The following is a 72,089-nucleotide window of genomic DNA, read 5'->3' as shown; positions in this document are numbered from 1 at the left end:
ATGAAACCATTGCAGATAGCCGGGAGGGTGAAAGTGTGCGTAGGTTATGTTGAAAGATAACATGTGGAGGGGTAAGTGATGTGTCAGGGATCATTTTGAGGTTAAGAGTGAGGAGGAAGTGATCCGACGTGTGCAGTGGAGTAACCAGAACATGATCAGTAGAGCAGTTTCGTGTATAAATAAGGTCCAGTTGGTTGCCTGATTTGTGAGTAGCAGTGGTTGACACTCGGTTGAGATCAAAAGAGGCAAGCAGAGTGTGGAAATCGGCAAACAGAGGTTTATCTAGATGAATGTTGAAATCTCCAAGCATAACTAGGGGAGTACCATCCTCAGAAAAGGTTGAGAGCAACACATCTAATTCATCTAAAAAGTTACCCAGTGGTCCTGGGGGTCGATAGACAACTAAAAAATTTATTTTAAAAGGGTAGGTAACAGTAACTGAATGAAATTCAAAGGAGCTGTTGATACCCAAAGATGGTAAAGGATTAAAGCTCCAATCATTAGAGATAAGCAGACCAGTACCTCCACCTCTTCCAGTCAAACAGGGAGAGTGGGAAAATGAGAAATTATTGGAGAGTGCTGCAGGTGTAGCAGTGTCCTCTGGTTTGATCCAGGTCTCTGTTAGGGCCATGAGATTAAACTTTGAATGACTAATTATAGAAGTAATGAAATCGGTTTCGTTTACAGCAGACTGGCAATTCCAGAGACCAATAGGAAAAGAAAGTAGTGTATTAGCAGACATATGCAAAGTATGCAGATTGTTAAGATTGCGCTGTCTACATTGTATGTTGCATGGTTTACGAGTGCTAATGATAGTAGGGATCTGGAAACACATAGTAAGATTTGGTTATAAACAAAAAACAACTGAAACAGAAATGAAACAAGGAAAAGGAAAAAGATTAATCAAAACAATACTTATATTCATATACATGACTTTTTTTCCCTCTTACAAACGTAATTAATTAGTGTTTAAAAAAAACATGCAGCAAACGAAAATAGGTGATTAATCCGTTAAAATGCAACTTATACATGACATATATTTTTTCCTCTCACAAACGTATTTTTTTTTTTGGTGTAAAAACATGCAGCAAACGAAAATAAGCGATTAATCCGTTAGAATTTGTTACTCTGGGTTAACAGTGATTATAATTATTATATACTTAGTAACAGAGCCTGGGCCTAATATAGGCTATCCAGGGTTGCGATTCCCGTACAACTACATAACTCGCTGATTAAATTATTAATCAGCGAAACTAGTCACGACTGTTTCCTGGAACCATGGTACCTGTGTCGCAGATCCATGATTCAAACTACGTTGGTTACATAAACAATAAAGAAAGGATCGTTCTTCTTCGATCTAATAGCAAACTGGATTCATGAGCACATACCGCCACAATAATTTGGTTTTATTTTCTCTTTTATTCAACTCAAATTACGCTTTTGAAATGATGTTACGTAGGAGTCGAGTAATAACGAATCATTAATTTGTTCTGCAATACATTATATACATATACACTCGGAGTTAAAAAAAATGTGCTCTTTTCTGATCCCAGTGTCAATAATTTCACAATTTCATATAAATACTGTTTCTTATTTAATATTGATAGGCTACTTAACCACATTTCAAAAACTGTGATGTACTATCGAGGACACCTGTTACCTATTTTGCTAAATTCTTCCAATTTAAGTCTCCTTGCCATTCAGCCATTAATGAAAATTACACGAAAACCCTAATTTTCAAAGCATGAAATTGCAGCTCTTTTTGAGGAGGTAGAAAATAAAAAAAAGGCTGAAAAATAGCATTACAAATGCTGACAAAAATAAAAATCTGGGCAGAAAAAAAAATGATGCTGGCTGTGGATATGAACCAAGCCCATAAGAAGGCAGGAATTAGTGGAGGGATTTTCCAAGTGTGACAAAATGGAGGGCTGCGGCATGTAAGAGGGAAGCAAACAAGAAGAGAAAGTTTTGGTCATCCTGGGGCCTGTTGCAATGGAAGGATCCTTGGAGGTATAGATACAAGTGCATCAACCGGGTGTGACAGTGGGATGAAGGAAAGGCTCGAAACAAATGCGAGTCAACAGTTTAATGAAAATAAACAAACAAACACGAGGGAACAATGTGGCTGAGAAGACAATAATCCAAGGTGGTGAGGAGGTTAGGAATCTGGATGATGGTGGTAAAAAGGCAGCAGGAGAGGATGGCACAGGAACTGTGGGGAATAGAGCCGAAGGTAAGTGTTTGTAGCCGAGTGGTAGTGCGTAGAGTGGATGAGGTTCTGGGAAAACACAGACATCCAACTCAGACAACACTGAAGCCGACAAACAGGGTAGACAACATTAAACAACGATCTCACAAACACAAGACGTGAGACAAGCCAATAAATAGGGGATGAGTAATGAGTGACAGCTGCTGCTGATGACAATTAACGGAGACGCCCACAAACTAATCAGTGCAGACGTGAAACACACAGACTTCACCACAAAGTGCAAACACCCAGAGATCACGAGCCATACGTGGCCACCAGAATCATTGTCTAACCAAACCATTAGTTCTACTTATCCCTAGCTGACAAGCTCCATTAGAACAATGACCCCACTGGACAACCTCGGACCTTAACTCCTCCGGCACAAATAAACGGTTCGGTGGACAACCAGACAGAGGCGTTACCCCTTGTAGGGCTGTCTTGACCTTCGACTTGACCTCCCATACGAGTGCTGAGACCACTAACTTCTCAGGTAAAATACACTCGGGAGTCACCGGGCGGGCGGAGGGATCAAAAAGGCATGATAAAGAGTCAGGTTTGACATTCTTGGAACCCGGCGATACGATAAAGTAAACTCAAAACGACCGAAAAAAGTTCCCACCGAGCCTGCCTTGAATTGAGTCTTTTGGCAGTTTTAATGTACTCTAAATTTAACCCCTTTACGTGCAAACATCGCCGACGGCCCCAGTTTATTATTGTTTCACTTTCACAGCACATTAAACATCACTGTCTTACTTCATCTGGACAAACTGTGCATCAATTGAAAGTTTAAAGACTCTAGCTTCGATATTTGACCAATATTTTGATAAAACATTGTTGCAGTGACAGATATTTAGTGATTTATGTCAGGAGTGCAAAATAATAAATCCGTATTATGCCACATTTTGAATAGAAATTCACCACTCACTCGTATTCAGTCACGTCAGCAGCGGTTTATTTGTGTTCACATAGACTCACTGAACAGCGTCAATAAGGATTTTTAGACCAAAGATGCATATCTGCGGAGATATATGGATATATTTACTGATGTTTACTTCATATTTCTTCAGACAGAATCGTAATTTCTATTCATTTTCCATGGATTTACGCGATCAGATGATAAACAGCCTCTCCCAGCGATCTGTGTATGTGTTTGCTATGTTGTCAGCTCGTGCTGTGTGTGACTCAGACTCCGATTGGGCCTTCCCAAATGTCAATCTTAGAGTGTCATACCTGGACAACGCCCCATCGTGTCACATGCTTCCTGCACACTTCCTGGTAGTTATCTGGCCAAAACAACACTGAAACACCTCTGTACACACAAAATATCCGAATAATAACCCCGCGATTACGATAGTAAAGCTTGGTATGAGAATTTCTTGAGATCTGGGGCGTTTTTATAAAAAAAATTGAAAATGTACATCGGAAATGCTAACTTGTGCAGCGATGAAAAAGGCTACAAATAACATATTTTTACAACAGTAAACGACCAAATTCCACCCCTGATCGCTAAAGGAAGTTATTATAAACACTCGATCGGGGTTTAAAGTGAGTTTTGAGTAAAAGTGTACTAATAATTTCATAAATTGTCAGATGTAGCTTGATACTAACGTTAGCACCAATGCTACTAATAGCAGGTGCTTTTCTTATTCATAATGCATTTTTGTCTCAATAATTCACGTAAGGTCGTAAGAAAATGTTTTGTTGTATTTTTATAGTAAGACTTTTGATAAATAAGGGATAAATGCAAAGAGAGACTGAAGTGAGAGATCGCTGCTTTGTTGCTTTGTAAAGCCTGAAAAACCACAATCAAGGCTAATAAAGGTGGAATAAAAACAAAAGAATAATGATAAAAGAATAATGCGGATAATGTGTCATACCTGGCGGAGGTGTGAAAGACTCGTTTGGTGAGAACAATAGAACAATGAATCAGGGAGTTTTGCAAAGCCAACACACATACAAAATACACAGGAGAGTTTACATTCGAGATCTTACAGAGATGACAAGTGCCATAAATCAATCTGATTAGCCTTCTCTAAAAACACACATGACATGGCCTTAGAAAATATTTCATAAAATTCACAGTTTTACAGATTCGATTATGAAATTTTTTATGAAGGTTTGGAAGACTTGTGGCCTTAGCTACACTGTGTTTTCAAACTCATTTCCTACATCAACATTTTTTTAAATACATTTAAAACATATGTTTTTTATATTTTTATTTTTATGTTTGAGCTTATATATATCTCTATTATCATAACAGTCTGAGTGATTCTGATTCCTGAACAGTAAACTTTAAAGTGTCAGCTTTGTGAACAAAGGTTGATTATGTATCTAGTCAGAAAGAATCATGAGCAGAAACCTTTTTATTTTGGGTATGTAATTTCAAGGTGAGGCTAGTTGGCTGAAATTGCTAATGAAACGCAGATAGAAATTGGCGAACCCCAGAAACCGCTGTAGGGCCTTATGGGAATCTGGGGATGGCCAATCTATCACAGCTTTAACCTTGTCAGGGTCCATACGTATTCCCTCGGATGAGACGATATATCCTAGGAAGGGAACAGACTGTGCATGGAATACACATTTCTCCGCCTTGACAAAAAGCCCATTCTCAAGTAACCTCTGGAGCCCTCGTCTGACATGTTGAACGTGTTCCTGGAGAGATGAAGAAAAAATAAGTATGTCATCCAGTTAAACATATATAAACTGATCTACCATATCTCTCAACACGTTATTAACGAGTGCTTGGAAAACCCCGGGCGAGTTGGAGAGCCCGAACTGCATCACCAAGTATTCAAAGTGCCCTCTAGAAGTATTAAAGGCAGTTTTCCATTCATCCCCCTTCCTGAGGCGGACCAAATGATAAGCATTACGTAAATCCAGTTTTGTGAATATGGATGCTCCTTGCAACCTCTCGAAAGCTGAAGACATGAGTGGTAAAGGATAGGTGTTCTTTATCGTGATGTTGTTCAGCTCTCAGTAATCAATGCAAGGTCGCAGGGAACCATCCTTCTTACCCACAAAAAAGAATCCCGCCCCTGCTGGAGAAGAGGAAGGACAGATGAACCAAGCGGCTAAGGAATCAGAAATGTTTTTCTCCATGGCCTCCCTCTCAGGAATAGAAAGAGAGTATAACTTGCCCTTAGGCGGAGACTTACCTGACACTAAATCTATAGCACAGTCATAGGGACGATGCGGAGGAAGAGAAGCAGCACGGGACTTACTGAACACTTCCTTCAGGTCCAGATTCTCTACGGGCACGTTTGGCAAAACCATGTTCTCCTTCTGAAAGAAAGAAACAGGGACAACAGGACAAGCAGAAACCAGACAAGACTCATGACAACTTTCACTCCACAATGTGACAGTGTTAGAACCCCATTCCACTCGTGGATTATGTTTGGTTAACCAGGGGTGACCTAACACAATGGGAGCAACAGGGGAGTCCATGAGAAAAAAGGATATGATTTCGTGATGGTTTCCAGACGTGAGCAGTGTGATGGGTTCTGTATGGTGAGTGACGTGAGGCAGTTCCTGGCCATTGAGTGCGGTGACATGGATGAGGAGAGACACAGGAAGGACAGGAATGTTCAAGTGATGTGCAAGTGAAGAATCAATGAAATTACCTTCGGCTCTGGAGTCCAGAAGGGCGTGACATTCGTGATATTGATTCCTCGACCGCAGTTTCACCAGAAGGAGGGTCGATGATGTAGATGAGGACTTCCCAGCAGAGATCCCACCCGATAGTAGCCTCAAGTTTACTACCGGGCTGGCTCTTTTACCGGGCATGAGTAGGTGTTATGAGTCTCCACAGTATAAGCACAGTCCTTGGGACCTCCGCCGTTCCCTCTCTTATGGGACAGCCAAGCTCTACCCACCTGCATGGGCTTATGGTCGTCGAAAGGGACCGACCGCGTTCTCTCGACTCGAGTGCCCCCTGGCAGGAGAGATGGTAGGCTCTGTGTAGTAACAGCTGCTCTATGTGAAATCACGCACCTGATGGAATTAACCGCTGATTAGAGAACCGGCTTTACTGATGAGATGCGCATTAACGATCGGCCGATCGTGATCGGAACACCCCTAGATACAACTCACAGACCCTCGAAGAGGTGGATGTCAGGCTTTAGCCCTTTTCAGCTCGGGAGTCTAGAGAAGGTGTATATGTCACGACAACTGTGATCTTCTTCACCGGGGCAGACTTCCCAGACCAACACTCAACACGGTCACCTCCAACCGTGGAAACACTCCCACGACGACTCAGAGCCTCAAGCTCAGGCCTGTAGGACTGGTAACAGACAGACAGAGTTCCTTCACAAATTTACTTAGCTTCAGTGAATATATGGAGAAAGACACACCACCTCTCAATTTGACCAAGAGTGGATAGAAGTACAGATTGAAGTTGCTGCACGTTGGGCCTTCCACGGCCTCAGCTGGTGCCACCACGCTGGGTGACTTCAGGTAGGTTTGTGCCACCGGGTATGTACCTCAGGAATGACTCGAACGCTTCCCTCTCCTCTCTTCCAGACAACGGACCAGAGATCTAGACAGGGGCGAACCTCTGAAAGCACTCCACAAACAGGTATTCATACACAAGGGCTACACAGCTGGATGTTCATATAGCAGCCAACACTTCTCTCAGTCGTCGTCCCCCACAATATGCACACTGTTACTTACTTGCTATTGTTGACACGTCACCACTCGGCGGAGTAGGGGTCCAAAGCCACGAGCGGACATGTATATAAAAGACGGTCGTCTCACAACACCGGTGCACGTTCTTCTCCACAGGATTTTCTCTCCTAGCCTAGAGGGTGATTACTGACAACATGACACAGCACGACACTGCAGACTTCAAGTGTACACACAGCAAAGAAAATGACTCACCCACTGCACTCCACACACTCACAGTGAATTAGGGTCAAAACCACATAGGCCCGGGGATTAGTTCCTGGACGTTGGGGGCACCGATGCAGCAGACGGCCAGAGGAAACGTCACAGCCACGACAAGGCACCAGACTCCTTTTTCGCTGGTTCCGGCTCACCCACCAATCCTATTACGGTGGGGCCGCTCACACTGGTCACAACTCACAAGAGGTATATGGATATTCCACACTTGCAAAATAACTGTTGACTCAATGAATATCTCAGTGTACTCACACTTTCATTAACACTGGATCTTTCCACTTCTCTTCCAGATAACCGACATCCGACACAACTGGCAGCACGATCTCCTTCCTTCAATCCTAGCAGATCTTCAATGTGTGTTAACTTCACATCACACAATGCACCTGAACACAATGCTCCAATAAAGGTATTCGTATACTTAGCCCTGTGTATCTCTTTGCCCAAGCTCCACAGTACACTATACACTCTCTCTCCAACTCTCTCCTCCGCTCCGTTGCACCCACAATAACTACTGGGAATCACTAACCACTTCCTGTGTTTCTGATGCCCTATTTATGTGTCTCCTCTTCACCGAATTGCCCAATCAGTGATCGCCACACTCAACAAGACACCCGTTCCCAATAACACGCCGATTTGGGTTCGCCGGCATTCCCGGAAGTGGCAGTGTTTGCGATATATGGTCCGGGCAGAACTAATTTTCCTCATTTTTGGTTCTGCCCCGTCACAGTCACTCCGCCACAAAAGCTCACGAGGGGAAACTAGCACATAAAGAAGAAAGCCTTTCTTATTCGACCCGATATCCACCAGATTCACCCACAGATGTCTTTACCTAACCCCATGGCTGCCATTTTTATGGATCTGCCAATGGCAGTGGCGGCCTTCTTAGCTGTACAGAGGGCAAGATCTGTGTTGCAACACAACTCAGCCGCCTCATCAGGGGATATACCCTGCCTTTATCTAGGTCTTTCAGCAGATCAGCCTGAAAAGCCTGATGCACCACCATGGTGCGCAACGAGACTGTAGCCTGAACTGCTGCGTATGCCCCTACCATTCAAACAAGATGTATTTTCCTAAAGGGGTTTGGATGGCAGAAAGGGAGCCTTAAAAGAAGATGTCTCCACCCTGGAGAGATAGCAGGCCAGTGTCTCTTCATCAGGTGGCATCATCTCATAGAGTAATAGAGTTATATACCTAGAGTATATATATCTAGAGTTAGAACCGGTGAATGCTGTTTACAGATTTCATATAAAGAGAATGATTTGCGCCAAACGAGCTGCTGTCTACAAAATACGTTAATGGTTGCATATGAAATAGCTCAAACCGAGAGCCAACACAAACGTTGAAAATAAAATCATAATGCTTTAAAGCAGTTGTTCTCAAACTTGTCGTGGGGCCCCCCCAAAACATCGCACATTTTTTAAATCTCTCTCATAGGCCACACCCTGTTCAACCCCTGGAGACTGTACTAATGAGCTGATGAGTTGAATCAGGTGTGTTAAATAAGGAACACATACGCTGAGTCCCAATTCGCCTACTCATACTACGACCTAAAAGTATGTACTTTTTTTGTGAGGAAAAAGTACATACTTTTGAGTGTGTAGCAAAAGAGTATGCACGTTCTGGGACACACTTCGATGACGTCATGCAACGTGAACGACAACGTGGTTGCCTAGTTACGCACAACACAACTGTTAACGTTTCATTCATTCTGTATGTCCAATAAAATTTTATTTACTATTCCCATCTTTTTTTCTCATCGTTTTTTTTCACAATACATTTTACAATGTGTTCTTCTACCAAGTTGAGGAGTGAAGAAGCAGGGCTGCGTCGTCGTATAACCAAACGCAGGTCGTTTGTGAGGCGGTTGATTCTGACGTTCATGTGCAATGTGTGTAACGAAATAAAATACAACTTTAATTAGTTATTAAAACTTTAATAACATTTGAATTCTTACACTTAAAAGCTGAGGACTCATCTACGTTTCTTCATCCGGCTGCCATGCAGGGGGCAAGGAACTCGACCGGAAGTTGAAGTCGGGTGGGGCTGCCATCTTTTAGCAGAACTTCACTTGCGTTAGCATTCCCATTGACTCCCATTCATTTTGGCGTCACTTTGACAGCGAATAACTTTACATCTGAGGCGTTTAAAGACTCCGTTTGTCCATTATTTATTTCTAAAGATACACAACAATGTATAAAGGGCTCCATTACCTTCTATGTTACATTATGGCCCCGTATAAACAGTTTTTGTAAAAAGTAGGCTAACGATTGCGTCATAACCACTCTTCTCTCTGTCGCATTACCGTACAGACAGGAGGAGAAGCTCACAGGCAATTAACTTAATATGGCGTACTGGCGTTACATTTTAAAATACTATACAAAATAATTAATCAGAATACTTACTCCTGCTCACTCACGCCAAAGAACTCCCCGCTCAAGCTCGCCGTCTCGGCAAGATTAACGATGGCAGTTTGCACGCACAGCTACTAGAAGATTTACATCTGTCAAACAGGTTGCTGACATCGTCAAGCTTCGTTTGAGTCTGCGCGTCAGAAACGGAAGTGCTAAAAAACGCTAAAAATGGGCTTCACTTGTCTCAATTGAGTTCCAATGGGGTCGCTGTGTCCATTTCTTTTACTGTCTATGCTGCCATGTTTACATCCCTGCAAAGCCATCGCAAAGCTCCTCCCTCCCGCACACAATGGGTTGTGGGCAATATTAGCACTTAGAGTGTGCATTGATCTGCACTTCGAATTCTAACCGGAAATAGTAGACCATCCGGGTATCTTTGGAATACTCTTTACAACATACTACGATTTGGGACGTACTAATTCTAGTTTCGCATACTATTTAGGACGGATAGTATGCGAATTGGGACTCAGCAATAATAAATCTGGTTGGGTCCCCAAGAAAGGTTTGAAAACCACTGCTTTAAAGAAGAATGGCTAGTAAGTGTTGGAAATAGCAGATTATGTTTTCCCAGGTAACCTAAAATGTGCATAATTTAGGTAAAACAAGGGTCAGATGAAATATAAATAGCAAATTAAAGTTAAAATGTATAAACTTTTTGTGTGTGTGCTGTACAGTTCTTGTATAAAGATTTTTTTTTTTTTTTTTAGGTGGCCAAAATGTCTGCCCAATAGAGAAAAGTTTTTCTCAGCAAGAAAACAAATTATAGGGAATATTGGTCCAGGATGAGATGCCTCATTAAGATGACAGACCACATGTCATTAATTTCCAATGGAGAGGACACTTTTCTAAATGTGTGTTTGGAATATGCAAATACTAAAAGTTCCACAGTAAGAAATAAGGGTGGGCCAAACCGTATTCCCCTTGCTTTGATGGAAACAGCAGTCTCTGACCAATGTGGTATGAGGCAATAGCAGATCATCATCATTCTGGATTTCCAGCATGTGTGGTAGGAGACATAATAGATACAGTCAACTTTCTGAGTCTCAGTCCTGTAAGAGGAGAAGGTGCGACAGTAACAGAAACACAGAGGTCTGAGTTTCTGGCCCATGAGGGAAAGACGTAAACTGACCATGGCCTGAGTTTCCAGATAAAACCACATTCTAAGCCTCCAGCCTGTGAGGAAAGACACACCCTACTGTATGTTCAAAATCTTTGTGTAGTGAGACAATAGATGCAGCACATCCGGAGTCTCCTAGAGAGACAAAAGCAGAGACCATGTTCTGGTTTTGAGTCTTTGGGCTGGGGAGACAGAAGACATACAGACACTGCACAAAGGTTAAGCTCTGGCGAGCAAAAAAGTATCTGTGTGTTCCAGATTAAGGACTTTCTGCATCTACTTCAGGGACTCATCTGTGATCCAGATTTTAGGACCATTTGGTGCTCCAGGAGATCAGCATCTTATACAGCGCTTCATGTTCAAAGCTGTTGAAATGGAGAGTAGCTGTTGCTTACTCTAGTCTATCTATTGTTAATACAATTTATTTTATTACACACGTTTTATTTTTATTTAGTATTTTTTATTCAGTATTCTTTTTATTCAGTAAGAGACTCTAAAAGTTAGATATCCAACTCATGTTTCACATCTAATGTAACCTGTGAGCGTTATTTGACCAAGTACAATATGTTCCCGAATCAACATCCTTGTTGATCCTGGAACAACATTCCAATCAACCAATCAGAATTGAGTACTTTTCAGAAAATATCTGTTTTAAGCTTACAATCAGGATTAGGTTCTTCTACACCCTTGTTAATCAGCTATAATTTCCCACTGATATTAGGAATAAATTATAGGTAGGCTTAGGTTTAGGGGTAGAGATTGGGTTAAGTATATGTTTTTGGACAATAATGTTGATCCAGGATCATCAAAAAATACTGATCCAGGAACATATCTTACTTGGCAAAATCTCTGTAGGAGAGTGAAACCAAAATCTCTACAAACTAAGCCGATGTTTCATGATCACTTTGAAAGTTATTTGAGACTGCCACTAGGGGGAGAAATGTGACAATCATAATTCAAATGTCCACGACAGAGGAAAGGCATCTTATCTCTGCTAAGAAACATAATGGAAGTCATTCATTTCCACTGGAGATTAGTTGCAGGAGCTGTATGGAGTTCAAAACTGTGAGCACAAGGTTAGAATTACCAATATATTGAATTCATCCACTTTATCATGTAAAAAACAGGGGCGCCGTAACAGGGGGAAGGTTATATATATTGTGGCGAGTGGGGCGGGGCCGAGAGGCGTGGGAACGAGGAGTGAGGCCAGGTGTAGTGATTGGAGATGAGCTACACCTGAGCCCCACCCCTCGTTCCCACGCCTCTCGGCCCCGCCCCACTCGCCACATATATATATGTGAGTGTATATATATATATATATATCTGAGAACATCGGAGAACATCGGAGAACATCGGAATCCATGCAGTTTTTTCCTGCTTACACGTTCACCGGTCATATCCGATCTGTGCCACATGAGAGGAAAAAATCGGAAATGGGTCACTTGAACCATGCAGTGTAAATTGGGCCTTTGTGACATGGTCTGTGACTCATCTGGGACCAGTTTAAACTTGTCATCACAGGTAGGTCCGTTTAACAAAGATCATTTATTTCAGTAATTCAACTCAAATTGTGAAACTCATGTATAAAAAAAAAAAATTCAATGCACACTGTGTGAGCAGACCTGAAAGTGAATTGTATTCCTGTGGACAAGTGGTGTGTTGAAGCCACAGAGTGTATAACATTTATTTTCTATTTTCATTTTTGTTAAGGTATTAAGAGGTATTGTAACTTACTTTATTTGATTTATGGTTAGTTTTGGAAGCTGTAGGGAGAGGGTGCCATTTGATTTTGTACTCCTGTTTTTGGTTAGTGAGGGAGTTGAGGAAAGCTTTTGTTGTTGATTTCTTTTCTTTTACTTGGATAGATTATTTAGTACTTCTCCTGTTAGTCAGCTGCTGTTTTGTTTGTTGTTTTGGCCAGGTCCTCTCCTGAAGACATTCATTGCTTCCCTTTCTAAATAAATTACTTAAATGGTCAAACTAAGTGGTGGTTGCATTTTCTGGAGCAGAGGACTGAGGTGATTCCTCCACGATTTTTTTATTTTATGACGGTACATATTCCAATGGCACCAACAACATGCCGGAGTGTTAAAGTTTCTCAAGTGGATTGAGAAACAATGTGACAAAACTAATCAGTATAAGAGAACTCTCCTGCTGGAGGACTCTACTTCTAGTTCCTCTGCCAGAGAAAGTAAGGCGCAAGGAGCACGAACATTCTCAGTCCAGACATCCTTTCAGCACCAGATCGTACCAAAACCAGAAATCATTGCAGTACACACACACTTTCTACTGTGATCCATGCTTCTGGTCAACAGGTTGATGAGTTCAATATCAACCGTACTTGTGTTCAACGAGCTTGTCAGCAGTACCGTAAGGATCACACTGCAATCCATGATGCAGTGAAAGATTGGGGTTTGGAAAACTGGATTCAGTCGATTTAGTCTATTTGCTTCGACACAGCTTGAAGCATTTCAGGCAGGGAGAATGGAGCTTGCTTGTTGATTCAGCGGATGCTGGGATAAGATCTGCTGCACTTGTCTTGCCACTACCACCATATTCACAAGATAACATCAAGATAACTACAAGACCAGATTGACAGATGACAATGTTGTTGCCAGTGTTTGGCAGAATGTGGCAGACAACAACCTTCAATTGTGCTTCTAGCAAAAAATGAAGTTCTGTGTCTTTGGGGTAAAGCACTATGCAAAGTCTTAGTTCCGCTCCCTCCTTCCAATTGCTGCACCCAAAAAATTGAATGAAGTTGATGGCTGCCACAGATGAAAGAGCGGCAAAGGAAGCCTTGAAAAAGCCGGTGAACCACCTCTGGTATCTCAGTGAGAAATTGGTTGCTCCTGTTTGATCCAGATTTCACGGTGGAGGTAAAAAAGGCAATGGTTGCTGCAATGGAGACTAAAGTGGACAAGGAGAGAAGAGAGTGCATATAAGTAGTCCTATCATACACTTTATCTCAAGTCTTGATGATTTATGACCCTGATTTATGGCCTGATTTATGGCCGTACAGTCCGTGTAGATTGACAGGTAGTCAGAAGTGTGCATGGTCAGTTTGGATTGATTTATGACTATAAGGCCTGTCAGTCAAAGCGGTAGCCATGCCACTGGGTCCTGTGACCCTTGATTGACATGGCAGAGGTGTGTAAATCAAAAGATCAAAGAGATCTCAGATTTGACTTGTGTTGTGTTTATTACTGGATATATGATGGTTGTATCTGTTACCAGAGCAGTGGGGGGTTTCTTATGATGGTTGTATCTGTAACCAGAGCTGTGGGGGGGTTCTGTGAAGTTCCTTTCTGGCTTGTTGTTCACACCTAAAGACAGTGGGGAGGTGTTTGGGTTCTTCCTGGGGGAAAAAAATGGCTGTGCAAAAGTGAGGGTTTTGACGTCTTGACAGGATCAATGTTTGTTTGATCTATATGGTGTTGATACCTAGGCACCAACAGGCCACATGCTCCCCGTCTACAAACACATTTGAAAAGGAGGACGATGTCTATTGTCTTTCTAGGTGAGAATTTCAAAGAGTGAGAGAGACAATTATCTAAATCATCAACTAACCAAGCCGCAGAAGAGATAAATAATTGAATGTTATCTGGAATTAATAAAATCAAACAGGCATTCCTTAATGTTAAGAAAATACTATCCATAATATGTGATGTGTAAAAGGAGTTGAAATCTCACGCTAATTTTAAAACCGACTTTAAACACACACACACACACACACACACACACAAATTGGTTTTACATGTTCTATGAGACATCCCGTAGACGTAATGCTTTTTTAGAATGTACAAATTGTATTTTGCATCACCATACTCCAACCTTACACTTAAACCTACCCCTTACAGAAAATTTCGTTAATTTTAAGATTTTCAAAAACACTTCATTCTGTATGATTTATAAACTTGTTTCCTCACAGGGACAAAAACAATCCCCAAGGATTTTGGATATTGCCATCATTGTTCCCCATAACAGGGGGTATACCTGAACCACACAAACACACACACATACACAGTAAAACTGAGTAAACTAAATTTTATTTATGAGCAAATTCGTATTTGTTGTTTTTACTTTGTGTTATGTAAGAAATGTTTTAATTTAATAATCTAACCTGTAGTATGTGTACTGTAAATGAACAAATATACATTTAGCTTAAACTCAGTAAAATAATTACACCTACCATTTTAAACATGTTTAAAAGATTACACATTGTGTGTCACTAAAGCAAGGCACACTGTCTATTGTCTTAAAAAATGTTTAAATAACCTGATTACCAGCATTGTTTCTTTAGATCATTTATGCACACAAGTGCTTTTTTCGCACGAGTAGAAAACTCTTTGGATGTGTTTGGCAAAAACATCATTTCTACATCTTAAATGCATGACTGAACTTTTCTCATTCGACAGAAATACTATTTTCTAATTATTTACCCAGCCTATAACACTTGGTGTAAATGTTCTTACCTAGAACAGAAAACATACACTTTGACTATTTGACTATTTTGTAGGCATCATGTAATGTTAAATGGTTTACAAAAAAAAATTTAGCACCAGCAGCTGTGATTTTCAAAATGAAAGAAATGTACAAGCTAAGGATGTTTCAACTATTATCATCATTTCCTTTTGACTCTGATAAACTGGTAATGAATTTTCGATGCAAGTGACACGATATACAGTTCTCATACTATTTGTGTAGATAGCTGTGCTAAAACATTTATGACTATTTTTGCATGCCAGCAGATTATGTCAAGGGTGTTTCACATCTAAGAATCACAATGTTTTTTAAATGACATTTTTCTTACACCTCAAGATTTAGCCATATCAAGATTTTGGACGGCCGTTCACAATTTGTTTGTTGGACTGTACGTTTTTAGGTGATCTCTGTGTGGTGTCATCATAATAGGAATAAATGAAAATTAAGAAATTAAGTTACAGTTTTTCTCTTCGAGATATTTCTTTTAGTGCAACTTTTTGTCTGTCCAAAAAGTGTGATCACATGAAGCATCGACACAACAAAAAATGAAGTCTAGCTGTTTTACACTTAAAACTATTACAACCTAAACAAATGAAACGGTTCCACTGAAACATGTCCACTCGTTTAAGTTTGAGCATGTTAAAGTTTCCACACTCCTGTGTAGAGATAAATTTTATCCATTACCTTTTGTGTATTCACGTGACCAAATCACTAAGAAAGAGAGTATAGCAAGAAAGCAAATGTTTACAATGCATATAAAATTCAGAATACAATTGTTAAAAAAAATTATGTTGATTTGTAAATGGTATTTTTTATGAATCCACTAGATTAAGTCATCTTGTTCAGATAGCAGATGAAACTATTCACATTTTGTTTGTTTGGCCGTTTTTGTTTGAATACTCCTGTAAGTTCATGCTAACTCTCGCGTGGGAAAGAGAGCAGGGTGAGCACATCCTATTCATTTAAGAAAAAGTATTAAACATTTGACCAAACTTTTTTATTATTTTGACAAAACACAACAACATTAAAGAATGTTATCCGTTCCTATGGCCATCTTCTTTGACTCAAATGAAGCAACATCTCTGGTGTACGCAAGCATCTACAATGTGTGTATGTGCTAAACATCTGTTTCTCCCACTTCTGCCAGATTTGTTAGATGGGCTTTTGTTGAAATACAGACACATTTGAGAATTATGATGTTCTCACTTTTGTAATGGTTATAGAAAAATTCAAACATAACTTTTGCATACGGAGCAAAACTGACTAAAAAAATCACTGAATTATGAAATGCAAAAGTGTGTATGGCATTTGGCAAAACAGGATTTTAGCTGTAATGAGCACATAAGACAAAAATTGTCAATGTGTGACTTGTAAATATATTCTATTTTATTTTATTTATTTATTTATTTTTACCAGAGATAGTCGACTGATCTGTTTACATGTTGTTTTGCCGTTTTCTGATGAAGAGTTTTCTCTGACTGTGGTCAAACATACAGTGCCTGTTCATAGGAATTTTTACAGCATAACTACAGCATAAAAATATCGCCCCTACATCTAGAGCTCTTGTTCATATAGCTGATGATGATGTTCACATTTTTATTAGTCGTACTCGTTAGTTTCAACATTTCTACTGGACATTAAAGAGTAGGCCTATGTGTACTCCCTTTATGTCAGAAGCATTAACATCTACTGTGTGCTAAGAATTTTCTGCTTTCTCCACTTTTGGAGGATTTACTAGAGGGACTATGTGACCTTGTTGTAATGTGATTACGTTTAAGATCCATAAGATTGCACTAAACCCCCTTGAATAGGTTATAGACATACTCTTTTATACAGGAAATGTTTCCACAACAGAAATATGTATCAGAATAACAAATACCTAATTTGAAAATATGTAATCCTCTCTTCTAAATTATTGTGAAAACTTTTAATGTCGATCCGGCCCACCAGCCGTGTATCTTTTTCATTGTTTTTTAGATAAAGACTATTCCTCGAGTTTGGTCAAACAGGCAAAAACATGAACAAAATGTAGTACAAGATGATTAAATGATTGTCAAGAGACTGTTTAAACTGAGATTGTGATGCACTTTAGAGCTTTTTCTGGTCTACCAGTGTCACAAAGACACAAAATGTTCAATCAACTTGAAAATGAGTCCTGCCATTTTCTGTTCTGACTGTTACACTTAATACAAACCCGTCTATTACACTTAAAGTTAGACATTAAAAGTCATGGATGCCACAGGAACTATTTCCTTTCTCTGTTTCTCTAAACATCACACTAAATAAACCAGAGATCACATGTAGAAAGAATTCATTGAAAGAGGCATGTTTTAGACCATTTTAGATGGTCTGCACCAACACATGTTTTAGATGTTTTAGGTATTCATCAGACTAACAGGTTTGATTCGGGAAACACACACAACTGGAACTGAGTGTTGTCATGTCTTTATAATTGATCTACTTTTACTTTTAAAACAACACAGTGTGAAATTATGGTCTTCGACAGCATGGGCCCCTGAAATGTTGTAGTATATCTTTGTTTTCACAAAACATCTAAACATTTATCTATCTTAAAATATTAGTTATTACGTGTTTACAAAGTTGTCATGTCTGACGTTTACATTTTTAAGAACATCTGATATAGTTTATCATCTTTTAAATTTTATAACATATGTTTCACCAAACCTTGACGCCTGAAAAATGGGTTTAGTCCACATTTCAGTTGTTAGCCAGAAAATGCAAGTGAGCCGATATTTCATTACCAAGATAATCTACATGATGTGAAACTAGCTCACAGTTACATTAGAGTTTTGGGTTCTAGTTTATGTTGAATAGTGTTTGTTACTGCTCCAAATGTTTAACACCACATTACTCCATTGTGAAGATATGTACTGTATAAAAGTTTTTCACTGTAGTAGTCCAACTCTGAAACCAGACCAAACAAAAATGAGCTTGAGCCTTAGTTGTGGCAGAATTAAAATGTTTTCTTTTTATCTTTCCATGATTTGTGCGTGTTGTTCTGAACCACAGTTTCATTTTTAACATCACCATTCATATTGTATTGTCCTGTATGATTGTAAAGAGTTTTGTGTGTGTCAGTCTCTGGATTTTTTTTTTTTGCAAACAGAACTGCTGTAATGTTAGCGAGCTCTTTGTGTCGTCTGCTTTACTGTGTTTATATACGTCAGATTTCTTTAAATTTGCTCGATTAAAGTATTTAACACAGTTTTGGGTAATGTGTGTGTGAATATAGAGGATCTTTACAAATATTTTTTCTTGAAATATCCATCTAACACTCTGAACCAAGACTGCTTCTTTTAAATATAACATTAACACATTTTTCATGAGCTCAGGCCCATTGTTTTATAAACCACGAAAGATTAAAATGTGATTCAACTTTTTATTTCAACAATAGATTTTTGAATATACATTCATACATTGAAGTAGTGAAGAAAATGGTCAAATTGGCATTTCTAACAAACAGTAATAATGACATTACAGGTGGTCTAGCCAGAAAAGAAAATCTCTACAGGCCAGCATGTTTTGTTCTATTATGTAGTTGACGTAAGTTTGAACAATCTCACATGTCATGGAACCATAATTTTTTGAAACCAACAATGTACATAAATCTGTTACACATGTACACAGACAGAGAACCTCGTTAATGTCCATCTCATCGTCACATTCAGACATCACATCCAGAATTTTTCTAGTCATTACACAGACTGATTCTTTACTGGTAATAAACATACTAGTCAAATCAGGCCATGGGTTATTTTTCAGGCTTCTTACAACATTCATTTCATTCTTAAGATTTTTTACACACTTGGTATCTCCGGTACAATCATGATTTGGATTCTCTATGACCGCATGCATCAGTTTGATCATTTGTTCTCGGTAACGCTGTTTAAACATAGTGTCTACGTAGTCTGTTACATGACACGCTTCACCCAGGGTGCAGTCGCACTTCAGCTGATCATCCGTAGTGGCACCAGAACTCCAGTTGCAATCCATCTGCTTTTGCCCAGCGTCAGACATCCTTTTCAGAATTTAATTCAAGAGATAAACTTTGTACCCTAATCAATATAGAATGTTGTCACCATTTCCCAGAATCTGGACTGACTGTATTAATCCATGACGATCCAGGCCTTGTGCAATTTCAGTTTCAATTTCTGGTTTATGGTTCAGATCCGTCGAAGCCTTATTATTTGAAAAATTAGAGAGTGCATCAGTTTCAGACAAATTTGATTGTTGAAGCTGATTCTGTCAGTCCATGTAGATAATGTTTTGATCAACAAGATGTTGCAGTAGCTCCGTTGACCGTGCTGTAAAACCCTTGTTCGCAGATCTAGGAAAACCTGTGATAACTGAAGAGTTTATGAGGTCAGCCGCTCACAGGGGAAGAAGACTAGCCATAGTCACGAGGAAGTAGTGGAGGATCTTCTGTACATTTAAACAAAAATGGTCTTGGCCTTGTTTCTACGTTTCAAATGTTGCTTGGTTGGTTGTTGAGATGGGGGTGTTGCACTCTAAAAGTGGAGGAGGGTGAAGGGGCCTAATTAGGGATGTGTTTTGACCGGCGAAGCCTAGCTTATGTCACCAAAGAGAATTCTGTCATTTTCACTGGAAGATATTTTGATTAAAGATTACGAGGTTTATTAGGATTTTTGTTAAGACACTTGTTTCAAGTAACGGTAATGTATTGTGCCTTGGGAAAACTTAATCCAACAGCCATTTATTAAACATAGAGCAAGGAACACATAGAAGGGTGAGTAAACACTGAAAAAGAAACATTACAATATCATTGTTCAGGTTTGTTATACCGAATACACTATTATCTGACTGATCATTCGGTTTTAAAATAAATTTAAATTGACTGAAACAGCTTGTTTATCATTGAAAAAATTGTTCTCAACATGGGTATGTCACATTGCTCAAAATATAGTCTCTTTTTGCAGCATTCGTAAGGGTTGACCTCAGGAAGAGGCCAGTCACGATCAGACTCATCAAAATCAAAGTTTGTTTCAAAGTCCTCCCGACGTTTATTTATCTGCATGAGATTCCAAAACGTAGAGCTTCACAATCTGCAACTCTTTGTCAAACACAAATCTCCCCACACGATCATAAGACACGGTGAAATCTTGTTTCACAATATCTTCATCTTCACTGAGAACTTTTCTTATGCTCTTCCCTTGATTTTTTCCTTGGTACAAAAGTCAGCTCCTCTCTCATTTCAGCAGAACTTCTTGGCGGTGTTACACACATCATTCTTCTAGATGTTTCAGGACTGTTTGGAGCAGCGGCCGCCATTGTAACAGGAGCATGCAGAAAGTCTTCTGTGGTTAACTATATGCCCCTAAAGCTTTTTTAAGTATCACACTTGGAAAGTAGGTAGGACCCCACAAGTGTGAAACAAACAGGGATGTGACACCTTCAGTAGTCATAAAACATTGGATGCTTTAGCACATTCAGTGAGATTATTTTCTCTTAAACAATGTATGTTTTCCTTGCGAACAAAGCATCAAAATTATCTTTCTAGTAAATCTAAAGTACACTGTTGCATGGTGGTTTTGTTTACACCTTAAGTTTGTGATGACCACTAATATAATTTAATAATGTACAAATCGGCCGAGAACTATAATTATTATGAATGTGTATTAATACATGTGTAACAGATTTATGTACATTGTTGGTTTCAAAAAATTATGGTTCCATGACATGTGAGATTGTTCAAACTTACGTCAACTACATAATAGAACAAAACATGCTGGCCTGTAGAGATTTTCTTTTCTGGCTAGACCACCTGTAATGTCATTATTACTGTTTGTTAGAAATGCCAATTTGACCATTTTCTTCACTACTTCAATGTATGAATGTATATTCAAAAATCTATTGTTGAAATAAAAAGTTGAATCACATTTTAATCTTTCGTGGTTTATAAAACAATGGGCCTGAGCTCATGAAAAATGTGTTAATGTTATATTTAAAAGAAGCAGTCTTGGTTCAGAGTGTTAGATGGATATTTCAAGAAAAAATATTTGTAAAGATCCTCTATATTCACACACACATTACCCAAAACTGTGTTAAATACTTTAATCGAGCAAATTTAAAGAAATCTGACGTATATAAACACAGTAAAGCAGACGACACAAAGAGCTCGCTAACATTACAGCAGTTCTGTTTGCAAAAAAAAAAAATCCAGAGACTGACACACACAAAACTCTTTACAATCATACAGGACAATACAATATGAATGGTGATGTTAAAAATGAAACTGTGGTTCAGAACAACACGCACAAATCATGGAAAGATAAAAAGAAAACATTTTAATTCTGCCACAACTAAGGCTCAAGCTCATTTTTGTTTGGTCTGGTTTCAGAGTTGGACTACTACAGTGAAAAACTTTTATACAGTACATATCTTCACAATGGAGTAATGTGGTGTTAAACATTTGGAGCAGTAACAAACACTATTCAACATAAACTAGAACCCAAAACTCTAATGTAACTGTGAGCTAGTTTCACATCATGTAGATTATCTTGGTAATGAAATATCGGCTCACTTGCATTTTCTGGCTAACAACTGAAATGTGGACTAAACCCATTTTTCAGGCGTCAAGGTTTGGTGAAACATATGTTATAAAATTTAAAAGATGATAAACTATATCAGATGTTCTTAAAAATGTAAACGTCAGACATGACAACTTTGTAAACACGTAATAACTAATATTTTAAGATAGATAAATGTTTAGATGTTTTGTGAAAACAAAGATATACTACAACATTTCAGGGGCCCATGCTGTCGAAGACCATAATTTCACACTGTGTTGTTTTAAAAGTAAAAGTAGATCAATTATAAAGACATGACAACACTCAGTTCCAGTTGTGTGTGTTTCCCGAATCAAACCTGTTAGTCTGATGAATACCTAAAACATCTAAAACATGTGTTGGTGCAGACCATCTAAAATGGTCTAAAACATGCCTCTTTCAATGAATTCTTTCTACATGTGATCTCTGGTTTATTTAGTGTGATGTTTAGAGAAACAGAGAAAGGAAATAGTTCCTGTGGCATCCATGACTTTTAATGTCTAACTTTAAGTGTAATAGACGGGTTTGTATTAAGTGTAACAGTCAGAACAGAAAATGGCAGGACTCATTTTCAAGTTGATTGAACATTTTGTGTCTTTGTGACACTGGTAGACCAGAAAAAGCTCTAAAGTGCATCACAATCTCAGTTTAAACAGTCTCTTGACAATCATTTAATCATCTTGTACTACATTTTGTTCATGTTTTTGCCTGTTTGACCAAACTCGAGGAATAGTCTTTATCTAAAAAACAATGAAAAAGATACACGGCTGGTGGGCCGGATCGACATTAAAAGTTTTCACAATAATTTAGAAGAGAGGATTACATATTTTCAAATTAGGTATTTGTTATTCTGATACATATTTCTGTTGTGGAAACATTTCCTGTATAAAAGAGTATGTCTATAACCTATTCAAGGGGGTTTAGTGCAATCTTATGGATCTTAAACGTAATCACATTACAACAAGGTCACATAGTCCCTCTAGTAAATCCTCCAAAAGTGGAGAAAGCAGAAAATTCTTAGCACACAGTAGATGTTAATGCTTCTGACATAAAGGGAGTACACATAGGCCTACTCTTTAATGTCCAGTAGAAATGTTGAAACTAACGAGTACGACTAATAAAAATGTGAACATCATCATCAGCTATATGAACAAGAGCTCTAGATGTAGGGGCGATATTTTTATGCTGTAGTTATGCTGTAAAAATTCCTATGAACAGGCACTGTATGTTTGACCACAGTCAGAGAAAACTCTTCATCAGAAAACGGCAAAACAACATGTAAACAGATCAGTCGACTATCTCTGGTAAAAATAAATAAATAAATAAAATAAAATAGAATATATTTACAAGTCACACATTGACAATTTTTGTCTTATGTGCTCATTACAGCTAAAATCCTGTTTTGCCAAATGCCATACACACTTTTGCATTTCATAATTCAGTGATTTTTTTAGTCAGTTTTGCTCCGTATGCAAAAGTTATGTTTGAATTTTTCTATAACCATTACAAAAGTGAGAACATCATAATTCTCAAATGTGTCTGTATTTCAACAAAAGCCCATCTAACAAATCTGGCAGAAGTGGGAGAAACAGATGTTTAGCACATACACACATTGTAGATGCTTGCGTACACCAGAGATGTTGCTTCATTTGAGTCAAAGAAGATGGCCATAGGAACGGATAACATTCTTTAATGTTGTTGTGTTTTGTCAAAATAATAAAAAAGTTTGGTCAAATGTTTAATACTTTTTCTTAAATGAATAGGATGTGCTCACCCTGCTCTCTTTCCCACGCGAGAGTTAGCATGAACTTACAGGAGTATTCAAACAAAAACGGCCAAACAAACAAAATGTGAATAGTTTCATCTGCTATCTGAACAAGATGACTTAATCTAGTGGATTCATAAAAAATACCATTTACAAATCAACATAATTTTTTTTAACAATTGTATTCTGAATTTTATATGCATTGTAAACATTTGCTTTCTTGCTATACTCTCTTTCTTAGTGATTTGGTCACGTGAATACACAAAAGGTAATGGATAAAATTTATCTCTACACAGGAGTGTGGAAACTTTAACATGCTCAAACTTAAACGAGTGGACATGTTTCAGTGGAACCGTTTCATTTGTTTAGGTTGTAATAGTTTTAAGTGTAAAACAGCTAGACTTCATTTTTTGTTGTGTCGATGCTTCATGTGATCACACTTTTTGGACAGACAAAAAGTTGCACTAAAAGAAATATCTCGAAGAGAAAAACTGTAACTTAATTTCTTAATTTTCATTTATTCCTATTATGATGACACCACACAGAGATCACCTAAAAACGTACAGTCCAACAAACAAATTGTGAACGGCCGTCCAAAATCTTGATATGGCTAAATCTTGAGGTGTAAGAAAAATGTCATTTAAAAAACATTGTGATTCTTAGATGTGAAACACCCTTGACATAATCTGCTGGCATGCAAAAATAGTCATAAATGTTTTAGCACAGCTATCTACACAAATAGTATGAGAACTGTATATCGTGTCACTTGCATCGAAAATTCATTACCAGTTTATCAGAGTCAAAAGGAAATGATGATAATAGTTGAAACATCCTTAGCTTGTACATTTCTTTCATTTTGAAAATCACAGCTGCTGGTGCTAAATTTTTTTTTGTAAACCATTTAACATTACATGATGCCTACAAAATAGTCAAATAGTCAAAGTGTATGTTTTCTGTTCTAGGTAAGAACATTTACACCACGTGTTATAGGCTGGGTAAATAATTAGAAAATAGTATTTCTGTCGAATGAGAAAAGTTCAGTCATGCATTTAAGATGTAGAAATGATGTTTGCCAAACACATCCTAAGAGTTTTCTAGTCGTGTGAAAAAAGCACTTGTGTGCATAAATGATCTAAAGAAACAATGCTGGTCATCAGGTTATTTAAACATTTTTTAAGACAATAGACAGTGTGCCTTGCTTTAGTGACACACAATGTGTAATCTTTTAAACATGTTTAAAATGGTAGGTGTAATTATTTTACTGAGTTTAAGCTAAATGTATATTTGTTCATTTACAGTACACATACTACAGGTTAGATTATTAAATTAAAACATGTCTTACATAACACAAAGTAAAAACAACAAATACGAATTTGCTCATAAATAAAATTTAGTTTACTCAGTTTTACTGTGTATGTGTGTGTGTTTGTGTGGTTCAGGTATACCCCCTGTTATGGGGAACAATGATGGCAATATCCAAAATCCTTGGGGATTGTTTTTGTCCCTGTGAGGAAACAAGTTTATAAATCATACAGAATGAAGTGTTTTTGAAAATCTTAAAATTAACGAAATTTTCTGTAAGGGGTAGGTTTAAGTGTAAGGTTGGAGTATGGTGATGCAAAATACAATTTGTACATTCTAAAAAAGCATTACGTCTACGGGATGTCTCATAGAACATGTAAAACCAATTTGTGTGTGTGTGTGTGTGTGTGTGTGTGTGTGTTTAAAGTCGGTTTTAAAATTAGCGTGAGATTTCAACTCCTTTTACACATCACATATTATGGATAGTATTTTCTTAACATTAAGGAATGCCTGTTTGATTTTATTAATTCCAGATAACATTCAATTATTTATCTCTTCTGCGGCTTGGTTAGTTGATGATTTAGATAATTGTCTCTCTCACTCTTTGAAATTCTCACCTAGAAAGACAATAGACATCGTCCTCCTTTTCAAATGTGTTTGTAGACGGGGAGCATGTGGCCTGTTGGTGCCTAGGTATCAACACCATATAGATCAAACAAACATTGATCCTGTCAAGACGTCAAAACCCTCACTTTTGCACAGCCATTTTTTTCCCCCAGGAAGAACCCAAACACCTCCCCACTGTCTTTAGGTGTGAACAACAAGCCAGAAAGGAACTTCACAGAACCCCCCCACAGCTCTGGTTACAGATACAACCATCATAAGAAACCCCCCACTGCTCTGGTAACAGATACAACCATCATATATCCAGTAATAAACACAACACAAGTCAAATCTGAGATCTCTTTGATCTTTTGATTTACACACCTCTGCCATGTCAATCAAGGGTCACAGGACCCAGTGGCATGGCTACCGCTTTGACTGACAGGCCTTATAGTCATAAATCAATCCAAACTGACCATGCACACTTCTGACTACCTGTCAATCTACACGGACTGTACGGCCATAAATCAGGCCATAAATCAGGGTCATAAATCATCAAGACTTGAGATAAAGTGTATGATAGGACTACTCATATAGACCTAAGTATTGCAAAAAAGGATTTAAGCAAATTCATCACAAAAAACACTGACACATTTTATTAACTATTCTTGATCTCCCTCAATACTTCCTAAATGAAGATCCTGGTACCTGGGCAAACAATTCAACCATATCACAGACGAGGAGACTAACAAGAGCCTGATGGTGACCAATGACAAGTGAGAAAGAGTAAATCCAAGAGTACAACAGAGTACTCTCAAAGACTGAATAACAAGTGGCTACGTTCACACTGCAGGGCTTAATGCTCAATTCCGATGTTCAAGGGCGTTTACATTTCCAATTAAATGCGACCTTTTGTGATCTCCTGTGTGAACGTGAAATGACCCAGAAGTGACCCGCATGCGCAGAAGAGTCCTCAGCGGCGAACGACGTCACTCGTTGTTTGCGGAAGTAGCTAACGTTAAACATGGATGTCAACAACAGTGTAGTCAACAGCGGAGCCCTTTTTGCAATATTAAAGTTATTTTCCCAACGGAGCCAGCACAATTACAATCTTCTCGTTTTAAGAAGAAAATTTAAAAGAAGGAGGAGAGCAAGGTTTTTGGCCATGGCGTTTTGTGGAGAAGTGTTAACAACGTTGGTACAGAGAAATGTGTCAGTGCGGAGTCGCAGCCAGGAGTGGTGGGATACTGATGTGAGTGGCTCTTCTCGTTCCCGCCTACTTCAATGCAGAATTATGACGTTTGTCATCAATGATGTATGGGTGGGATACATGTGGACTGGCCGTTCAGACGGAGGTCGTATTTTAAAAGATCGGATACGCATCGGATTCAGGACCACATACCCAAGTGGCCTGGGTCACATTTGAAAAGATCGGATCTGTGTCGTTCAGAGTGTCATTAAAAGATCAGATACAGGTCACATAGGGGCCTGCAGTGTGAACGTAGCCACAGTTCATTATGCAGATTAGCACTTAAGACACCGGCAAGAGTTCTATGGTTGAAGGATTTGTTGGATCATCATAAATATCTGGATCAGATCTCAATTTTGTTCTAAGTTCACTTTCTTCACCAGTACAGTAATTTCACATTTTAACATTCTGCTTTTACATCTGCATGACCTTTGTGGCTGAAGAGACATGTCAGACTGTCATCATGATCTAGATCAGATCACAATTTTTCTAAGATCAGTTCTCATCATCAGCACTGTAATTCAACATTTTAAGACTAAATAAGAGTGTTCTTATTTTTAACCTAAATCACTGTTTACTAATGGTCTTGTACAATTATTAATTATGTGCTGCTATGGTCATTAAGACCATGTTTATTTTATTGAGTAAATCCCAAACGCAGTCCAATCTTAGCGAAATTTAGTTAGTTTCCATTTCCTTATTCCACCCAGAGTACACAGTGATGTTAGGCCTAGTGTGCACTGCAAGCTCATTCGCATCCTCACCAAGGCCATTAAAGATTGGTCAGCCCCAGAAGAGCCCACCTGAGGCTGCCTTGACAAATGGATTCTGCCAGGGCATTGTCAGCTAGCTCCCTGCCAGAGACATGCACCATTCTATCCAGATGTTCATGGAGATCTCAAGTCATGGCATTACTCAGCTCGTGTCCACACTTCTGCCTTCAGCATCATTCACCTCTATTGATGTCACTGAGCAAACAGGGTAAAAAGCTTCCCCCTCTTGAAGTGGCTATCGTTGCACAGCTCTGCCCACTCATGGCCCGATAGAGTGAGTTTGGGACAAAAGACTGCAAATTTTTCCTCGAGCCAAAGCACGGCTACATGCCTAAGGTGCTCGCTACTCCATTCAGAGCACAGGTTATTACACACTCAGCTCTTTGTGCTTCCGACATATATAGGCAGATGGCCCTAACCGAATGGGTGGGCTGAAATGGCATTTGTTTGTGTAGCTACACAAACATTACAAAATCAGGGTTCAGTATTTCAGAGTTTTAACCTGAGTAATCAAAGTAGGTTGTAACCGGAAAAGTTTGACATCAGATTTATCAAAAGAACATTCCATCATGGAAAACCAATTAGTCTGATGATTCACAATACTTTTATAATATAGTAAATGTCATTACTATATAGAACAGTGCACAAAATAATTGTCAAACTTTTTTGTCATTTACAGTAGTAAAATGTTGACTGCGTATTCAGAATTAGCAGGAGAAAACCTGGTGGTGATTGCACATGTACTGACTGACATAGTTATGGAGGTAATGATCTGGGTGAGAAATTACATACAGCTGTCCAAAATAATGCAGGTTATCAAGCAGAACAATGCCACCTTTGAAACGTGGCATCAGTCAATCAGAAACAATACCTGAGTGAAACAGCTACGTGCAGAATTTGTTCAGCAACAGCACTATGTGGTGTAAATGTTTTGAGATATTAATGCTAATTATAGTACTGTTCTACAGTCTAACAACTTGGTAAAATAACTAACCAAATTGTCTTTTTTAGAAGGTGATGGAGCTGCATGCTGCTGTGACAAGTACATTTTTGTTGATGAGATATTAAGTCTGGCAAAAACCAAATAATTAATTGAAAGAAGATCATGATGTTGTGTTCTGGTGATTTCGAAAGAATCAGTAGCAAAATGTAAGTGTGGTCAGTTTCGATTTTTGAGTTTTTAAAATGTCTTATTAATCTTATTAATCTTATTTTTGAAATCATATTAAAGCAAATGTTAAAAAAAAGTATCTGAAAACTTTTATTAAACACTGTACACTTTTGTGTTTTTAGATTTTTTAAGTATAAATGATAATAACTATTATTTTTATTATTATTATTTTACATAATACACAGAATTGTGACATCTCTAAATAAATTTCAGACAATTAAATATGTATGTTTTTATATGCACACATAATAATCTTACCTTTTCATTTGACATGATTGTCTTTTTTAATTTAATTTTTTTTTTTAATTTTTACTTGAAAATTGTCGATTGTAAATGTATTACAATAGTGGCACTTCAAATAATTTACATATCTCAACCCAACAGACATTTAATGACAATGATTTTAGAATTTTACATGTTAGTACTTTTAACAGTTAGCTTATTACATGCTTCAAATCACCCTTGGTACTGAGTTACAAATTATACATACTACAGTCTACAGTTGTTACATTAGAAAATGCACTTACATTATGTATTATTATGCAGTGTGATAGTCACACACAATCGTCAAATTTGCGTTGCTGGAACATCTAGTGGCCAGCAGATGGACCCATATCAAAAGTGATGAGAATCTTGAGCAAGAATTCATGAGGACTGCTGATCACGTGCTAAAAAAAAAAATTATTCTGTGTTGTTGTGGGCTAAACTCAAGAACACAAGTTAAGATGTGTTCTTTTTCGAAGCTATTGTGCATAGCTTGTAAATCAAACATTATTTTATTTTAACTGAATTTATTGATTTATTGTATTGCTTTATAGAATGTTATTATAGAATGTTCATATAGAGAAAATCAGAGATATTGATGGAAGTGAATTTGAACCATATCCTAAAATATCTCAATATAATAATAATAATTTATTACATTTAAGCACTCAAAGCGCTCTACATTGTGAGGGGGTATCTCCTCGTCCACCATGGATGATGAAAAAGGCAGCCATAGTGCGCCAGAACAGCCACCACACACCAGCTTATTGGTGGAGAGTGGGGCGGACTAGCCATCTGGACGTTCTGGAGAAGTTGTATGTAACAACTTCTACATAATTCAACCAATCCGATGATGACTTTGACACTCCTGAAGTGTTTCCACTTTTGTGTCCCATATGCATCAGACGTTTAGCCAGTGATCCATGGGCAGAGACTAGGCTTACCCTGGAAACTCCTAGTTCCAAAAGTGAAACCTACTGGCAGAGAATGAATTTGCTTTTTCAATAAGCCCATCTGCTATTTTTTCTACATATTTTTAAACGTGAACCAGTGGATCAACAAAAAGCAAATGCATTATACAAATCTAAACAATTAAGACACTAACATATATTTATTTAATTTAATATAATAATTGACTAATAATAACCTAACTGTTTAAATTCATATAATAATTGATACTTTTGACTGTTCCCTTTAAAAATTGTTTAAAGGCTTAAATGTGAAGTTGTCCGGTCTTAAAATGTCTTTAAAGCTCTTCAATTTTATTTTTACAAATCCTGCAGTTACCCAGTTATTTGATGGTACCATTTGGAATAACTATTTATTTAGTTATATTTAATAAGCCCTTTTTAACTGTCCTCTTTTGTTGTTTTGAGAATGTTCTGTAATAAAACATAGGACCTCTGCACATTTGTTTGTAGCAAATTTACAGACAATGTAATAGAGATGTTTATTTGTTGGGTTGATATTGCTGTAACGTAACTGACAACAAAGTTTTCCTTCTGACTTGATTTAACTGCACAAGTTTTATGTAAAAGGTGTGTGAACGTGGATTAGTGGATTAGTAATCTGTCCCCTTGGTATAAAAATGAAAACCCTCGTCACTATCAAAGTTGCCCATCCCTGCTATAGAGCATCTAGCCTATATTAAAATCCCCAGACATACCTAGTCTGAACGTTCATTGCTATTTGTTACTTCACACTGTCTAACATATATATTCCATAATTCATTCATAAAGAGACAACAGTGATTCTACAATGGGTTACCTTTGAGAGATAGGCCTACTGAGTTAGAAATCACCTATAAGGTGAAAAGTCTGATAAGTCACGACACACATACACATACACAGAGAGAGAGAGAGAGAGAGAGAAAGAGAGATGTGAATATTCAAATTTAAGAATTCTGTTGTTTCAGGTTTCTAGATTCTAGGTTTATGCTTATTATTGTCATATTATACATTTTGCATTCTGCTCATTTTCTATAGATTTAAATTATTCTAGTTTATACAATAATAAATTTATTTCAATCCCCTACTGAAAAAATATAAATAGAAACCATCACATAATTTGTGTATTGGTTTTAATGGAAACTGTAATAGTGCCAGTTGGTCTGTACTGTTAATTGGTCGCCTTCTGTTGGTGGTTTTGGTTGAAAGCATTAAATCTTAATATAATATGTCCCAAAAAAAAAACACGCTACATGATATATGATATTTAATGGTTAAAAATTGATGGTTTATACTGGTATTTGTAGTCGAAATCATTAGAATTTCTGTGATGGTTAATATTGTTTTTATCAGCAGGGTCACCATGGGTTTTGTTATGTTATTTGCCATAAATGAGACAGAATTGCTGTAAAATTGTGAGATAGTTGCAACTATTTGTAGTTTTGGTTGGCCTATTTGGGAGAAAATCCAGGGCCGTTTTCCACTTCCAGACCGTCCCTGGTGGAGAGGAGACAGAGAGATGAAGCCAATCAGCAGATATGGGGATTGTTAGAAGGCCATGATGGTCAAAGGCCAATTGGCAAATTGGCCAGGATGCTGATGTCACACCTCTACTCTTTTCGAAAGACATCCTAGGATTTTTAATGACCAGAGAGTTAGGACCTCAGTTTAAAGTTTCATTTGAAGTATGGTGCTTTTTGACAGCTTAGAACCCAAACAAACCATGGGGTGAGCACCTCCTGATGGCCTCACTAACACATCTTCCAGTAACAACCTAGTTTACCAGGAGTTCTCCCATCCAGGGACTGACCAAGCTCAACACTGCTAAGCTTCAGTGGGCAACCAGTCTTGGGCTGCAGGGAGAAATGGAAACAAAAATAGGAAAGATTCCATCAGAGGCAAACAAAATAAAGAGGCAATTGATTGACAAGTGTATGTTCAACCAAAGGCATGCTATCACATACACAAACATATGCATACACAAACATAAACAGAGGCAGCAGGTGCTTCTACTTGGGTTTTAATTACATGATCTCTGATTCATCTAATTGATATGTTAATGAGTGTGTAATTAATGCAAGAGAGAGAACATCTGCAACCTCCATTAATTAAAGAATAATCATCATCATATATGCCCTTGCATATTTAATCACACATGCATTTATCAGGTTTTTGTTTGTTTGAATTTATTTTTGCAGAAATATTTTACTTTATGAATCACTATATCCATGCAGTTTCAGTAATACATTAAACATGTATTTTAAAAAGTATAGAAAACATAAGTGACAGATTCCCTGTTTAAGTCTGAGCCTTGAATGTCCAGAAGATATAATAGTAAACCATTAATGCACTTATAGAGAGATGTTTAGTGCCCACCTAAAACAACTGCAGAATTGTGAGTTACTTATCCCCTTAACTGTCACCTGAATACGGGACGCCTAGGTTTACCTTACTATATTTCAATCAAATCTATTCTAATCTTGAAACTATATATCGTTGGAAACATATAAGACTCCCAAATATATATTGTACCAATGTTTTTTGTTAAAAATTATGTAGAAAAAGTAATAGATTAATTTATGACAAGAGTGCACCCTCAAAAATCTACATTATAACAGGAGTTTTGACCTTTGTTTAAAAAAAAAGACTTCCCCGTTGCCTTTTTTTCTATCACATTTTAGAAATCATCAGAAATGATATGTCGAATGAAAACTTAAAATCTCAAAATTCATCCTTTAAAACCCATTTTAAAATCAGACATTGCATTTTCATGTAAATGAATATCAATGTCATGTTACAAAATGTTCTCAGTCATGAATTATAAAAATGTAGGTTTGTATCATGCACATTCAAGTCTATCTTCAAAAAAGTGAGTGACAGTTAAGGGGATTTATACTACTATCATTTTATTCTTGATAAAGTCACCTTCTCCTATTTCTTATAATTTCATCTCAAACGTGGCAATTGAACCCAACCACCCAAATGTGAGAGCAAGTGTCACTTTCCCTCCTCACACAGTGCTCATCTGTGAATGGTGAATTAAACATATAGGTAATGATATTATATGACTGCAGGCATGCTTTTACATCACTGCCATAGACTGAATGCTTCTTTAGAGCTATGGGTGATTGATGGCCCAACAGTCTCCAAGACAGTTAGCTAGTGGATTTTCCCTCGGTTGCTGAGCATTGTGTGCTATCCATCTGCTGCCACTTGGTATGACTTTAATTTGTTATTCAACCTGCAACCGTCTCAACATAATTAAGACTTCAGTTATGTCAATTCACACAATTTTTTTTTTTAAATTATTTATTTTTTGTATTCTGCCTGTCTTTGCCAAAAAAATTTAGCTTGTTTGTATATTTCTGTGAAGGATACAATACAATGCCTCCTTTTCCTCACATTCACTATACTACATGGTAAATAAGATATAAAATGTAGGAGGATGAGAAAATTTAGATAATTTCTGAGGGAAATGCACTACTGATTTATGTGAAAGTAGATGTGTGGCCAAAATGTTTTGAATGCATGTGTGTGAGAGAAACATTCTATTTTTGTTTTGAGAAACACACAAGGGACTCTTTCTGTGTTTTCCATCTGCCATTGATGCCCAGGGGACCTAGAGAGGAGGTGTGAATCTGGAAGAGTTATAATGTACCTCAATAAAGGATTCAACAAAAGTGTGGCAAACGGCCTTTAACTAAAGAAAGAAAGAAAGAAAAGCCTTTATCATCTAAATCCATGGCCAAACCTTTAACCCGATTTAACCCTTTTTGTCAAAACATTCAGCAGCTCAGTAGGTATCTCAGCAGAACTTATTGCATCCAAACATACATTTTACAGGTTGTTGGCCATGTCAAAGTACTGTACTGGTCTCAAAGCTAATCACTGAAGTTATACATAGAGGACAGGGCAGAATATTAGGCATGTGTTTATTTAAATTCCTCTGCTAACTTATGTTAATAAGAATGAACAAAAAGCATTGCAGGTATACATTCTTCATTTCAAATCTGGTGACCATTTTCATCAATACTGAGAAACTCTGAATTTGAATTGAATTTACTGATCCTGTTTGTCAATACTATTTCTATATTCGTCAGTGAAAGACATATGGACACTTTTGCTTAAACCTGTTAGTAAAGCTCTCTATCACTCAATACACCTTTTGATGCACTTGATGGCATACATGGTTAAATACAAATAAATAAATAAAATAAAAAAAAAAAGAAAAGAAAAAAGATTGAGAAATTTAGTATGACCTGCTCACCAATGGATCCTCTGCAGCAAATGGGTGCCGTCAGAATGAGCATCCAAATAGCAGCTAAAAACAACACAATAGTCCACAAGTAGCTAATCCACATGACTCCAATCCATAAGTCAACATTTTATGATGCAAACATTGCATTCATCAAAACATTTTAACCTGTAAACCATCACTTCTGTCCAAAATACCACTTTATAATCCATTAAAACACTTCCTTTATTGAAAGTCTATCACTTGTTGTCTTCTTAAACCAAAATCCACCCACATTTATGTTTAGAGCTGTTTTTACTTGTTAACAGTGCTTGATCGGTGTACATTTACCTCCTGATTCAAGTAATGGTTTTAAAAACATTTATAACAAACAAAGCTTTTCACTTTGTATGAATTACTGGATTACTGTGAATACTTGTGGATTTTTATCAGCTGTTTGGATTCTCATTCTGACGGCACCCATCCCTGCAGAGGATCTATTGGTGAGCAAGTGATAAAATGCTAAATTTCCCCAAATCGGTTCCAATAAAGAAACAAACTTATCTACATCAGGCCTGAGGGGAAATACATTTTCAACACATTTTAATTTTGGGGTGAACTATTCCTCTAACTATAGCCCTGTCTTTGGTTTGTTTAAAGTAACATTGAAAAAAAAAAAAAATTAATGGCCATGTGGAAGAGTAAAAAAAAAAAAACTTTTTGAAGTGCTACTAATATGAGAACATTCATAAATAACAAGGTCAGATATATTGCTACAAATGCATACTCTGCAAATAGTGTCCGATCTAAGATAATGAGAGTGGTGATGATTAATTTAGTGTAGATTCTGATCTTTAACTGAATATGTAAAACTACTTAATCCTTCATGTTCTTGTCCTCTTGACTTAATGTTTACAAGGTATTTACTTTCTAACAAACTGGCCCCAATATATTGCTTGTATGTTTAACAACAAAACTCTTTTACATGTAAAAATCTACAATCACTATTTTAATATGAATAACAAAATGACAACATTTAAAATGTTTACAGAAAAACAAATACAATTCGATAACAAATAGCAAATACAATTACGGTTCCTTATATTAGTACTTAAACTAAAAATATAACTTATATAGTTTCTGTCATTAAATAAGTAAATATATGAGGTAATCCGTTCATAAACCTAAATAGACATTTTCTGTTTCTCTAAATGAAAAGCCTGATGTATGCTTTCAAAAACACAATTTCAGTTTAGGGATGTAGATCTATCAGCATATAGTTAAAAAAAAAAAAAAATCTGTTTTGACACAACTGACATCCTTTTTAATGGCATCTACTGCGGTCTATTGATCAATGTGTCTGTTGAGAACATATGGCCAGACATGTGTAACATGTTTTCAAAAAAAAAAAAAAAAAATCCTCTTTTGGCATTTTGTGGCTGGAAGTAACTTTTAGTAACACCATCCCTTTGGCAACCTTCTTACAATCAGAAGCAACCGGCGTGCATAGAGTTGACATGTTTTAAGAAGGTTCCCAAAATCTTTTGAAGATGTCGTTGTGGTCTCTAATACTCTTGATGGGTCTTCATCAGAAGATTATACAACTGTATCTTTTTCACTCAGTGTGGCTTGAAGAAGACAACATTGATGTCAGTCCAGTTCTAGCAACTAACTGTAGATCTTATGACTGGAAAAGACTCATTATCTACATTGGGGGAACCACAAGGCCTGTCATTGCTGGAAAAGAAAAAAAAGGTTATACTTGATAACAGTAACATAGATATATCAAATAGATAATTCAATAAACAGTTACTACACTATGCTTATATCACCAAAGCAAGAAATAATATATTAGTTATTGTTGACACACACAAAATGTTATGCTTACATATGACATTTAAAGAAATAGTTAACACAAATTGAAAATTTGCTGGGAATTTACTAACCATCAGGCCATCCAAGATGTAGTTTTTTTTTTTTTCTTCCTTAGAACAGATTTGTCAAAACTTTTGTCACTTTAACATTACATCACTTCCTTAACAATGGATCCTCTGCAGTGAATGGTTGCCATCAGAATGAGAGCCCAAAACAGTTAACACGAGTAATCCAAATAACCCCAGTCCATCAATAATTGTCTTATGAAGTGAAATGTTATGTGTTTGTAAGAAATAAATTCATCATTATGCATATTGTGATGTTTTTAATGTTGCTTCAGACAAAAATCCAAGCTCTCCATAATATTGCTTTCTCCAGTGAAACAGTTCTAAAATTGGTTGTTGTTTTTGAATGTTGGGATGGATTTTACTGGATTTTAGTTTTATGGATTATGGATGTAACTTTGGCCAGAAACAACATTAATGGAGAAATTCATCTCTGGACTGGATTTGTGTGGATTGTTGTGATGTTTTTATCAGCTGGACTCTCATTCTGATGGCACCCATTCATTGCACAGGATCCACTGATGAGCAAGTGATGTAATGCTACATTTCTCAGAATCTGTTCTATAAAAAAATAATAATTCTGGGGGTCAGTAAATTTTTCAATTTTGAGTTAACAATTCCTTTTAAGAATTGTTAGAATGCCTGATCATTTTTGGAAAGTTAAAACAAATTAGTTATGATTATCGTAGTAATGTTTAAAAAAAAAAAAAAAAAAAAAAAAACCTTCATGAAAAAACTTTCTTGCCCTACCACTAAGGGTTTATAGAACCTTGAGCGAAAGCATTTTTCGGTAAAGTTAGAAAGAAGATCTGTAATACCTCTAAAGCTGGAGCCTCCTGAGGTTTGGCAAACAGGTGATGGTGAACCCTGTGGTCTCAGGACAGGAGCAAAGGCACTTTTTTGTTTGTTTGAGGTTGGGAAAGATGTGTAGGGCAAAAGGGAGGATGAAGAACTGGAGCCAGGTACAGTGGGGCTAGATGGCATGACTGAAAAAATGTTTTGATCATAAAATACTTATTTGATTGTCAAAATTAATTCTGTATTTTCAGCAGAAGGATAATTAAAAACTACAGGAATAAAAGTTGCAAAGGATCTAAAACTGAAAGGAACTAAAACTCACTAGCATAAGGAGAGCTGTTTGGTGAAGAACTGTTAAAGCCAGGTGACCCTGAAACACCCAGACTACTCATGGGCACGGCTCCGTAACTCGCACTCATGCCTAAATTGGATCCATAACCTGACTGCTGAGGGGTCGATGCTGAAGGGTAGCCCCGAGGTGACAAACTGCTTGGGTTTCGAGTGTAACCTTAAAAAAAATAGAGAAACTGCAATATTGAGCCAATCAACCAATAAACAAAACAAACAAACACCAGCCCTGCAATTTGATGTTATGAACTTTTGTAAATTATTTTTATTTTATTTTTTTTATTTATTTTTTTAAACCAGGACTAACACCAGGACTAAGTTAAAGAAAAAGACAAGTACAGGCAAAAAAATAGGAAAAATCCCATTCACCAATCAATTTTTAGGTCTCTAAAACTGATTGTCTATGGCATGAAAGAAATAACAGAATGATCTTATATGCTGTTTTACAGTATGCAATATGTGCATCCATATACATTTTAACTAATTTGCATGTTAATGTGTTCTTGGGGCAACGTGAAAAAATAAAAGAAAAAGAAAAAAGAGAAATTTGGTCAAAAGTCTATGTCTGTTTCTCAGGAGGACACACACACACAAATATTTGTAACACCAAAGTCCATTGACAAATTACAGAATTTGAACAAACACAATCACGATAAAAACATGTTTCCTTAAAGGGGTCATATGAAGTTGCTTGAAATAACATCATTTTGTGTATTTGGTGTAATGAAATGTGTTTATGCGGTTTAAAGTGAAAAAAAACAACAACATTATTTTCCACATACTGTACATTATTGTCTCTATGCCACGCCTTTCTGAAAAACATTGATTTTTACAAAGCTCATTGGTCTGAAATGCAAAGTGTGCTGTGATTGCCAGCTAACCAGTGCGTTGTGATTGGTTGAATGCCTCAAGCTTGTGACGGAAATGCTACGCACCTTACCATACTGTCATGTAACTTAACAACACTGATTTCTAGTTGTGTCCTCTTTTGGAAGGCCAAAGTAGTTTCACTTTCACAACGAAACACACAGCGTCTCCTCAACATGGCGCCGGTGCAAAATAGTGAGAATAAAGGTTAAGCCTTCTTTCTTTGTGTGAACATTTGTACGGCATTATGCAAATCTTCCCACATCGTTGACTTTTCAACTTTACAGATCTTCTTAATGCACCAAGAGCTTGTAACACTCCAAAGAGAAAAAGGAAAAATGTAAATCGCATCATATGACCCCTTTAAATAGAACCAGAACATAAATAGCATAGTCAGTATACAGCTATATAAAGGGAGCAATTTCACTCAAAGTTTACTAAACAGAATAATATTTATAATATTTTTTTGTATTATTATTTTTTTTTAAACAAGGACAGCAAATTATTCATTATTATTATTATTATTATTCATTAATTATTCAGAGGTTTTTTTTTTTTTTTTTTTTTTTTTAAACTGAAGGGATGTAATAGAATAAATTATGGCTGTAATGTGTTTTCAGATGTATTGGTCGACAGGTTATGGCCAATCGAGTTTAATGATTCAGTAGGTTATAGTGTTTAATGAAGATGTTTGAAATGTATGTGGTTATTTAATAATATTAATTAATTAAAACAATGATTAAATTAAAAACAGAACTACATCTGATTCTGTTGTGGAGGTTACGACATAAAAACTTTTCAAATGAAAAAGTACATTCAAAGATTATTATAGCATAGTGGTGATCAGTATTTTTACTTTGTTATTGTACTTATGACCAAAATAAATATTTTAACCCTTAAAACTGTTCAAAATAAATCAGTCTCACAAACACTGATATTAATATGAAAGGTCAAGCATAGCCATTCAATAAATGCGTTGAGATAAGATTTAGTAACATCTATGGTAATCTGTGACAATGAATAAGACAAAGACTTCTGAAATGTAGGGAAATTGTTTTAGGGTCCTTACCTTGGCTGCTGGTTTGCACAGGTTCTCCCATACTTACACCCAGCTGGGTGGGATAAGAGCTGAGGCCCATAACGCTTCCATGGACAGGGGAACTTGGCATGGCCTGCAGCTGACTGTGAGGTCGTGGCATGCTATACAGAGCCTCGGCTATGTCTGCCGCCCGTTTTAGCAACATGTCCTGCACAAACAGAACATCCAAAAAAGTTTTGATTCAAGGCAACACACACACACACACACACAAAAACATATTGGGTCTCAGGGCTCATGTTAAAGGGATAGTTCACCCAAAAATAAGTCATAATCATCATCATCATCATTTTCTCAAGTTGATAAACAAAAGAAAATATTTTGAAGAATGTTGATGATAACCAAATAGTTGATGGTAGCCATTGGCTTCCAGGGAATGAAGAGAAAAAACAACAACAACCATGGAAGACAATGGCTACTGTCAACTGTTTGGTTACACAAATTCTTCAAAAATATTTTTGTTTGTTATCAAAAGAATTAAACAAACTCATACAGGATTTGGAACAGCTTGAGGGTGGGTGAGTAAATGATTACATAATTTAAATTTTTGGGCGAACTATCCTTTTTGAAGAAATTACATTTCTGTTGTTTGAACAAGAGACATTAATTTGTAGCTATGCACTTAGGAATAAGCAAAAAATAAATAAATAATAATTATTATTTGACCAAATTTCCTTTCTTCCATTGAAGTACAAATGATGCTCTATGGAACATTTTTATATTATGTTGAATACTATTAATGTTGAGAAACTAAACACAAAGATATCTTATATCCTACAGTTCAGTAGTTACCTGATTGCTGGTTGTATTTCCATAGAGTGATTCAACAACATCTGCTGCTCTTTTAAGTAACATTTCCTAAAACAGGGAAAATCAATTCCACAAAGAGATTAAAAAAAGTTTGTGTGTACTTTTTACATTTAGGTCCATATATTTTTGGACACAGGCACAATGCATATTGTAGCTGTTGACCAAAACATAATCAAGTTACAGTTACATAATGGATATGAGCTTTAAAATGCACACTCTGAGCTTTAATTTGAGGGTATACTCATCAAATTTGGAGGAAAGGTTAAGGAATTACCGCTCTTTAATATGTACCTGCCCCCTTTATCAAGGGACCAAAAGTAATTGGACAATTGACTCAAAAGCTGTTTCAAGGAGAGGTGTGGGCTATTCCTTCATTATTTCTTCATTAATTGAGCAGGTAAAAGTTATGGCAAAGCATCACAAAAGAGGAAATCCAGTCTTTGGTGATGTCCATGAGTTCCAGACTTAAGGCAGTCATTGCCTGCAAAGGATTCTCAACAGAATATTAAAAATGTACATTTTATGTTTGATTATATTTATTCAAATTACATTTTGAGCCCCTGAAAATAGGGGGACTGCGTATAAAAATGGTTGTAATTCCATTGTTGTAATTCCTAAGCATTTTATGTTATATTTTTGTTAAAGCTGAACGTGTGCACTTGTTAGTATCCAAATATATATGGACCTAACTGTATATATCATAAGCATATAGCAGTATTTACTAACCTTTGCCAATTTGTCGGGGTCACCAGGATGTCGAGGGATCAGCTTTTGAAGTCTCTGGAAGCCGTAGTCAATAGTTGGCTCATTCAGTGCTAAATAAAACCATATTAAGTGAGAATCAATTTGTCTCTAAAACATCCCTCCACATATTCCTCCATCTGCATAATTACCATAGTATGTACTTTATAAAGAAGCCAGGTATGCTATTTAATGTATTATTTACTAATAGCTCAAAACATTGCAATTGCAAAATAATAATAATAATAATAATAATAATAATGCTTCCAAATAGGTTTTTCCAAATACTGCAAATGTCCTTTTTCATAGTTCAGCTAAACAGGCAGTTTCATCCAAAACCTCTATTGGATGAGCTATAAGATGAAATGTTGGGCCACTCAAATAAACATGGCAATGATTTAGTGCTCTGAAAGTGGCAAAAAGCCACAACGCTCTCACTTTTAGGGAAGCTAAATAATTTGTCTCTGAACTTTAAACATGGATTGGAAGTAGTTTAATTAACATAACACACTTTATCATTAAATTTTTGATTCTGCATGGGTGCGGATGTCTGGGTGTGTATTTACCTGTATAAATAAAGCGCCCTGGAGCTCCTTTACAGAACTGCTTAGATTTATAAGATAGCGTAACTTCTACAACCCCTGGTATGTGTCGAGGAGGAGTTTGAACTCGGATAGCATGAGGAGTGATTAACTGCATGAACAATGACAAAACAACATCTTATATTTAATTGTTTCAGAATGTTGGTGCTCATTCCTTAAGGCAATTTTCTAAATATTACAAAAGCTTTCCCTGTTGCAAGTTAAAGCTTGCTTCGATGGTCTACAAATGCATACCTCACTCCACACGAGCATGCTCCCAAAAACCACCTGCAGACCATCAAAGAAGTTTTCCCCAATCACAATTACCATAGCCCCGCCTGTAGTCCAACCTTCACTAGGGCTGATGGCTTTGATACAGGGAATAGCTGTAGTAGAGAAATATTAAAAATGAAAACGACATTAAGATGTAAAAAATGATTACTTATAAAGTCTAAGAAACATCCCTCAGTAAGTTTTACTTGACCACAGAGCTACTCGTTTCTACTCTTTCAACAGAGTGAGATAATTTAAAGCTTCCCTTCGAACTTTATGGTTAAAATCAGCCTCTGTGGATTCAACTGCGGATTAATGCAATCTCACCATATTCCATGCTAGTCTCCACTGTCTCATTTGGATCCATTCTACGAGAGCGACGTCCATGTTTGGAGTTGTTGTGCACAAACATATTATCCGAAATGGCTAGTACAGGACCATCCACACTGACTGTGGTCGACAAAACCACCTATTAGAATGCAAAGAATGACATATTAATAACACAAACAATTTAAAGGAGATTAGTCTAGTACATTAAAACCTTTAGATGTCGTGCCATTAAAACAGCTGATAAAAAAGAAAAACATATTTGATATCTCAAAATATGATTGATGATATCCTAGCAATGTCATCTTTAGGAACTTCTGCTGCTGATTTAAAATTTTGAATAATTTGCCCCTGAGAGCATTACACAAAATGCAGCCAAAGAGTGTAAAATAATTGCAGAATACCCCCAAGTATTATTGAAATTATTTGTTCTCATCCTTCTCTGGCTATCTAATTTACGCTCACTCTTTTTTTCCCAACTTTTCACCTGATTTATCCCTTTACTTTTTATGTTCTTTATCTAAGAAAAAGAATATTCATATCACTGTAGCCTAGTGTAGACTGATTCGGTCATGTGTGACATAGAAATGGGGACGAGCCTATACACTGGATGAATTTAAACTGACAATCATAAAAATCTGAAATCATAAAAAAAAAAAAAAAAAAAAAGATGGCTATATGGCTGGTTTTGCATTTCTTCTGGCACAAAGCAAGTCTTGACCAGATAAGCATCAATGAATAAGACAATTTCTCCCAACTGTAAAAATAAATAAATAAGACAACACATTGGCAAGCTCATATGACATCTAAAATCTTAGTATGTATGGCCATAATTAATTAATTAATTGGGTTTTAAAACACATATCAATGTGGTTTCAGTTGGCTCTTGTTTCAAAGTGAAACGAAAGTGAATATAAAATCAATGACAACATAAATTCTCAAGTGTAAAAAAGATTGCAGAGCTTAAGATGAAAAAAACAACAACATGTAAAAAAAATAAAATAAATAGATATGAAGGATGCAGAAAATGCAGTCTGCTGCAAATAAGAAAAGAAATGTCACACTAAAAACAAATGAAATAAATGCACAAAAATTTATAAGAAAGGAATGCAGGGAAATGAAGAGTGAGAGATGAAATGTCAGATAGTAGCTCCAGTACTGAAAGACAAGTGGGAGGAAGTAAAGCAGGAGGGTCCCCAGTGAGCACTTCCTGGGTCACAGAGCCTGACCTTCCCCATCTGGAGCCCATCACTCAAATCCTGACAACTTCCTGAAGCACCTTGGCTGATTTCCTGATGATCCTTGCCTCTAATCCTTTTCTGCTTTTTCTCTGATCATTCTCTGTCACTTAGGCTATGAGATTTTGTAGTCAGTCACTTTATATAAATCTCTACATAACATACAATTGGCCCCTGAAGAACTGCTGTATATGTTATCAAAAGTAATAATAATAATAAAAAAAAAAAATGTAAAATTAAAAAATTGCCACTGCAACTATACTTAATATTTAGTATATTTGTGTTGTTTTCCAGTGGAAAAAAATATACAAGATATATGTATATGAGAAGCGAAATTGCATAAAAATATTAAGACTGTTAAATTTTTCAGACAATGCATCTTGAATATAAGTATGTTTTTTTTCTTGCTTGTTTTCTAAACTTAGTGAGATCTTTACATAAAGCATCTTAATCTTTAAAAGCAAAATATACATTATCTGACAAAACGTAATGTCTAAAGCAATGTGTAAAACTAGCTTTAAGGATGTTTGGATAATTTTACTGGAAATAAAGAAGTGTAAAGTAAAGAATGAATTATAAAGTCAGCAAAAGGGGTTAAACTCATTGTGAATGGGTTCTACCTTAGAGACAACATAACATTTCTGCATTTTGCAAAGGCCATTAATTTACAAATAAATGATCGATACCTGAAATCTCCTCATGTCTCGGGGGTTCCCTGCTGTCTTCAGACAATTTTGATTGCACTTTAGGAAAAACTTCAAGAAAAATCTGTGGGAAACACACACACACACAAAGAAAAAACAAACAAACAAAATGTAAGCCACATATGTTTTATTCCCATTTACATTTAGTCGTTTAGCAGACACTTTTATCCAAAGTGACTTACAAATGAGGACAATGGAAGCAAACAAAATCAACAAAAAAGTAATAATACACTCTCAGGAAAAAAAAGGTACAAAAGCTGTCAGTGGGGCGTTACAGGTTTGTACCTTTTATGTACTAATATGAATCTTTAAGGTAACAATATGGACTTTTGAAAAAGTACCGCCCCAGTCACAGCTTTTGTACCTCTTTTTCTGAGAGTCTATGCAAGTGCTATGACAAGTCTCTGTTAGCCCACGTACTAATAGCCACATTCTGTATTAATTGTAAAGGCTTGTTAGAAGTGGCTGGAAGACCAGCAAGGAGAGCATTGCACAAGGTGTTGTGAAGCATGCTCCGAAAGAAAGGGCCTAATTCTAGATATTGTTGGTAATATCTAGCTGTTTATTTTAAAGCCATTTTTGTTTCGTTTTCTATGACATATATTGTACAGCATGTTGGGTCAACTCTCCAAAGTAAATTCTAAGTCCTAAAGCAAAACTAATTCACTCTCTCCACCACTCCACTCACACACTTGTATTGACAGAAGAAGAAGAATTTTCATATAGTTAGATTTGTCAAAAATAATTTTCTAGACAGAAACCACAGGACTAGTCCATCCCATAATCAGGATGAATTGTTTATTGTTTCAATAATATCTGAGATCGAACTGGCATGCTTGCAAAAATGTTTTTAAAATAAACATTTTAAACCCCATAAACATTGCATCTGAACCATTGTCATGCAACCATCTTACTTGTATCTTACAACATGGCTGTCATGGTTTTGTGTGCTGTTTCATGCCCGACCCATGCTACACATACCATTCTTTTCACTTATCAACTTTTTAGTCCTTAATGAAATCATAGAGCACAGCTGCAAGCAGGCAAATTAAAGCACATCGAAATGCACACATTAGTCACTCCCCCACTCACTTAGCATGCAAATCTCTAAGCCTCACTGCCTTGCATCTTCTGCCATGTATCCATTCACTGCATCATAATTAGACTCATCTTGCATAAATAATTAGGACCCCTGGAAAACCTTGCAACTTCAGCACAAAACCGCTCTATCTTTGTTTTGTCATAAGTAAAGGTTTAATGATAACAATGCAAGATTTGCACTGTTGTGGTGTCTAGATTTCTTGGAGTAAAGTCTTCAGAGCGGGCCAATGCTAAATATTTAGAACTGAGATGATTATATATGCATTGTTTTCATATATATTTTTTATACATAGAAGTTACATACAAAAAAAAAAAAAAAAAAAAAAAAGAATTGACATATAGATTATATAAAAGTGTTCAGTAAATAAATACATAAACAAACATTTGGTTGATATTAAATACAATTAAATACAATACACTACAATACACTAAACTCTAGACAATCCGGACTAAAATGTGTCAGATTACTTTTTGAAAGTTTGAAAGAATGGCATTTATTTGAAATACAATTTTTTTTAAAACTTTGTAAAGATTTCTACTGCCATTTTTGGTCAATTTAAATGCATCCTTGCTGAATAATAGTATTAATTTATTTCCTTTTTTTTTTACTAAACTTTTAAATGGTACTGTATAATGGTTTCCACAACAATATTCAACATTCATAATAATATTAAATGTTTTAGATCGTCATATTAGAATGATTTCTGAAAGACCATGAAAGATTGTGAATTCTGAAAGATCACACCGAAGACTGGAGTAAAACCAGCTTTGCCTTTACAGACAAATTATATTGTAAAATATAATAAAATAGGAAGTAGTCCTTTTGAATTGTAATAATATTTTACAATATTAATGATTTTTTTTTTCACATATATGTAAAAAATAAAAACTCTTAATGATTCCAAACAACCCAAATAAAATATGGCATAGTTTTGATACTATTACTGTAATTATATAGACAAAATGAATACCTTTTAAAGAATGAGTAGGTATTTCCAATCATTACATTCTGATCATTTTGATTCATGAATCATTTTGCCATTTCTTTGCGGATTAACTCTAATAAAATGTTATCTTGATGGCTAAAGTTGGTCACACTTCAGAAGAAAATTGAGTATATGCGATATATTGAACACCTGAATTGTAAGTAATATCCATTAGTGGACAGACTGTTGACTACATACTGAAACAAAAGCTGAGAGAGACTGCTGATATTCAGAACCATCACTCATCAGTATTCCCCCTGTCCATCTCACATCCCTCCCATTCCGTCTTAGAAAAACAAAACAGTGTCATGACATAGAGCGAGAGGGGGAAGGAAAATTAAGAAACCAGATGTGCAGCATCGAAACACTGACATGCTGAAAAGTTTGAGCAGCAATACATCAACGACTGTATGCCACATGTGTGTGAGAAAAGACACTCGTCTGCACAGAAAGTTTTATATCACAGCAACATATTCAACCCAACACAACATTAAGAATGTAATCTTGAAGACACAAACCATGAAGTATCAGAACTATTTATAGCCATAATGTAACCATAATAACTGATTTCAAAATTTTGTATATACACATATTCCCATTCTGTATCTATTGGATTCATCATCAACTAATCAGTTCAAAAAACATACAACAAAAAGGGGGGTAAAATCTGGTGTCGAATTGTGTGCTGTAGGTGAGGATTGTGGGGGAGCCTCTGAGGGGTTTTGGGTAGCAGAGGTTAGGGCTGGTCATAAATACTCTGGGCTCCCAGAATCCCTAGGCAGACTTTGGGGCCAGACTGGTCGAGGGGTTAACAGGGCACGTTCCCAACCTCTGACCCCACTAACAGGGCACACATAGAGGCTCTAAAAATCAATACCTCCATCACCACATACCACACCAGGACCTTTCACACGTGCTTCCACAACTAAGAAAAATAAAAGCAACCAACCAACACATTGTCTCTGGACTATAAAAAAAAAAAACACATTACCAATGAATTTTATTATCAGTATGACAATTTAAGTGACAAAAAGTGAAAAACTAACACTTTCATATTCGCTATCATAAACCTGAGTTGGTATGACTTCAACATGTGCAAATACTGATAATGAATATTTTCACAGTTTTATGTTTCATTTGAAGCAAGGGAATCTGAACTTTTAAAAATAAGAGTTCACATGCATGTTCATGTCACAAATTTGCTCATTTGATTCGCTACTTAGAAACTACACAGAATCTTAACTATTTTATATTAATTTAACAAGATAAGTGTTCTTTGATTTGTAGTCGTTATGGTCCTAATCTGTGAAAACTCTTTCACTGACCATCTATGACTAACTAAGCACTATAAAAAGTGCCACAAGAAATACTAGATAACTAGCGCTTTCCCTTTAGTTAAACATTTTCATTTCTTATTTTCCCCCCATGCTATGTTTTAATTTTGTTTCTGTGAATGCTAATGCATATTTTCTGTAAAGCACTTTGTAAACACAGTAGCAAAAGGTGCTATTCATATTTTTCAGTCACATGATTATTTGCCTCATTTTCCATGTTTTATGACAATCAGTGGGGCAAAGAAATGGCAGTGAATACAAAAACATGAAGAAAGATCCTTAATTTTTTTTTTTTAAAGTTGATCACTGAATTTGACCCTGCCTATATAGTATACATACTATCTATCTATCTATCTATCTATCTATCTATCTATCTATCTATATATATATATATATATATATATATATATATATATATATATATATATAAAACAACAACATGTAGCAAATAATAACAAATTAATTTATATAGAAACAAATTATACTTTTAGAGCTTTATAAACAATTAAATAAATAAATAAACAAATTAATTAATGAATTAATTAATTCCTGAATTTCCAGTGTGGTCCTGGACATGTTTTTAGAAATATCTGTTATAATGCTCAGTGCTTGCCCCGAGTATGTCTGTGTAAGCGCAGATTTATTTAGCTAATGCAGAAAATAAAAAGTGAAATTTCTGCACAAGCTTTCATCTTTGTGGGGAAACAAAGGCGGGGCAATATGCATGAATACAAGAGTGGCAGATAGGAGAAAAGAAGGAAAATATGTGTGCTTAATTAGCCAGTAATGATGGGATCTGACAAACAACATCTGTTTTCAAATTGGGAGTATGTTTGTATGTGTGTGTGGGGATTGAATGGAGTATGCCAGCACTCATTTTACTGAACATCTCAAACAGAACAGCTTGATGTGAGTTTAGAGAACAAAAAAGAAGCATGCAGCTTTCAAAAAAAAACTTTTACTTTTGTAATGCACTTTATTTTATCACACAGATATTAGAGAAAATGTTTAATTACCAGCCTTGCCATCCAGTCATCTTGAGCTATTTTAACTATAAATGCCAGTCTGATCAAATTTACCCTCTGCATCATATGCTGTAATGGGTAGAGATATATATGTCAGCCTGTGTGTGTGTGTGTGTGTCTGTGTGTGTGTGTGTGTGTGTGTGTGTGTGTGTGTGTGTGTGTGTGTGTGTGTGTGTGTGTGTGTGTGTGTGTGTGAAGACACTGGTGTCTTAAATTTCACTAATGAGTTAATGATGCCCCCTGGTGCTAGCCTGGCCCCTCTGTTTGTTTGTGTGTGTGTGTGTCTGCTTGTCAACAATCTGGAGGAGATCCAGAAGATTTCATCCTCCAAGCTAAAATCTGTATGCCCCATCATCCCACTTTCTCTGTGGAAATACATTCCTGTTTTTTGTGCATACTGCATGTTTTGGGATATATTCATCAGAACAGATGCGCTGAATTAGTTTACATCATTGACGTATTCTAAATCACAATGTAGTCTCATGTGTGTGCATATGTCTATGTGTGTGTGTGATGACTCTGTCCGGACTCAGGTCAGGGTTGATAGGGCCATTGACAGCTTCCCAGCAGGCCTGCTGTGAGACCTGTCAGTCTCCCTACTATTTTCTTCGTCCCATTCTCCTTCAACACAGTTCCTCCCTCTCGCTCCCCCCTCACTCCTGTCTGCATGTGTACACATTTGCTATGGATTAGCCATGGACATTATATTTTAACACCATAGGCAGCACTAGACCCATCTGCATGTTCCTCACAGCAGTTACAGAAATCCAAATAAAATCCAAATCCAAATCTAATTTAAAGCACATAGACCGCAACCAAGGTTTAGAAACATTAACACTTTAAAATATGATCCAGAAAAATGGATGCAACCAGTGCTAAATTTCATTGTTCTATAGCAGCTACCATTTGTTGGGTTTTGTTGCTGCTGCCGAACAAAAATTTCCCTTCAGGAACGGTTAATTGTCTTTCTATTGATCCAGTTGTTTTGCACTCCCCTGGGCTTGATTAGCAAACCAAGAGGGGACAGATGGTACCATTCCTATTACTGTTACCCCCCCCCCCCCCCCCCCACCCACCACCACTACCAAAATCAGAGTATTCATTGGAGAGAGAACTAGACATGTGAATGAAATGTTATGCCAGAACAGTCTTTGAAGCAACAGCCAACAAAAGAGTGTTAAAATATTTTTTTGAGTCAACATCCTCGTTGTACTACTGTCGCTCTTAAATTTGAGAGCCACGTAGCGTTTTTTGTTTTTATTGTTGTTACTTATTGCCTTTTTTTTTAATTGATCAATTCTGAAATCAGGATTTCATTATTTCAAAGGTTATGTTAGTACAGTACACATTAGTAGTTAAAATAGAGGACTGGTATTTATAACTATATCCAAATTCTGTGGATATATTGCAGTTTACTAAATTAATAGCAACTTCTTTTCAGCAATCTTTAGAACAAAATTTGGAAACAGTTATGACAAAAGAAAACAAACAAACAAATAAGCATACCAATCCATCAGCCTTAATTATACTATTGGCAAGATTATACCATATTGATTATTTAAGTTTGTTTCCACAAAACCCACTGTGGGATTGATATCCTTTCAACCCTCTTTCTTTTCAACAGCTCTTTTTCAACCCCCACTGGTCATACAAATTCATTTATTGAACCTATGTGGAACTGACTTGCTAAACCTCAAGCTGTTAGCCATACAGCTGAACTTTTACCACAAAGGCTGGATACCAAAGCTTCAAAAACATTTATTATCTTTATTAGTGCTTCTCTTTTATTTACTAATTAGTGTTTTTCCTTTGACAAAAGTTTCCTAATCAAATTTAGACATCCAATTTTCTTAAGACTTAAACAACTGAAAAAAAAAAAAGTTAAATTCTTATATAGTTTTTACAAATGATGGTTATGGTTTGGTTCCTGATTTATATTAGTATGCTGGTTTAGCCAGCATACTAATATACGCCAACCAAAATGTTTATTATCATCCTTATTGCCAACTTGCCTGAGAAATTTTAAAAATAACAGCTTTCATCTGCAGGATCAAAGTATGTGGCCAAAGCACACTGGTGGTATTGATCAGTCATGGACTGTAGGATTGACTAAGTTGGTCTCTAAATCAATTTAATTCTAACATAGGCACAAGCACATGATAAGACATAATTACAAACCAACTAGCATAAGTAAAGGTTTCAAATGTGCCAAAATTAGTATGAAATATAACATATGGACAGGTAATGATACAAAGCTAGGCTGTAAACTCTGGCAGCAAGAAGAACCAAGAGGAGATGTGGGGCTTAATGTGACAAAAGCCTCCTTCAGGATCAGCTGAGAGCCATTCTCTCCCTTTCTGCTAATAACTGGATTAGTTGCGGAGGCAGAAAGGGGGTGGAGAGACAGACAGACAGAGCAGCAGGTCCAAACAAAACGGACACAGATTAAAAAAGGAGGGGGGTGTAGGTGCTTTGGGATCACAATTCCCACATGCATTGGGGAGGTATCCTGATGAGACTGACTAATTATATCAATATTTGGGAAAAAGGTTGTAGGTGGCAACAGAAAATGAGAGAGTGAAGGTTAAATCATGTAGAATTTAGCACAATATCCATTTTTCCATATTCATGATTTTTAAAATGGTGCACAATACATTTGTTTACTTCTGCCAAAACTGAGAAGTACAGTATCATAATGCACAAATGATGTAATGTATAAGCTACAGGGAGAGAGAAAAAAAGTGTGTATCATCACTGAGCATGGCTGTTTAAAACCACTGTTTTATTGAAACTCTGGGTAAATCTTGCCATGTTTGGAGAATAAATAAATACAAAAAACAGGACAGAGAGAGACATAGAGAGAGAGGAGAGAAGAACCAGAGAGAAAATTATAAAAACAGCTGTGGTGCTAAGGAATTCTGGGAAAATCTAAGACAAATGTCCATTTTTTCCTTTCTTGACTTGAGAAAGACAGCGCAGATCCTCAGAGATGCTTTATAAACAATGTTAGCTTGAACAGGATATCACGCAAGATCTGATCATAAAGGAAACTATATTATCCATATCTTTTAACGATAGCTTGTGGTAGCCAGGTTGTGGAAGAATGAGTTTATGGGGCATTTAAGAGTTTCTTTATGTATAGGAAAAGGAGAAAATGAGCAAAAAACTGACCCTTTCTAAGCAAGGGGGGAGGGATAAAGAAGGACAGTTTTTTTTTCAGTCTCAAAACCCTAATCACTATCTAAAAGTGAAATATTACTGATATTTCTTACATACAGACTAAACTGGTTTTGTCCCTGAGAGAATTCATTGGGCCTAGTTTTAATATGCTAGTCTTAGGGTGCTAAACCATGGGCCTTATTTTTCTCTTATCAGAATTCAGCTCCATTGAGTTCCCTCAAAATGATTATATCTCAGGTTTTTCTTCCCTTTAATCAAATGAAATAGAAGTAAAATAGACTGTGGACACTGTGCACAAATAAATCATTCAAACATGTTCCTGTTTGAGTCAAAAAGAAAAGGTTTGTTACCAGACTTACCTGTCAATGATGACAGGGTCAGATGGTGTCTCATTACGATTGCCGCAGCTTTTTTTCTCACAGCAGCGACTTTGTATGAAAAAGAGAAGATAATGAATGATTAAAACTTGCTGCATAAGACCACTACAATTAAAGCAGTCAAGCAATATGTCACAATGATTGTGAATGATCAAGCTCAATCGGCACTTCTAAAGCTACACACACAAACATGACCCTATACAGAGCAGACAACCGACACACACACACACCATCGGAGGACCTCCTGTCTGTTCATGGGCACTTCCCCACTCCTACCCACCCCCTCACCCCCCACCCCTCATGCACCACGCCACCAGCATAACAAAAGTGCCCCCCCACCCCTGGCCATCTGCCTATATGCTTTCTCCTTTCACCCACCCCACAGCCCCCCGTCAGACAGAGTCACTCCCCAGCTGTGTAGCCTGCCCTCTGCACCCCCTTCCCCATCAGCTCTGTTATTAACCAGCTGTGAGCGCCCACTCTGGCATCTGCTGGCTACACAATGGGGGCAGAGCCAATTCTGACTCCCCCTCTGCCCTCCCTAATTCTGTCCTCAAGCCTGAGGTCACTGCTCACCCCCGTCTCTTCTGTCTCCTGTGACACTTGCTGTTCCTCTTTTTCTCAGCCCAGCTACCATGTACTCTTTATAGACATGAACTTATTCTGTATAGAAAATGTGTATTATTCATCATTTTGTTAATGATTAGCATTTAGCATCGTCTGTGAACATCAGTGCAGGCTTGCAGTTTGCTTTTATCAATGCTAGGTGAAATTGTTGTTTAAAAATTCAATCATTTCAAACGGTAACCACAAAAATTCCCCCATGCAGATTTTGTTTGTGGTTGGTCACGAATTTGCCACACTGACCAACAGAAAGCCGCTTAGTTTAAAAGTGACCTCATTTCCATAACGTGACTGCGCCTTTAGAGTGAAAATGACTATAGAAATTAATTTTTGGTTGGTTGAACATACAGCATATTTTCCTGAAGTATTGCTTTTAAAGGTCTAGGGATTCAAACACAGAAGCCATTACTGCTATTATGAACGTGTGACCCAAGACAAGAAAACATGTACATTTTACTGGATTAATATGGGGATGTTCTGAGCAAATGTTTTCTGCAAGGGCTGAAATCAGTCCTAAATCAATGTAACTCAATATTCTGTAGAGTTGTAACATAGATCTAACATTTCCAATATGTGTGTACCTTCCCTTAATAATGAGAGTTTGTGGTCTTGTACTATGATAGCTAATCATGTTAACATTACTTATGCTAAAAAAGCAAGAATCTTTCATTGAATATTTTCTAAAATATACTTTTTTTCTCAGTATGATGAACAGTTTAATAATCTGAACAACTTTTCCCACTATAAAGAACCTTTTGCACATTGGTTCCAACCATTGATGCCAATAAAGAACCTTTATTAATAAGAATGTAGGTAGACTGATGCAAAGTATGGGTCGGATTTGCTGCAAGTTCAAAAAAGCTCAAACAAGTTATCCCCCTTAAATGGCACCTTGCAGATCAACAGATTTAATTTTATTTTTTCTCACCTGCACATGACCTCATGAGTAAGCAGAACACGGCACATTTCTGGATTCTTGTTCTGTCCCTCGTATGATATAGGCTGAACCATGTAAAGCACAATTAAAAAGAGGTTATCAACACATTACAGAGCAAAACTAAGAAAGTGTTTCTTGCGGCTAAAAGAAGAAGATGCTTTACCTGTTTAGTGACAGAATCAATGAGACGTGCATAAAGATCTTGTTCTGTGCGAACACCTGTGAACAAAAACAACAAACAAACCTTGTTGATGCCTTATTCTTAACAGATGTTGATACAGACACTACTTAAATTTGGAACCACATTGCCATTGGATTAAACAGTATGAAAGTGTAGAATATGTTATTTCTTTGATAAGAAAACAAAAATAAAAGTGTTAAATGTCCATTTAACATATAATATGATCACATAATTATTGCTTTTTTGCTCTGCAAAAATTCAATGTTGAATGCTATATGTCCCAACAGAATGATTATATTTGTGGACAAGAAGATACATGTGATGAGAAATGTTGAGCATACCATTACTATAGAGGAGCTGGAGTTTGTAGTGAGTTCCATTATTGGTCTTTTCCCCCGTCTGCTCCTTAGAAGAACAACAAGGTCAGACATGGAAAGAACAAAGAATTTTGATCACACAGAATTAGCATTTAATCAAGCATACAGGAGTTCATGATTGATTAATGTCTACAAATCACATCTATACTACTGCAGTATACAGTTTTAATGAGTTTGGTGCATTTACCACTCATAAGCGAATTGCATTACTGCCAAACATTCCATTTGCATCTCTTCTCTTCTCAGTTTAACCATCGGGGATGCAGGTAACTGTTGTACTGTAATGTAAAATGCAACTACATGCATTTTTTTATTACAGTATGTGATGTGATACTGTAAACTGAGGCCTTACCATTACCATTACTGTAAGTGTGATTTTGTAATTTTCGATAACACACTGAAGAGATTATAAACATTAAATTCACCACTTACTTGTGAAAATAGCATTGAAGTGAATAGAGAAACTATAAAAAAATATCGAACTTTACTTTTAGGCATCTGATGTGTAAGAGTGCAAGAATGGCTTCTCTCATTTTCCTGCAATTCAAATATTCCTTATATTCTGTTTGTTTTATAAAGTTTTGTTTTCTCTCGCCAAGCTCAAGCTTTAAATCTATGTTAAACTGTAGGAAACATAATCAGAAATCCAATAATATTCAATTATGTGAATCATGTTATAGAATATACCTTATCCTGCTCCACAAAGTCAACAAATGCTGTCCTCTCCACTTCCACAGGCTGTCCATTGCGGTCATAAAGTGCCAGAACAAAATGGAAGAAGTTGGACTTTCTGAGATTGGAGGGAGGCTGCTTTTCAAAGTGAGCACGGGATAAAGCCAATCCACTATGGATGTAGGGTTTGCAGAATAAAAACAGATGATTTATTTATTCATGTTTTTCAATATAACTGACCATGGTATAATACAATCCACCAAATTCAACATACAATTCTTAATGCATGTCTCCGACAAGATATAAAAAATTAAAAACATCTCTATTGGAGCCACAGTCCACTGATTCTAGTAATAAAAATGTTTGCCTGTGTCTGAATTTGTAAAACCTTGTCTTGTTGAAGACAGTACTTATTTCAGCCTAAAAAAAGTTTATTTTGAGCACATAGTCATGATTAAAATATTAGAAATAGCCTATATAATTAAGCAACTGTCTTTTTCATCTTTTTATTAGTTGCTTTCACCAAATTCTATTACAGGTTCTTAAATTGTTTTAAAAATTAAAGGATAAAAAAAAAAAAAAAAAAAAAAAAAACGTTAGCATCAATGTGATATATCACACGTTTTGTCATAAGGACACACTTGAACCACCCAAATGTAGCCATCAAATCAGGTTTTCAATGTTGTAATTTTTCTAATAATATATAACATTAAAATAAAACATATAACTATAACATTTGATGAAATAACTCGTGACATCTCAAAAAATCGTAAAAAACTGACAGCTAATTACGAATGTATTCCTATAGATTTATATGAAACAACTAACAAGTTTCGATGGTTGCCTTTTCCAAAGGCACCAATGGTCTCTGTAATCTGCGCCGTTGACATAGATTAATTTATGTAATTATGAAATCGAAAAATAAAAACTGAAATCGTAGATTCGTGTCTTTTCGGTAGCCTAATACTTAGGACGATTATTAGTAGTGTAATTATCACCACTATAGTCTGCTTTTAATTATATGATTTTGAATTCCTCAAAATAAAACTATTCAGTTGTGTATAGCCTAAATTCTTTGATACTGGATTAAATGTATGCTTAAAGATAATTAGGCTATGTTACACTTCAAGTGAGCAAGTAGTAATGAAAAGGAAAGAAGAACGACAAACAATCGCCGTTCAAGTGACGTGCTCAAGCGTTTTAAGTAACATCATCGTGACACAAAACGGGTTTCATTGTATTGTCTTGTTTGCCTCTTTCACTCGACTCGTGACTCTGTCACCTCAAGCTATTGACAAGAGCACTGAAGGCTGAGATCCGAAGCTATAATCTCCGGTGTCATTTTACGTTCACCGCCACAGAAGAGCCTTACCTGTTGCTAGATATTTTTGCAACGTTGTAGAAAACAAAACACTCTTAAAGTTAATGATTCTAAATACAAAAAGAAACCATACACGTGCATGTTACATTTGGTAGATACATATTCTGATAGCCTAACTCATAACTTCGTTTAGGCTAATAGGCCTATTTAGTTTATTTTTAATTCATGTTCTGTTCTTTTGGATGGTAAATAAACAGTTTAACATTTGTGTGGTGTGTTATTTCTAAGGATGCACAGTTTATGAAGAAATATTTTTAGACTTTAGGTGGTGTTTTTACATGTAAAGATTTTTTTTTTAGTGTAGCTACATCAGTGCAGAATACCCTACCTCTGTGCCGCTATGTTTGCATCAATAACGCCGACATTCCGCACCCAAGAACGAACAGGATCCATTTCTTCTTCAAAAGTTCCAACTTTCAACCCTCGGATGTTTCTTGTCGGGTGATCTTGACTCCCAAACATTTAAAACAAAATTGCAATAACAGGGCAGCTTCTTGTGCAAAAGCACTAGCCTTTACAAAGTCGAAATATTGTGGAAATTCTGCTTATCACTTAGTAGGTTTAATGATTTTCTCAATTTTAAGATTAGACTGCCGGCATTCTCTGAAATAGTCCATGAAATACCCCGTGCTTCTTTTTGGAAATTGTTTGGAAACTTGCTTTCTTGGCGTAGATTTTTCCTTCTTCAATACCCATTCAAACTATAGTCCGCTCGTTCACCTGTACAGGAGCAACATTCACTTACCAAACAAAGTCGGCCGATAAGCTATGCTTCTACAAATAAACCCACTCAAGAAAGTTAAAACATCCACAAATTGCTCTGAAGATGTTGTCTGCTCTGCCGATTACCTTGTAATTGCTGAGGATGCTTATCGTACCCGTTCAAAACCATGAGAACGTGATGATGCTGGGAGAGTCTACTGGGACCCATACTATCTGCCAGAGCTCCAAAAAAGAGGAGGGGCGAATCCGTATTTGGAATACTGAAAAGTCCCCCTTTTTTGACGTTCTTGCAGTAATTCACTGTTTGTTGGAATATGCAAAGGACATAGCATAGCAAATGAATGTTTCATTTATTTATGTATTTATTTTTGACCTATTTCAGTTACATTTTCATTAAATGTCAATTCGTTGGACTAGCCTATTCAAAGCACAGCACTAAATTACTACAAATAGGACACATCTTATAAATAGCTGTAGGATTTTAAAACAATATATATATATATATATATATATATATATATATATATATATATATATATATATATATATATATATATATATATATATATATATATATATATATACACATACATACATACATACACACACACACACACACACACACACACAATCACACACACACACATACATATATATATTATATATATTGTTGGGTTTATGATTTTTTTCTGAATTATTTTGTGTAAGTAAATTCATCTATTACAAAGAAAAACGAATATTAAATGAGTCTGAACGGCTGACATCTGCTGGTAGAAAGCAGCAGACGGCCAAAACAATGAGATTTTTCTGAACTTTTTTAAGACCATTTCCTCTCTGTAAGAAGAAGCTTTTCCATCTTTTCTTGCTACTGGATAGGGTTATTGTCTGTTCGTGGGGCTCAAATAACTAAACAATGAATGTGAGCCCCCCCACCAAACACCACCACCCGGCTTATACCAACCATCTGCCAGCACGCCTCGGAGTCAGCTGTTCACCCTATTATGTGACCTGTTGCGGAATCCATGTACACTCTGCAACGTAGCCTACTCACTGTTTCACTAGCCGCACCACTACTAGGCCTACATTTGTATTTCATATGAAAATAATAATAATAATAAAAATAATATGTTGTTTCGTAATCGATAATAAATATTTCTTAATTTAGATTTTTCGAAAAGCTGGCGCAGCATCGGGGATCTGATATTTTACCCATTATTTTGAAAACTTAAAAATTGTAGCCTTCTATTTGCTTAATAGAATATAGGTTAAATATGAGGCTCCATCCATAACCACAACACAAACCTACCCCTTGGGGCAAGCAAAGGAAACTTTTAGCAGATGTTTTACGTGAATACGCGCACCCGTGCACCATAATTGTCAATATTTCTCAAACGCCATTTATTTACTTGGTCTACATTAATATGCATTAGATAAGCATTTTAGGCAAGCTATATTTCATTCTAAGATTTAAAAGACGTGACTTATAAATATTGTTAGTTGCTTATTAGCCTACTTGATCATTATAAAGCTGGTAGGCTATAGGGCTAGGCTACCTATTCAGATAGTATTTCCAGAGATATATAATGTTTTGCCATTGGTGTTGAGTTACATAGGCTACATGCACTTGAAGAGCTCCATGTAGCTGGGTCTAGAAAATGTGTAATTTAGCTAATTGAAACTTGTTTTAATACCAAAAAGTGCTTTAATAACTGATAGGTCTTTTTAATATGGCGTCATTTTCTGTGAGGAATGATCGAGAAACGTTCAGCCCATCCCCCTGTCTCAAGTGAAGAATGTTGTGCAAATCTTAGTGAGATTAATTAAAACACTAAAACAACTTAACGTGTCTCAGTTGTAATAATATATTAATGTTTTGTATGTTTATGTTTTCCAACCACGTAAATAGTCTACCCGATAAGGCTGTCAAATTTCCTAAGATAATTTTTGTGCAATTACATTTATGCGTTTAGACGCTGTTTCTTGGGAAATGAACCCACTAACTTTTTCGCTACTGACGCAGTGCTCTAGCACTGAGCTACAGTAACACATATCATGTCTTGAAGAGCAAGAGTCATACTCTAAGCGAAATTAGGCTAGTTAATATAATGTTAATATAAATAAAGTAGGCTATAATATCAGGAAACAGGCAGCAAAGTTAGCTAAGAGTTATAGTATCCATCCATTCAGAAATTATGTTCTTAATTCGTAAGGCACTGCATGCAAAAGTGATTCCTTTGGTTGAGTTTTATTCCAGTGACCTAACTTAGCAGCAAATTATCTTATGTTCCAAAACAGGTACAGATCTGTAACTTCACAATTTAAAGATAGCCTATTGCTTGTCAATTTAATTTCTTGATTAGCATTAATGGGGAATTTTATCTTTACAAGAATGCTCATTTACACGCACATTTTCTTAGACTAAACTCTCCAAAGCGTTAAACAACATCATGCACTCATAGTTTTTTCCGCTCTTATGCATTTTTCAACTCGTTTATTTATGTAGCGCTATTTAAGATACACACTACACACTGTTTCAATGTAGTTTCACAGACATACACAATGTTAATATTTTGTTAATATAGGTAGCCTATACATTACACAGTTTACAGAATAGCGACAGATCAGTTTACATTTGGAAACGACATAAACGATCAAACAGCTGAGAGTTTTTTTTTTTTTTCGTTCCTCGGTCGACATAAAGGGTTCATTAAACGTAGAACCTAACAAAATACTATTTGAACAATGAATTGTAGCATTTCGACAGAGAACTAGTATAAAGTCCTTATGTCCACAATTTGTACTTAGGTTCTATTGAAGATAGAGTGTTTTGTACAGTGCTAGAACTGTCACTGGTGTCCCTTAAAAAATTACGCCCTGCAGAACTGCCCTTGTTAAACAGCCACGTGGACAGCACCCTCCTACCTCCACTGTCTACAGCTCCTCCAGAAGCCTGCGATCGGTGATTGAGCGGCGCCTCGTGGTACCACCGCAGAGAGGCACACTCAGAGCCGAATCCCTGACACTTTTCGAGAAACTATTGAAACTTACTTATATATTAACTTGTACTTGAAACTTGTACTGATATATTATGTTATGTAAAACATATTAGCCTGAATGCACTGTAAGTCGATTAGCGTCTGCTAAATGCATACATGTATTAAAATTTATTTATTTATATAAAGTATATAGAGAGAGTGAGACTTATTTCCTGTTCCAATACATAGCTGTCTTTTGTGCACTTCAGCAACTCATTGACATAACCCTTAATCTATAAAAAAAAAAAAAAAAAAACAAGTTATAAAGTGTACAATATAGCACAATTAAATCCTTATATTATAATCACATTGCACTTGAATCAAGATAAAGGTAATCTGCCGATTGTCCTGCAGGTGACTGCATCTTCAATGCACTTAGGGCTTTGCGATTACTCCAGGGCTGCGTTTCCCAAAAGCATCGTAAGCCTAAATTGATCGTAAAAACGATCGTACGATTGATCTTAATATTACGGTCTGTTTCCCAAAAGCATCGTAGCTTAAGTAGCACTTGAAAATCTTCGTAGATCTACGAGTGCTCTGGAGTAATCGTACATCCCCAAGTGCATCGTAAGAAGACAGATTTATGAGGACACCTGCTGGACAACCGGCAGATTACACTTATCTAGATTTAACACACTGCAACACGAGTAATATAATAATTTTGATTGTACTTTATTGAACACTTTATTGTACTCGTTTTTTGTTTACATGAATTTATAAATGAAATAAATAAAAAGGGGAAAACAAGATAAAAAAACACATCTAAATAAAATGAATTAACAAAAAAAAAAAAAAAAAATCATAAAAGAAGTAATGTGGTAAATTTGCTTCAAAGACTGGGCAAAATAGGAATGAATTCAAAAAAATCTGTCAATGACTTGCTGACGTGCACGAAAACCAGCCAAGTATTGGGCATTTCTTGGTTGGCCATGTGGTCCCATGCCATCTTCGTCCTCCACATCCTCCTCCTCCTCCTCCACCTCTTCATCTTCCTCCCTGTTAAGTAAGGGCACTCTCATCTGCACTGCAATGTTGTGCAGCATAGCTGTTACTATTATTACTGCACAGCACTTTTGTGGAGCAAACAAAAGACCACCGCTGGACTGGTGAATTGCCCGAAAGCGCATCTTCCACCTCCCTATTGTGCGTTTCACAATACTACGTGCAACACGGTGTGTCTCGTTGAAATTTGTCTCCCTGTTATTCATAGGATTAGCCACAGGCGTGAAGAGATATGGCCTCAGTGGGTAACCACTGTCCCCAAGCAGCCTCCACTGTCCCTGTAAGTTTTGTGCCTCCTGACCAACAGATGAATTGGTGAACATGAAGGAGTCGTGTGTGCTTCCGGGCCACCTTGCCACAATGTCTGTAATCGAACCCTTATGGTCACAGATCACCTGGCAGTTGATAGCTGCATAGCCTTGCGGCATATATATACATGGCCATCCACAGATGGTGTAAGGATAGGGATCAAGTCACCATCGATCACTCCAATGACCTGTGGGATGTGATGATGTGTTAAAAAATACTGTTGTATTTCTGTGATGTCCTGTCTTGATGCTGGAAATTGAATGTGTTCCACAGCAAGTGGAAGTAATGCATTGGTGACCGCTTGAACAGCTCTTGAAACTGATGCCTTACTTAGTCCAAGCCCATCACCAAGTACCTGGAGAAAACTGCCTGTTGCATAAAATCTCAAGGCTGATAGGAGTTGGATTTCAGGGGAGAAGTCAAAATTTCTCCTGGTGGCATGCATCAGCTGAGGTCCAATGCTATTTAGCAATTGGGCTATTTGTTCTCTTGGCAGACGGTATCGCCTTATTATAGCCATGTCATTAAGGATATCCAAGGGGGTTTGATGCTGTCTGATGAAGGCATTTAAAGTCACCAGTCTACTTCTGTCACAGTGTCTGGGTTGTTGTTCCCCGGGGTTCCACTAGATGTCCTCCTTCTCACGGTGTCTGTCCCAGATCACTTCCTGTTCCCTTATATGGTCACCTTCCTCCTTGTTGCGTAATTGATTGTTCCCCCCACCTGTCTCCTCTTTCCCCATTATCCTTCTGTGTATAAATACCCAGTCTGTCTTAGTCTATGTCACGGAGTCCTTGTTTAATGTCAGGTTATTTCATGTCCGTCATCCTTGCCTTGTCTTGCCTTGTCTTCGTGTCTTGTTTTTATGTGGATGGATGTTTTGGTTTCGACCCCTGCCTGGACTTTTTACCCCTCTGGATTATCCCTTGAATAAATATTACTTACCTGCAATTGGTTCTCTCGCCGTTTTTCAAGCGCCTCGTAACGTGACAGCTTCATGGTCATCTCTGTCTTTGTCTTTCTCTGACCCTCAATTGAAGAACACGCTGTAGTGCAGCCATGATTTCCTCTGCAAGTCTAGTGAGGTGTAAACTCTATACTAATCCTAGCTTAATTGAAGAAACCATGTGAAGGTCATCAGGCTGTGATAATGTTCACATATCCCACTGCCTATCATCAATTTCAGTAATGACATTAGGCCCTACCTTGAAGAAAGTGAAGGTGTGGCATGCTTAGAAACTGTATAGATTACATATTATATTCCTTTAATCTATCCTCTGTTCATAATGATGAAAAGTTGTGCTTATTATAAAAATGTATACATAGAACAGTACTGGTAAAAAATGTTGTTGATTTTTTTGTCTATACCTGTAGAAATGTATTGGCTAGATGAAGTACTGTATATATATTTGTGTTATCTGTCACGCCAAATATATAGACTTTATATTAATAATATTGAAACTTAAATGCTTATGTCTGAAAATAATCATCAACCATTAGCCATTTACTTCAGAAACATTTGGAAGAACTCATAACAATTATTATATTATTTCATATGGTCCTAGGCCTCGTGTGCATGGTTCAACAAACACATGGACATCAAAAACACTGCATATAGCTTTATTAATAAAAAACCTTGCATAGTTTTATTAATTTGGGTTATTCAGTTCCCCACAACCTGCAAAATACATTGTACAGTGAGATGAGTCATAACTACATATAGAAAACATTTCACATTGCACAAATTACTGAAACAATAAATCACATTACCTGTGTCTTCTGGCAAGATAATTGGCACAGAAATTGAGGGCCTTGCAAAACTCATCTCCTCTAGTGCAAGCCTCCTCTCTTCTAAGGCCAGTTTGGCCTTCTTGAGCTCAATGAGCTGCTGTTGGAAGTTGTTGTCTCTCTCAATGGCTTCTTGAAGGCAATGCCTAATGTCTTTCAAGACATCTAGTTTCTCTCTCTCCAGCTGCACTAGGTCCTGACTACAGCTACAGACATTCTCAAACTGCTGAGTTGTTGTGGCTGCAGTCTGGACCACTGAAGATGGAGGCTGTGGTCTGGGAGGGTTTTTTGGAGGACTAGGAGATGGTAGGTGCTCGGAGATGGCAGATGAAACTGATGGTTCCTCTGAGCATGAAGGACCTGACTCAGGTTCAGGCTCAGGCTCAGGTTGAGTTATCCCTACTCCGCCATGGATGTCAATACCACCACTAATTCCATCTGAACCACTTGTGCCAAGTATTGACAATGCCTTTTCTTCCTCGGCTGTAAGAAGGGGGGACTCATTGGTCCCACCACCTGTTTTTTTTTAATTGCAGTCCTCTGCAGTGCCCTCTTCCTTTTTGCTAGGCTTGCAAAATCCTGCCACTTCTTGCAGACCTCCTTCCGTGACCTTTGAACACCCCTGGTTGCAGTTAGTTTGGTAGCAATGTCCTCCCAGATGTTTTGTTTTTCTTTATTAGTATGGCGTCCTTTAAATCTGGTAAAAATCACATCTTTGTTTTTCTCTATCTCCTCTATAAGAGGACATTAATTTCATCCTTTTGAAAGGTATCTTTTCTTGTTTTTTTTTTTTTTTTTTTTTTTTTTTTTTGTTCAGCCATTTTGTCAGTGTCTCCGCCTGTATGTAGGTGCTTTATATAGACTTGATTGTCTTGATTGGTAATCCAAAACAGATGACAATTATTAGGTTAAACGTTCAGAATACGATTCCATATAAGGTTAAATTTCAGCACTTCGCGAATGGACAGCGACTCGTAAGTTAACGTTCATGTTAAGTGCATTTTTGGGAAACGCTCGTGGAATTGCTGCGAGCGTTCGTAAGTTTGCACGTAGAAAACGCTCTTAAGAGCTAAGATACATCGTTATCGGGAAACCCGGCCCAGAGCATTTGTAGATCTACGATGATTTTCAAGTGCTACTTAACTTACGATGCTTTTGGGAAACAAACCGTAATATTAAGAACAGTCGTACGATCGTTTTTACGTTTATGAAGCTTTTGGGAAACTTAGCCCTGGGCCTGGTTTCTCGATAACGATTGATTTTAGAGCTTAAGAGCTTTTCCTACGAGTCATTTTACGATCGTTCGTTATTGTTTCACGTGCGTTTCCCAAAAATGCACGTAAAGCAATCGCACGTATGTACTGTAAGTGCTACTTAGGAGTCGGTATCCGTTTGTCAAGTGCTGAAATGTCGCCTTAAATAATGGCTCTTAATTGTAGTAAACGATCGCTGGGTTCCAGACAGACAACTTGGATATAATAACTATAATACAATACAATATTAAACTATAGTCTATAATATTATACTTTATATAATATAATACTTTAAATACTTATATATTATTTTAGGTAAAACATGTTAGCCTGAATGCACTGTAAGTTGCTTTGGATAAAAGTGTCTGCTAAATGCATATATTTATATACAGTTTAGGTAGAGAGAGAGAGAGAGAGAGATTTTATAGCACTTTATTTAATCATTTAAATACAATGAACCAACATACACTTTACTCAAGACATTTAGCAAAAATCAATTCACCATCTCTAACAAAGCACAACATTTCTTTGCAATTCCATACATTTTCAAATTCCTCTATATTCTTCATAGTTTTGTAAAATAAAAAATCAAATCTAATTCTTACTTTTATTAAACTCTTAAAAACTTGTACGACATCTCAACCCACTTCACCATCTATTTTCTCCTTTCTTGTCAAATAAATAGCCATTTTCGCTTTTCCAATCACAAAATTAACAAGCTGCCCTTTTTTTCTCTTTTTTTTTCCACAACTTGAAACCAAAGATAAAACCAACCTTTGAAAACACTACTTTAAACCCCACAAACATGAGATTAAGCATCAAAAACAAGTTTTTAAGCCTGTCACAATGTACAAAACAGTGAAAAATAGTTTCCCTCTGATCACAAAAAGGACATTTGCTATCAATTGCTGAATTAATTATGCTAACAAACGCATTTACAGCAACAATACCGTGCAGTATTCTCCACTGCAAATCCCCATTTGCTTTGGTCAATGGTGGCTTGTATATACTTCTCCACACAGGTTTACAATCATTTTCAACACCAAAATGAACAGCCCATGGCGTTTCAACCCGCACTTTCAGTTTTTCCTTGTTTAACATTTTAACACATAATTCATACAACTTTTTTCCATTCACAGAGCAAAAACACAACCTTTCCAAACCTTTTGTCCCAAGTAAATGATGAGAACTTTCTTCTTCAGTAAACTCTGGTGAAATGTCCATGTTTGGAAAAATGTCATTTGCTTCTGGTGCAGATCGTCCACTGCCAAATTCACTAATTAAAAGCTTATCTTCATCATTGAGAGTTTTTTTAACATTGTCCAAGAAACGATCCACCACTCTCTGTGACCGGAGCCCCAAACATTGTGCCAGGGCATTCACGTCATCAAAGTCATTTCCAACAACCTCCAGTAATTGTCTTAAGGTGATGATTTTTCCTGTTATTAATAATTTCATCATTCCAGGCATTGTTTGTCTGGCAACATCCAGTCTTGCACCTTTAACTAAAGGTTCTTCAAGAAGCCAATGAAGGGATGTCATAGGCATAGTCCTTACAGTTCTTACTAATAACCATGCTTTTAGAACGCTACGGTAATATAAGGGAAGGCCTTTTATGTCTCCTGCTTCACAGTTAATCCAAAAAAGACTTTTGTTTAACCCCAAACCTCCAACTTTTTCCAAAATAAAATGTATTCCTGCTTCCCATACATTACTTTGACCGTACAGCAGTTTCTGAACAAACTGTAATCTAAACGCTGTTTTACGGCTTTCTAGATGCAGAAGACCTTGTCCACCGTCATCCCTTGTAAGAAGTAACACACATTGTGGCACCCAGTGCATCTTCTTATTCCAAGAGAAATCAACCATTAAAGCCTGGATTCTTGACAGAAGACCTGCAGGTGGCTCAAGTACTGCTAAACGGTGCCACAATGTTGCTGCTACCAAGTTGTTAATAATTAAGGAACGTCCTCTATATGACATTTGTGGCAATAACCACCTCCATTTTTTAAGTCTTCCTTCAACCATCTCCATAACACCATCCCAATTTTTCATAATGGTTTGATCATCACCCAAATGGACTCCCAAATATTTAACACCCCCTGTAACCCATGACATTCCACTTGGTAAATTTGGTTTTCCTTGAATCCACCCACCTACTTCCAATGCAGTACATTTAGCCCAGTTTACTCTTGCTGAAGATACTTTGCCATACCTCTCTACCACCCCTTGAATTTTTTCCACATCACTGCTTCCTTTAACAGCTATAATTACATCATCTGCATAAGCAGACAAACAAAAACTCTGTTCACTAGACAAAGACACTCCTTCTAAAATATCTCTTAATTTACATAAAAACGGTTCAATTGATATTGAATACAACATCCCTGACATTGCACAACCTTGCCTAATTCCCCTTTTAACTTTCAAAGGAACACTCAAACCACCATTGACCTTAACTACACTTTCAATGTCACCATACAATACTTTGACCATTTCAATAAAAGTTGAAGGAAACCCCAAAAAATCAAACACATTCCATAAATATTGGTGCTCAATTCGGTCAAAGGCCTTTTCTTGATCTAGCGAAATCATACCAAATTTCTTGCCTGTCATTTTTGCTATCTCAAAAATATCTCGAATTTAACCAATGTTGTCTGTGATTGATCTGCCCGGTACACAGTATGACTGATCCGTATGTATAATTTGCTCCATCACTATTCTCAACCTGTTGGCCAAAGTCTTTGATAATATCTTAAAATCAACGCAAAGCAAGGACACGAGCCTCCAGTTTTTGATCTCTTTCAGATCTCCTTTTTTGGGTAAGAGGGTCAAAACTGCCCTCCTACAGCTCAAAGGCAGCTGACCTCTGGCAATGCTGTCTGAAAAAACTTCCAGCAAGTCATTGCCCACCAATTCCCAGAAAGCTTTATAGAAATCAACCGTTAGACCATCTAACCCTGGAGCCCGACCATTTTCCATGCTCATTAAAGCTGTATACAATTCTCCCAGAGTCAGTTGGCTCACCAACTTTTCTTTTGCCTCCTCCTGCACTTGAGGTAAGCCTCCGAGGAAATCTTGTACCAGCTCTTGGTCCTCCTTATACTCACATTTGAACAAGTCCTTATAAAAATCAGCAGCCCTCCTACGCACATCAGCAGTTTCAGTGAGTTCTTGCCCATTGGCTGACCGGAGACAATGAATGATTCTGCTTTGGCCATTTTTCTTTTACAGGCTAAAGAAAAACTTGGAAGGAGCATCCATTTCAGAAGAATTCTGAAAACGAGACCTGATCAATGCCCCCTGTGCTTTACTACTGAGCAGATCTCTTAATTCCGCTTTTTTTCCAATAAGAGAATTCACTTGATTTCCTGTAGAATCACGTAAATTTTGCATTTCTAAAATATCATTTTCCAAAATGCGAATTTTTTTAGACATATTCTGGGTGACATTGAAATTGTATTGTACACAGAGTTGTTGTATTTGTTTCTTTCCCAAATCCCACCACTGTTGTACACTTGAAAACATTGCCTTTTTAACCTTCCATTCTTTCCAAAAAAACTCAAAACAATTCTTAAAATGTAAATCTTGCAACAAAGCACTATTAAAAATCCAATATGCACTTTTTACTTTCAAAAACTTTAAGAATACACTTGCTATCACCATGGAATGGTCAGAAAAACAAACAGGGCTAATACAACATGTTTTTACAATTTGTGCTTGATGTTTAAAACAATACAGCTTATCCAGTCTTGCCATTGAAACAACCCTTTCTCTTATTTGTACCCATGTGTACTGTTTAACTTTACTGTTCAAGTTTCTCCACACATCCACTAAATCATTAGTTTCAATAAAATGATTCAATGACAACCTGGAAGCTGTATGAGGTTCAAGATGGTTTCTATCTATATCCATCGCAGTACAATTAAAATCCCCTGCAATCAGGAGATAATGGTCAGGATCACAATTTTGCACAGTATTTAACAATGTTTCTAAAAACAGCAATCGCTCAGTTGCCATAACTGGAGCATACACGTTTATTAAGACAAATGTTGCAACATCAAATTTTGCATTAACTTTTAAAAGTCTTCCTTCCACAATTTCTTCCACCTCATATGAGATTGGCAAACAACTTTTTGCAAAGAAAACTCCTACACCAGCACTTGCACTGTTTTTATGACTAAGAATAGCCGTACCCTCCCATTCTTTTCTCCAATTCACTTCATTTATCATATCACTATGGGTTTCTTGAGCAAAAAAAATATCTATGTGTTTAATTTTCATTAACTGAAACAACTGACTCCTTTTTTTAATATCTCTTGCTCCATTCAGATTTAAAGTTGAAAACTTCAAATCAATCATAAATAAAAGTTTTTCTTTTCATTTCAGTTAAATTTGATCTGCACGCACTTTTTGTACAATTTTTTTCAATCTATGGACATCTTGACTTGATAATCCTTCTTCCCCTCTTTCTCTCATTAAGAAATTTGCAGACTCAATGAAAATTTTTCGATCCGGAAAGAAATCATCTATCACCACATTCCGTTTGCCTTTTGTAATGAACAAAAACCATTGTACTTTTTCAAGACTGTACCCACTAGGCCCTTGGCTCTCATTCAGAGACACCACAGTGTCTGAAGGATCGTTTTCACAAGAGCTGACCACAGAAACATCAGTAGATGAGTCATCAGAAGCGTCCTCCGAACTATTACCTTCCCCATCTTTTATTGACTCTTGGCTGTTCTTTAATTGTTTCTTTAATTTTGACCCCCCTTCCTTTTGTCTGGATTTCCTTTTCACTACAGGGATTTTAAATACTAATTCTTCCTCCTCCATCATTATACTTTCCTCATCTATTGTAGCTTCTACCACATCTTTTATCATTTCACCATCCAGTACCTTTGGATCAATCTCCAAAGCACTTTCAGACACTTGTGCACCTAAGTTTGGCTCTGCTTATTTTTCAGCCTGAATCACATTTTGTTTATTTACATCTCTTTGGGGAGCATTGTTTTGCTCTGGACAAAAACGAACTTGATGATCTACCCCCCCACACCTGAAACACTTCATCGTCTCAGTTGTGGCAAAAACCACATAGTCAAATCCCTCTACTTTGAACTTCAGCACTATATTTAAATCTTCTACATCCCCTTTCAGAATCATGAAAAGTTGTCTACGAAAAGACACAACATTTTTCAACAGAGGGGATTTGCACCCCAGTGGAATCTTTCTTACTGCCGAAACTATTTGCCCGTGTCTTGCCAATTCACGCTCTAAAATCTCGTCACTAATAAACGGCGGTGCGTTTGAAATCACAACTCTTTTAGCCGGATTAACAAGCGGGAGAGGTCCAATATGTTCGTCTTTAATTACAATCCCTTGTTCAACAACTTGATTAACTTTGTCAATTGACTCCAAAAACAATACAACTGCACTGTTCATTCTCGACGCAGATTTAATGCAACTATGCCCAACAATCTCTCCCACTGCGAGGCTGCATTCCTCAACGGAGCATCCCACCCCGACCGGTATCTTAATGCCATGCCGGCGCGTCAACTGACTGAACGTCATTTTCGTCTAAACGCCACACCGGCCAGAAATGGAAACAAATCCGGCCGCTGTAAACTTCCACCACCCCACTAACAGTGCTTTCCTTAAATTACCAACTATAAACTATATAAACATCAAAATAAGAAAAGATAGAGCAAAAGATCGCAACCACTCACCAAACACTCTCAGACACGCGCTCAAAGCAAACGCGCAAACGCTCCTCTCACACTCAGCAGCCACACGCCACACCGGAAAGTGAAAGAGAGAGAGAGAGAGAGAGAGAGAGAGAGAGAGAGAGAGAGAGAGAGAGAGGAGGAGCTCTCGTCGTTCCATCCATTTTTTGCTGCTATTGTCCGAAACTCTATGGCGAAATCTAATGAAGGTAATAATGTAAGCAATCTTTGAGCGATCAGTGGAAAAACTTGAGGGTTGGAGCTCGAAGATGAGAGAGCACTGGGTGAGATCTCCAGCAAAGAGCTTAGGAGGAGGTAGTCAGGGCTTCGCCTGACGCCACTCGGATGTGATACAGAGGAAGGTGAAGAACCCATGAGGCGTTCAAAGAGCTGGCGGTTGGAACTCATCACATCAGCCAGAAGTTGAGAGTTGGCCATTAGCTCTTTTTGTCGGCTGAGAATGGCTTCATGGCGTTGAAAAGGCACCTCGTGTTGAGCAATCACTGCCAACAGGTCCTTGAAACTGAGTGTTTCTGGGTCCATGAGCAACTTTTCTTTTCTTGTCACAAGCTGGGCTAGAACTTCGATTTCTGGTGTGGTGGATGAGAGACCTACCACTAGGCCACAGAGGTTGTATTGCTTGAACCAAATGAAACAATCAAGGCAGTAATCTAGGTAATGTTGGTTTATTTATAAAAAGCCTTTGCAAGCCAAAAATCCAACAAAAGTTTTTCTCAGACAGTGGAATTGATAACATGAGAGATTAATGAGAAGAAAAAAAACACATAAAAAAAATCAAATAAAAACTCCACGAAGGGAGAAAACAAAACCTTGAGCACAAAAACAATCAAATAACTAAGAACAACTTACTTGAGGTAGCTTGGAAGGACTTGGAAAAACAAAGCAGGTAGCATGCAGAAAAGACTCAAAAATCAAGTTAATTAAGGCATAAGGAAACACAGGGGTCCTCTAGAGTCATGGAGACAAATTACAGGAGGTAGAATGCTGACAGAATCTTACGGTTTTATTGTTGTTGTGCATTTTAATGAAAAATAACAATCTATTTTTTTTTTTTTTTTTTACTCTTAAAAGGTGAAGGGTGTATGCACAGAAGTAAGTTAAACAGACAAATATCCTTTATTGTAAAATCTGACAAGAAATTCAAAGTGAAAGCATCAGAAGCTGGGTTTATAACTCAGCAAAAAAGGAACTCCATTCACAAAATTCAAATCACAAATAATACTACTGATAAAAAAAAAAGGGTTAACCACTTTCGTTTCCATATAACTTTAAACTATGATAAAGTTAATCAGCATACATTGATTGCATGTTGTAGCAAAAAAAAAAAAGAACTGCAGCTCTTGCAACCAACTCAAAGTTAGACCATGCAGTGGGTATGAGCCTGAAACCTTGAATGGTCCAGCTCCCCTTCATTGATCTAGCACCCCCTCAGCAATCTAGCACCCCCTCCGCACCTGCCTTAAAACATTTCTGGATCCACCCCATGTACATTGATGTATTTTTGAAAAGCGAAAATTAAGTTTTTCCAACTAAACCCAGTCCCCTAGTAAATTAGGTTATTAAATGAGTTGCGCTGTGTCTGCTGGAAGTAGCCATCAGAGGATGGGTACATGGTGGTCATAAAGGGGTGGTCATAAAGGGATGGACATGGTCAGAAACAATGTTTAGGTAGGCCGTGGCATTTAAACGATGCCCAATTGGCACTAAGGGGCCTAAAGTGGGCCAAGAAAACATCCCCCACACCATTACACCACCAGCAGCAGCCTGCACAGTGGTAATAAGGCATGATGGTTCAGGAGATTGTCTTGACCAGGACCACACCCCTAAATTAAATTGAAGCAACTGCCATGTGATTGATTGATTAGATAATTGCATTAATGAGAAATTGAACAGGTGTTCCTAATAATCCTTTATGTGAGTGTATTTATATATATATATATATATATATATATATATATATATATATATATATATATATATATGAAGGCGCACCTTCAACGAATGGCCTATTTTAGAACTGTTTTCATATATAGGGCACCGGATTATAAAGCGCATAGAATAAAGGAAAATGCAGTCAAACCTTTGACTGTGTTTTTGTTATGCATCCACTAGATAAAGCTGTGCTAAAGGGAATGTCAACAAAACCTTGATCCATAAATAAGGCGCATTGTCGTTTTTTGAGGAAATTAAAGGCTTTTAAGTGCGCTTTATAGTGCGGAAAACTTTAAACGGTACTTTATACTCCACTGGTATTGCTTGAGAGTCCTTTTCCAAAAGAAAAGACT

General features: G+C 36.9%; 1 protein-coding gene across 1 annotated transcript; it reads right to left on the bottom strand.

The window, feature by feature from the left end:
* Positions 1-33,754: 33,754 nt before the first annotated feature.
* ebf2 (EBF transcription factor 2) lies at positions 33,755-56,832 on the bottom strand. Its single transcript, XM_052557051.1, has 16 exons — positions 56,279-56,832; positions 54,585-54,741; positions 53,862-53,919; positions 53,503-53,558; positions 53,331-53,404; positions 51,761-51,829; positions 43,758-43,839; positions 41,834-41,975; positions 41,489-41,619; positions 41,219-41,345; positions 40,638-40,726; positions 39,894-39,959; positions 39,075-39,252; positions 37,113-37,298; positions 36,811-36,978; positions 33,755-35,789 (listed from the first exon to the last, which is right to left on the bottom strand). Exons 1-16 carry the CDS (start codon positions 56,410-56,412, stop codon positions 35,758-35,760), a joined length of 1,749 nt encoding a protein of 582 aa, XP_052413011.1. The 5' UTR covers positions 56,413-56,832; the 3' UTR covers positions 33,755-35,757.
* Positions 56,833-72,089: the final 15,257 nt, after the last annotated feature.

Source organism: Carassius gibelio, chromosome B5, assembly GCF_023724105.1.
Source record: "Carassius gibelio isolate Cgi1373 ecotype wild population from Czech Republic chromosome B5, carGib1.2-hapl.c, whole genome shotgun sequence".
Classification (NCBI taxonomy): Eukaryota; Metazoa; Chordata; class Actinopteri; order Cypriniformes; family Cyprinidae; genus Carassius; species Carassius gibelio.
This window is presented reverse-complemented; position numbering and strand designations above follow the sequence as displayed.

What these genes read in the sequence shown, in the direction of transcription:
- ebf2 (XM_052557051.1), bottom strand. Translation starts at nt 56,412, where the DNA reads ATGTTTGGGAGTCAAGATCACCCGACAAGAAACATCCGAGGGTTGAAA. An exon ending in GAAATACAACCAGCAATCAG is followed by an intron (nt 39,253 to 39,893) that starts GTAACTACTGAA and finishes CTGTTTGTGCAG; the next exon opens with GACATGTTGCTAAAACGGGC. An exon ending in AAACAGCTCTCCTTATGCTA is followed by an intron (nt 36,979 to 37,112) that starts GTGAGTTTTAGT and finishes ACATTTTTTCAG; the next exon opens with TCATGCCATCTAGCCCCACT.